General features: G+C 38.7%; 2 protein-coding genes across 2 annotated transcripts; both read left to right on the top strand.

Moving 5' to 3' along the window:
- The first annotated feature begins 3,815 nt into the window (after positions 1-3,815).
- Positions 3,816-14,674, top strand: AADAC (arylacetamide deacetylase). Its single transcript, XM_063306559.1, has 5 exons — positions 3,816-4,089; positions 7,912-8,134; positions 8,706-8,775; positions 9,907-10,078; positions 13,612-14,674. The coding sequence occupies exons 1-5, from the start codon at positions 3,952-3,954 to the stop codon at positions 14,218-14,220; spliced, it is 1,212 nt and encodes a 403-aa protein (XP_063162629.1). The 5' UTR covers positions 3,816-3,951; the 3' UTR covers positions 14,221-14,674.
- Positions 14,675-40,776: 26,102 nt separating this feature from the next.
- On the top strand, positions 40,777-41,840 carry SUCNR1 (succinate receptor 1). The gene has a single exon (XM_063307887.1). The coding sequence runs from the start codon at positions 40,796-40,798 to the stop codon at positions 41,714-41,716; it is 921 nt and encodes a 306-aa protein (XP_063163957.1). The 5' UTR covers positions 40,777-40,795; the 3' UTR covers positions 41,717-41,840.
- Positions 41,841-72,089: the final 30,249 nt, after the last annotated feature.

Genomic DNA, 72,089 nt, shown 5'->3' with positions numbered 1-72,089 from the left:
GTATGAACTTTCTCTTCTTGGCTCCCTAAATATAATTGTCACTCACCACCCAAGTCTCAATCCTGCCTTCTAGTTGTCTCTTTCTAATGAAACCACTGATAACGATTGTTTAACTCACAACCCAGGACATTTAATAGAAACTAGAAAAGCCCAACATTCACCACCATTTGAACATTTTGTACACCTCCAAATAGATTTTGTTCAAATGCCAAAGTGCCAACATTGGGAATACTGCACATACTAGAACAGATAGTCTTCTTTTAGTGACTGCAATTGGGACCAGTAACTCAGTCATTAAGCAAAGTGGTCGCTAAGTGAAAAATCACAGGACGGCAACTCTGCTTACAATTTTACTTCAGCTGACCTCAGTGTCAGAAGAATGCAAAACCCAACCAGCTGGGTGAGCCCAAACAGCTGAGGAGATTTCCAGAACTCAACTCACAAGAAAGCCAGATAAAAGGGCAAATCTTATAGCCCTTCCCCTGCCCTTTGGAAAGCTCACCCTGGCTCTGGGATAATTAGCAAGAAGAGAGTTAATGTTTATATTTGCATTCATTGGAGAGGAAGGGATTACAAGAGAGTAAGCAGGCACACAGTGGATCATGCACATTGAAAGGAATGCACTAGCATTAGCTGTTTGCCTAGCGAGCTCGAGGCTGTGAGCTGAAAGCTAGTTAGGAGGCAAAAGAAAGCTTTTAGTGGGCCTTATCAGTTACAGGCAGCTGGTTCTAATGAATCAACTAATTAAGGTCACAAAGCTGAGCATGTTAACTTGCATTTCCTTTCCTTTAATTGATTTCTATTTCTTCCTGTATTTCTAATGATACATTCTGCATATACCTTAACTAATAAAGTGGCAGTATACAAAACTGGCCTGCTTCTTTCCCAAAGAGTATTTTGAACCATTTACATCTCTGTATTCCATTTTAACTATTGCTTCATAAATGCCTTCACTAGGCAAATGAAGGGACATTCTGCCAAGAAAATCACACAGGCATTCATAAGCAGATCTGGTTAGCAATCTAGTAAGAATAATTGCTGACAATGATCTCATGAGTTGTGGGAGTAGTGGTTGAAGGAGAAGGTGTTTTTAGGGAAGGGCAGGATAATTGGTGAGAAAATGAAGTAACGTTAGCAACTCATTTCTTCTTGGCAATGAATCATAAAAGAAAATATTAAAATTAAAGATGTAGTTTGGTCTTTTCTGAAGATTGAAGATTGTGACTGAGTTGTATCACCTGCTAAACAACAGAGCAGTTGAATATATTGTACCCCAGATGTTGTGCAAATCCAAGCTTAGTGGCTAATTTTTGACATAGTGTTGTGCAAATGCAAAACATTGCATTCACTGCATATATCATGAATCAGTAACTGTAAGAATGCCATGCAACCAGCCTGTTGAAAGAGGGCACTGGGCTGAGCAAACTGTCAAGAATTTTTCTATTTTAATTATCAGTCACAAGCAAACAGCCCTTTCCAACTGACTTTGTCGTTGTATAAATAATACAGTGTGTCTTAGCTAAACAAAAAAAATGGTTCACTGAGTAAACCATAGTTAATTATAGTTACTGTAAATGTTTTGTGCTAACATAGCTGGTATGCAACAGAAAAAACAGGAGTTATCTATGACATACAGTATAGGGACTGTAGCAACCACTATGTAGGACAGACAGGCAGAAGACTAGCAGAGCACATCCACAAACACCAACTAGCAGTCAGAAGTCAAGATGAAAACTCCTTAATCTCACAACACATGGAAAGACGCAACCATACTTTCAAGTGGGAAACTATGAGCATCCTAAACCAAGCCAAATCCCCAAATGCTGGAGAATTCCTGGAAGCTTGGCACTCAGGCAAAGCAGCCATCAACAGACACATAGAGGTAAACAATACTTACGTATCATTCAAAAGAGACAATAGAAAAGCCAAAAGACCAGAACATCTCCTCACCAGCAATCAACACCCAGATATGCAAAGATTAACACTAGGATTAACACCAGATGAACAATCGAACAGTTCATTATACATTAATCAAGGAACTATTAACTCAGTCAATCAACCAAGCAGCAAACAACTGCCCAATCAAGGAACTCCCAAGGAGAGAACAACCCAACACAAGCTGGACAAACCATGGCATATAAACAGAGAGCAAGGCCCACTCCCTCTTTGCACTGAAGATGTTGCCTAGTCTGGCAATGAAACGTCTGCAAGAAAACAACAAGACTCAGAGAGCACCAAGGACTCCACAATATCTTCTTTACTTTGTATTTTATGTTTCCCAATATGCTTTTAATAAAAAGCTTTCTACAAAAGAAGAATAAAACATTTAAGCCTTTGTTTAAACTCTTCCTTAATAAGTTTATTTGAAATACATGAGAAATAAAATACAAAAAATTATTGTGTTCATTTTTTTAAACCAATCCTAATTGTTACATTTTGTGTGTGTGGGTTTGGTGTGTATGTTTTTGTGTGTGTGTTTGGTGGCTGTTGTGTTTTTAACTGGTGAGGGAACAGGGAAATCAGACTACCCATTCAAGGGTGGTGTCCAATTTGGGGGTCTCCTTGGACTCACAGCTTCTGCTTAATGAGCAGGTGGCAACTGTGTCCAGAAAAACCACTGCATACTTCATCTGGTGTGCCAGTTGTACCCTTTCCTAGATAGAGGGGTGCTTCAGTCAGTCACTCATGTCCTGGTCACCTTCTGGTTTGACTACTGTAACGTGCTCTACATGAAACTGCCCTTGAAGACTACTAAGAAGATTCAACTGGTCCAGAATGCAGCAGCAGGGCACTGATGGGCACGTCTTGGTATGCTCATGTAATACCCTTGCTTTGTGGGCTGCACTGATTGCCCATTTGCTTCCCAGTGTGATTCAAGGTGTGGGTTGCCCCCTATAAAGCCCTACATGGCATAGGGCCTGTTTACTTGAGGGACTGCCTACCTCCCATAGTAACTGCCTGGCCCATCCAGTCTAGCAGGTTGGCCAGGCTCCTTCAATAAAACAGTGCCATCTCCAGATCCTGGAAGCTTGCCTTCTCTGTAGCAGAGCTCAGAGCTCAGGTTCACCCTGAGATTTGAACATGTCCCATTCTATTGGTGTTTCAAAGGACCTTGAGGATCTGGCTCTTCACCCAGGCCTTTAGAAAGGGTGACTGAAGCCTCCTTTAGCTTGTGTGCATTGTTTTTCTTTGTTCCCATCTGGTTTTGACATTCTTGCCATCTTTTATCTTCATTTTTGTCTTTTGTTGTTTTCTTGTTTTTAACATTTTAAACAATTTGTAAACCACCCAGAGTCACTGGGATTGGGCAGAAATAATAGCAGCAGCAGCAGCAGCAGCAGAACACATCCATAACATCAACTAGCAGTCAAAAGACATGATGAAAATTCCTTAAACTCAAAACACATGGACAAACTCAACCGCAGTTTCAACTAGAAAACTGTGGGCCTCCTAGACCAAGCTAAATCAAAAAGTGCTTGTTGTTGTGAGATTAAGGAGTTTTAATCTTCCTTGGAACTTTGGCATTCAGACAGATCAGCTATTAATATCCTCTCCAGCAACCAACACCGAGATAAGTAGGGATTAACACCAGACAAACAATCAAGCAGAAAATAATACCCTATCAAGGAACTACCTAGGGGAAAACCACACCCCCACCAACACTGGCAGGGCAAGCCACTGCATATAAACAGCAAACCCTATGCTCACTCCCACTGATGATGTTACCAAGTCAGATAATGAAACAAACTTAAACTCTATGTTTAGATTTCAGATAGCAACAGGAGACTGAATCCCTGCTGAAGATTCAGTGAATATTTAACACAGTGCTCTGGCACCAACTTTTCTATCAAGATCACAGGAAATGCTGTTGTCAGCTGGCTCCTCACTATTGCAATCTTCTTGAGATTAGTCAGTGGGAGCGAAACTTGAATAAGGTAGGCAGAGTAAAAGATGGGAGTCAAATTTTTCTGCCTTCTGGTAGTTTCGGCTTTGATAGCCTACTACATTTACAGCCCTTTACCAGAGAATGTGGAGGAACCCTGGAAGCTGATGCTTTTAAATGCTGTCCTTAGAACCGTAAGACATGTGGTAAGTGAGGCATTTATTTCCTGTGCTTGATGTGAGAATGCTTGAAGGTGAAAGTTGTGCTTTTAGGGAAGTAAATAACACAGAAAACAACTAAGAACGAAGAAAACTATATGTAAAATTAAGACTCATAATACTGGAAGTAGGTACTGAATGAATTATAGGGGGCAGGAAAGGAGATATGGAACAGTATTTATATATTTTTCTACTCCCTTTCTGGACATAATTATCCTATATATTAAAACAAATGTAATAGAAATGAGAGCAACTTCCTTTCTGTCTTTTAGAAATGCATCCTTTTAGAAAACATTCTAACTGAACTTTAGACCCTGAGCAGGATTCCCTTTTGATAGTGGATATGTACCTTATGTATCTGTTTGCTGAACTGAATAAATTCATGTTTTTTTTTCTTACCAACTCATCATTTCCAGATTGTGATGCTTAATTGGCACCACACATAATGTATTCTGTCTGTTTACTTTATCTTGTGACTGCATACAAAAAAGGAAAGCCATACCTGCATTTTATTGGCCTCCACAAGTCATCATAGAGAAATCTTACCTTAAACACTAATTTGCTTAATATACATTGTTTTGCATTTTAGCTGTTCATTTCCAACCAGTGCACTGAAATCAATTAGCCTTTTCTTATGCTGCTACATGCACAGCTTCTGAGTTTCTGTTAAGGTGTGCAAAAATCTTCTCTGGGATTGCGTGTGCAGCATGATATCAATTTTCATCTGCCTGTGGGCGCCTGTGAAAGGGGGAAAAAAAAAAACATGTGCCTTACCCGTTTTAGTGAGTGGAGACCACACTCTCTGGTTTGAGCCGAGTTTATTGTAACTGCTTGGGGTAGAATAAAAGGTTCTGCCTGTTTGGCAAGAGCAATTTATAGAGTAATGCCACAAGCTTGGTCAGATAATGATGTCCCATAGTAATAGCACCCTTCCCTCCAGAGTCTTCTTTGCCTTATCTAATAGTAGCAGATGCAGTCTCGGTAAGTATTAGCACTTTAGGGCTTCTTCCCTGTTTTTGCAACTGTTCCTTGGGGTTTCACTTCTGCTTTATCAAGCTGCAAAAGCTGCTTATTTATTATCTCCTTTGTTTTCTCTCCCTTCCCTGGGTTGCTTGCTTGCTACTTCTACAGTCTATTTTCAAGTTTCTGGGTACCTAAAATGCTGGGGTCCATTACCAAGAAGTCCTTTCAGCTTCTTCTTGGAGTTTCTCATGGTGTTCTTTCCAGGGCAGCTGGTGCTAGTCTTTCTTTAAACTAATAATGTTTCTTTTTTCCCATGACACTTCTCCTCAAAGCCTTTGTGGGGATTTTCCTCCTCCACATCTGGTATCTGGTGCATGTCAGCCTTTTTCAGTGTATTTACTGGGTGAGTGCTAGATTCTCTCACTAACTAGTCTTCTTATCCTGGTCCTTGTGGATTCCAATCAGGTGCTTTTTGGTTCTTTCTTGAGCCCAGCTAGATGGCTCTCTGGCCCCTAGCAATGGTCACCATTCTTGACTCTACATACAAAAGGTGGTGGAAATGAGAAGATTGCTCCTTTTCTTCCTTCAACCTTCTTCTCCTTCCTAGGTTAGTTTGCTTAGGAGTTTTAAACTTGTGGACTTCCAGATAACTTATTACAGCTTCTCTTCACTGGCATTACCTCATAGAGCACACCTTTGTCAGTATTCTTCCTGCCTTGTGTCACTGCTTCATCTGACTTTTCTTCTGGAACCTGACATTAAAGTCCTTAACTTCTTTAAGTTAACTTCCTAAGGCTTTCTATTTTTTGCCCTCTCATTCTTCTCCCATCCTTTCTTCTCTATTTTCTTTTGCACCTCTGCAACCACTACCAGCAAGCCATACTGTAATTGTCTGTGAGAATGGACTTGAGAGAGGAGGAGGAGGAGAAACTGCAGTCTAGGCAATGGTCAGTTAATAGTCAGCTTAGCCTGCAGAAGGATGGGGATTTGGCAAATGTCTCAGAAGTGGACCGTCTTTGATTTCTTGGACTGTGAGGGGGAAGGAGGAGAGATATACTTTCAGACTTGAAAGATTCTGTTGCTGTAACCTTATAATAAAGGTATTGTTAGTACTCGTGATTGGTGCTTCTTGTCTGGACTACCTCAAAGAGCTGTCATCAATGTTGCAAGTCTCAAAAAAGAAAGGAAAGGAAAGACAACTCTTCGACAATAGCCAGAGGCAAATTTTAATTTCTACCAGATCAAGGACATCAGTTTGTAGGAACCTGTCAGGCCCAGCCCAAGAATGTCAAGAAATCAATCCAGCCAAACTTCAGTTCTTTATTTGCTCACACTGTATAGACAGAATCTTGCCAGGCTGAAGCTACTCTAACTAGCATAAAAGAAAATAATCTGGGAGGATCTAGGGCATGGCTATTCTGAACCTCGTAGTCTTCCCACATTCCAGCTCCAGACTGTGTTTTCTCTTATTTTGCTCCCCTCCATGGAATGTGCTCCCTCCTTCCTAAGAACCAGCTGTGTTACTTTAGTCCAACACATCACCCCCCCTTCATAGACACATTCCATCACAGAACCATTTGATTACCTGTGAAATCTCTGTTCACAGCAGTCATAAGAGTCTATGAGAAAATCTTTAGCCAATAGAGATGCCCTCAGTGGTGGAAGGTTATTGGAAGTGTTTTCTGATCTTTTGTAGTTTTGCCTTAGTTAAAGCTCAAGCTCAACCTTTTCGAGATGCAGGGCCGCAACTGGGGGGGAACAAGCGGGGCATGTGCCCCGGGCGCCGCACTGGGGGGCACCAAAATGAGTGCTGGGGGTGCCAAAATGAGCATGGAATCCATGTTTGCCCCGGGTGACACAGATCCTAGTTGCAGGCCTGTTGAGATGTACAGCTGTTTGCTACTAAGATATACTGTGCCTTTCCACTAACATGTAATGAAAGCAACAATGAATAATTTGACATATTTTGGGTTCAGAATTCTTAGCCTTCTGGACATAGCCATCACTGCAGGAAGGGGGAAAGTTTTGCAAAATAATAAAGGCAAAAGATTTATAGGTTCTGAAGAGAAATCAGAAGTTTGACATGAAGAGGCAGTTAAGAGACCTTATTTTAGAACAATTAATAGCCTGTGAGGAAAGGCCTTATTCAGTCCCCAGTATTTCCAGGTAGGCATTAATTGCCTGAATTCCAGACAGCTACTAGTAGTTAATGAGGACAATACTGAACTAGAGGAATAAAGGGCTGGACTTAATCAAAGGCAGCTTCCCCTTTTCCCAGCTTTGCTGCTATAACTTGATTTTGTGAATCTATTGCTGCTTTATAACAGTGGTTTCCCATCAAAAGCTTTGGGTGTGACCCCCAGGGCTTTCCCAAAGTTATTACCAAATTGGAAATCCTAATTGATAGAAGTGAAAATTATTACATACAGTACATGACATACAGTAATTACCCTAGCTATATTTAATTTTAATCACAGTTAAATGGAAATACACTAAAATCAATGTTTCTCCTGCCTCATCCACTATTTGGAGTCTAACTATTAGTATGGTCAGTCCTCAGCCCCCCAAAAAGCATTCTACCTCTGCTTTACAAATTAACACCATCTACATGAATGGCTACTTTCTGTGCAAAACATACATTTTTATAAATATGTGTCACCTCACAATATAATTGTCCTCTTGTGCAAAGGCAGGGGAAAATCCTACACTTCAGTGCTATTACTTATGATGATAGCAGTGTTAATCCTGAACTCTGCAGATCAGTGTTTATGGAGAAAGCAAGGGAGTTTAGATTACTGTGATGCCTTTGCTTAACACAAGGATGTTAACATTCCTTTTGTTTCCCAGGCCACGCTTATGGAGAAGTTGGGTCTTGTACACTATATGGATGTTCTAAAGGCATTCGTAAATATCCAACATACAGCACCTGTATCTGATGAAAAGGTTACTGTAACAGACACCGAATTTAACCATGTTCCAGTACGTCTTTACATCCCTAAAGAGCAGTCAGATGCCTTGAAAAGAGCTGTGATTTATGTTCACGGAGGTGGATGGTGTTTAGGATCAGCAGGTAAGCGTGAGTGTTTTATTTCACTAATGTGGGCCTCAAATGAAATATGTATCTGTTCATTCTGATATCCCAGGGCTTTCACTGAGGCATAACAGAGATATCCAACCTTCTTGGGCCAGTGATCATATTAGAAAATTAGTTTTTAAAACCTGTCCTGGTGATTCTCATAAAATGAACCTGGGAGAAGGTACAACATTTATATTTGTCAAAAGGTAAATTGATGAGGTTGCTGGGAATTGGCATCAACAAATCTTGAAGTTGCCAACATTGGGAAACACTGGATTAGAGATTCATGAAAAGTTTCCAGAAAATCACTCCCAGGAGAAACAGAGAACAGTTCATCAGGGGTGTGGAGCTTAGCCCTTCAGACCTACATGAACATGAGGCAGGCACCTTTCTGCTGTTTAAAAAAGCACCCCATTGTTTTTAAGGTTAATGTGTGGACATGCTAGGCTTACTCTTGTGCACATCCAAAGCACTTTTTCCATATTATTTTTGAAGCATGCACAACCCTACTCTGTATTTGTATTGCAAGATTAATAAAACATACTTTGTCACTTATTTTTCACAGCCGTGAAATCCTATGACCTCATATCAAGATGGACGTCAGAAAGACTAAATGCGGTGGTGGTGTCAGTAGAGTAAGAATGGCACTTGAAATTGACATTTTTATTAATCTTTTCTTTATAATGTGATGTGATTTTTTTACAAACAAAAAACTAATCAATTAATTATTAATAGCACAAGCTGGCACATTAAAGCCCATTGGCTTCAGGGAGTGTTGGTGCCAGTTTAGGCAAAATATATATTTTTAATGTTATTGGTTGCTAAATTATACTTCCTTACATGTGCTGTACTGTAAGTATTATTTCCTGTTTATAATGGATAATTACTTTAGTTATATATTTACTGTCTCTTAGAGTTTAAGGAGAGGGCTTCAGTTATTTGTTTCTTGATGTTTACATTATAACCATTTTATTCTTTTTGCAAAGCATAAACAAACGGAATATGATTGGAGGGTGGTATAATACTACTTAAATACATAAACTGAAATACACATGGAAAATAATTTCAACAGACTAAAAACCTCATTTCACAGTATAAAATTATAATGATCCCTTGTCAGCCCGTTGTGGTAATCCAGACAAGAAACCAATACTGTGAATACTAACACTACCTTTATTGTAAGGTTACAGAATCTTGCAAGTCTGAAAGCACATCTCTCCCCCCTTGCCTTTACTTTCCAGGGAACTAGGGAGGGTCCCTTCTTAGATACTTTCCATGTCCCCATTCCATCTGTGGGCTGAGATGTCTCTTATCTGACCATTGCCCTGGCTGGCCTCTTCTTCTTCCTCCTCCTTCTCTCTCAAGGATATTCCCAAAGACCATTACATCAGTCTCACTTAAAAGCAGTTTTTAAAAAGCTAACAGTATTTTTGAAAATTAAAGATAATCTGTTTCAAATGATTCCATGCTTTATGATCTAGGCCTTAGCCAAAGCCCAACTTCCTATGAGACTTAATTATCCTACTGAAAAAAACAGATCAGATTAGATTTAGTCAGTAAAAGGGAATGAAATGCTATGGATCATTTAGCACACAAATAAGTCTGGAATTCAAAAAAATTAAGGCAAATTCCCAGAGCTTTGTATATGGAAACAAATTGCCTTAATTGATCAGTGGTATAAGTCAAACGATAAATTAATTTTGTTTTACAAAAACAGCAAATTTATATATTTCTGTCATTGTCCTTTTTTTTTTTAATCCAAAAAGTTATAGACTGGCCCCAAAATATTGTTTCCCAGTTCCATTTGAAGATGTGTACTCAGTAGCAAAGTACTTTCTACAAAGCAGCATTCTTGAGAAATACAATGTAGAGCCAAGCCGAATCTGCATTGCCGGAGACAGTGCAGGAGGTAACTTAGCTGCAGCTGTTACCCAGCAGGTGAGTAGTATCCATTTGAAAATAAGTCCAAAATGGAATTATACATGTTAATTGAATTTCTGCTGTCTGAAGTCATCCTGAAACCAGCTACCCTGGATCATAAACAAAAGCTAGCTGTTGGGGTTTTCCACATTGGTTGGCTATGAGTGGGAAGCCACCATTTTAAATTATTCAGAAAGACCCACATTTCTGCTAATAAGCCCAAAATGGAGGACCACTAGAATTATGCATGTTAATTGAACCCCTACTATCTGAAGTCATCCTCAAACCTGTCACCTTGGGTTATAAATAAGCGCTAGCTGCAGCATTTAACAATCACAAGCAGCCACTGGGACTTTTTACATTGGGTGGCTAAGAGTGGGAAGCTACCATTTGAAAGAAAGTCCTAGGTTTCTAGTTTGTCAAATGTCCCAGAGCATTATGGGAAATTTAAGTGGCAGCACGCAGGCCATCTACCATGCCTCTGAGGAAGCCTGAGAAAAGAACTGATTCAGGAGAAAATCAACTAGATAGCACCTTGTCAATGACCGCTTCATTGTGAAGCCAATCCCGACTCTTACATTTTATTTGACTGGTATATTTGCCTTTTACATTTATTTGATGTATTACATTAATTTAAGCATTAAAAAATGAAATTGAAATAAGAACCTAGGATTGGTTTAGTTCTTACAGAGAAGTAGGGTCTGACATATAGTTCATAAATTAATGCTGAGCTGAAATTTTACCTGCATATTTATGAAATTTCTCAGAAGGAAAAAAGGAGAAATTGTCATGTTGCATTGTGTTGTTCTTGGTTGTACCTTAATTATGAGATGACTGAGGGAGGTTCCCAGAAGACAGCAGCCTGGGTTTCCCATCAGTCTTAAATCCCAAGAGAAGCCATACCCATGGGGCATTTTCAGATTAGGAAGCTAGGGACGCTTCAGTATGATGCAAAGATGTAACTTTAGCCCCATAGTTCCCAGACTAAAGCAAGCTCAAAAACACCCTCAAAATTTAATGTTTTCATGTGAGCTGTAAATGACATAAAAAACAGACAAGCAAACAAAACTTTCTCAAGAGGAGAAAATTTTCAGGAAATAAGAGGACACTTTTCGGGATTTAAGGGGTACAGTAAGTGCTACAAGAAGAGTTTTAAATCTTCCCTCGCTCTGGTCGTTTTCCCCTCACCCAGCCTGTTCAGACTGTGGCAGGATTGAAAAAGAGTCAATAACTCCTGAAACATCAGTGCTCTGGACTGCCCAGAGTAGCGATAAACATTAGTTGAGTTATAGCCATTGATGGATAAGATTGGAACACACTGAAGCTCTCAAGACACCTTTGGATAGCAATTGTGAGATATCTTCCAGTATTTTACTTGTAATTTTCCTCACAAATTGTCACTTTTTAGCTACAGAAAATCTGCAGATTATGAATTCTGTGAAAATACATCAGTTAAAGTTTTTCCCCTACAATTTTTAATGGAAAAATTAATTGAAAAACTATAGGGGAAATACAATATTGTAATTTTAAAGGATATTTTATTGTTCTGGTTTGCAAAATGTGATCACAGGAACAAGGGGTTTCCTCTGATGGTTATTGATTTCCCTGCCTCTATTTCCAGTTAGAATGTCAATATTTTTTTTTAAAACAAGTTGGGCAACCATCCAACATGTCCTGTTAGTATTGTAGTTGAAAAGGAGAAGGCAACAGGTGTGTATAAATGCAATTTTCTTACCCTTTGTGGCAATTCATTGTTTTTAGAAGACGATGAAGCACCAAATTCAGGTATTCTGGGTACAGATCACATTTGGCTCCCAATGTTCTTTTTTGTAGTCCCCATAGCAGTCCAGGGGTCCTTAGAAAACCATAAAGGGTCCCTTCTTGGAAACCATAAAGCCAAACTATTTGGCTCTTTCAAATATGCATAGGCATGAGAATTAAGAGTTAAAATAGGCACCTACTGTATTCATTTCTTCAGTTGATTTGTATGGCTGCCCAGCTTGTCACAGTGACTGAGTGGCATATAAAAACATTAAAAAATAAACATATGCAACTGTATGTGCAACCCCAGATCCATAACACATATATCTAAATGTCCGCCAACAGCAACACCCACAACAACAGAATTGACAACATCTGTTGGGCACAAACTAACTTCCCAACCCCCATGCCTGGGAACACAAGCAAGTCTTTGTGGTTTCTGAAAAGCCTCTCCAAGCATAAGGCACATACTCTTCTTCTTAAGCCCATCCTAATATCTTCCAAATCATGCCCAAAGCATTAGCATTGTTTCCTCTGAAATAACATTGCTAGTCATGCCTGCTACAACCATTACTAGACATACCTGGGAGGTCTCTATCTTTATCCTCATCTGGATCTCTCTCTGTGCATCTGCCTGTATATTATTCTGCCAAAAAAAAGGAACTCATTCCTAACTTAACTGGACTAAAATTGGGAAGAATCAAAGGTCTGGGCCTGTTGATATTATTAAAAATTCTTCCTTCACTCTTGTTACGAATCAGAACCTGAGCCATATTCCTTTACTGTATAGATATTGTACATTAGAATCCTCTACAGCAGTGTTTCTCAACCTCAGCATGTTTAAGATGTGTGGATTTCAGCTCCAAGAATTATCCTGGCATGCCGGCTTTGAGAATACATCTTAAACTTGCTGAGGTTGAGAAACACTGCTCTACAGTATGAAAAACTCTCTTGTCTAATGCTTGGGGTGGAGGAGTTGATAAATAATGTAGAAAGGGATTTCTTACAAAAGAAAGTTGGTAAACCATGGCCTTATCCCCAGGCAGAAATTTTGCAGTCCATAGATAATGTTTTGCAACGTCAAATTCTGAAATTTGTTTTAAGTGACTGTTTCAAAGAAACAAATAATTTTGATACTAATCATTTAAATGTCACTATGATAGCCAGTGCTTTTGCTAGTCCTACTGAGTGAATCTTCTGTGTAGCTGTGTGACAGGTAGCTTAGATCTGAAACATCGTACTTCCCATTGACAGCTCCATCAGCTTAGATCACTATTCACTCCTGCTTGGTACTTAAAGATTAAAAAAAGGGAAAAGAAAAGAAGTTGAATGTTCAGAGAGATGACTCTTCAGCATTATTTTAAGGCATTGGGAAAAAATGAGTCCCCATTGATTTCTAGCAGTACAACAAATTTAAACTTGGTCAGTCTAAAAGTAAGGCTCAAAGCTTTAGCATACTTATTGACCTTGAATTATTTTCATTGACCTTGAAAACTTCTGATGTTCAGAATTTGGTGTGAGACTTATTATAGGGAGAACATTAGAGAGCATCATGACCAACCATTGAGAAGTAATCATTCATCCTTGGGAATCCTAATAGATCTGAAAAGATTTTTTTAACTGAGCTCTTGAAGGAGTATCAGCATATGTGGATATGAATAAAAGAGGTAGACAGCGTATAAGATTTGAATTCTTAATATCTATGTTTGCTTACATTATGAAATACTAAACATATTAAATACTCCATCTTTCATGGGAAAAATATTTACAATAAATATTTTGTTTTCTAGCTTCTAGTTGACCCTGATGTTAAAGCTAAATTCAAGATTCAAGCTTTACTCTACCCTGCTCTTCAGACTCTTGATCTGGAATTGCCATCCTATCAGGATAATAAAAACATGCCAGTTCTGCCTAAATCATTAGTGATCAGATTCTACAGTGAATACATCACATCAGATGAGTCTCTTTTCAAAGCTTTGGAGACCAACCAACATGTTTCTGCAGAGTTCAACCATTTATTTAAATTTGTAAACTGGAGTAAGTGGCTACCTGAAAGATTTAAAAAAGGGCATATTTATACTGTTCAGTCACACAGAAATTCCAAAATTGGACAAAAATATGCTGGACTACTGGATCCAAGAACAGCACCACTTTTAGTTGATGACATCAAGCTTCAGGGCTTACCACTCACATATGTCGTCACTTGTCAATATGATATTTTGAGGGATGATGGAATCATTTATGTCTCACGGCTTAGGAAAGCAGGGGTTCCAGTAGTACACGAACATGCTGAGAATGCTGTTCATGGTGGTATAACATTTATTTCAGGTCCTATCAGTCTAAACTTAGGATATAGAATGGCTAATAATTACATTGAGTGGCTAAATAAGAATCTATGAAAACACACATACACCACCAGAAGACATTTGTCTTGGATTCACTTGGCTTCATTCAACTTACATTATTTTTCTTTTTGGTCAATAATTTTGACACTGTAATTCTGCAGTTACTATACTTGATACAGAATCTCTTATTTCCTTCTTTCTGAATAAGTATGAGAAGCTTGGTAGAGTATGTGGGGGGCTTGTATCACCATCAAATTATTAATAATTTAAAATGAAAAAAGTTTTGACTATTTCATGTGTGAAATTACTGCTTTAGGTCTTGATGTTGTTCTGGATTGCTTTGAAACTCATTATTTCTACACTCTTTTTGCATCAGCAAACATGTCCTGGTGGGCCTTTTTAAGGTGACTTGTTCCTTTTGGAGCAACAAGCATGAATATCTGGCTGCAGACCATTGTGAGATCTTGAGCAGCATTTTATGAATAAAATCTCTCATGTTTTCTCTGGACTGGATTTTGCATGGGTGGTGTCAAAGGAGGTGGGTGTGGTACTGCTTTATAGCATTATTTGGGATTCATATTGGCTCGTTGGCTCTCAGGAAGTGGATAAAGTGACCTGTGTATTATGCCACACATGGGCTTGTCCCATGGTAGCTCCTATGGTGAGATGCTGGAGCAGGTAGATGGTTGTGCTCCTGAGGAAACTTCCTTAGATCCAGCATATTTAATCAGTCTCCAATATCCTCTTTTTAGGGAAGGTGATGGAGAGAGTGATGGGACTGCAACTACAGAGCACCATAGAGGAAATGGATTATCTAGATCCATTTCAGCCAGGTTTCAGACCTGGGGAAGTGTCACAGGTTTTTTTTTAACCATCCGCAATTAGATTGTCCCAGGCTCAGGAGAAACACAAACACAATGAATCCTGTACCAGGTAACCACACTGTATACCTCCCTGCAAGGGATGGGGAGACTTTTTATTTTGTAAAACATAGGTGTGAAACTTACAATACACACACATGCACACACACGCTTCCTACTACCTCTATTCTGTATTTTGTTCTATTGCTATTATTTCTATACTATTGTGATGACAATTGCAATTATTTCTATACTATATTCTATTACTATCACCTCTATGCTATTACTATTACAATTGTCTCTACACTTTATTACAATTTTTTAAATCAGTTCAATTGTGTCCAATTCTCAGAGACCGCCTGGACAAGTCCCTGCAGTTTTCTTGGCAAGGTTTTTCAGAAGTGGTTTGCCATTGCCTCCTTCCTAGGGCTGTGAGAGAGTGACTGGCCCAAGGTCACCCAGCTGGCTTTGTGCCTAAGGCAGGACTAGAACTCACAGCCTCCTGGTTTCTAGCCTGGTGCCTTAGCCACTACACAAACCTGGCTCTCTTATTACTATTACTTGTATACTATATTATTTCTATACTATACTCTATACCACTACTATTATATAGCAATATTTTCTTCTTACAGAGCCTGTTCTGTCTTAATTCCTCTGTCTGGGATTTTTTCTACTTTTTTCTTCTCTGTTGTTGCTTGTTAATGGCTAACATGTAGAGCTCTTGCACCTTTCCAAGTTGTGCTTTTCCTTGCTTGGCCTCTGTACTTTTGTTTTCTTTCTACTGTCCACTCCTTCTGAAGGAAAAAGACCTCCTGTCTTTTTGCTGCTGCACTTCTCTGTTCACTGGTGGCTGCAGAGCTCCAAAAACAGGCGCGGCATCTCATGTCTTCTTCTCCCACACCTGTCAAGGTTGCTGCTTGACTGGCAATTCTGCTGTGCTGATGCTGAGGGAAAGAAGGTAGCACAGGTGCCTGCAGTTTTCTTAGGCAGCCTGCTCTTCCACAGCATGGTATGGAGATTGCACTGGTTGCCCTGTCAGATGACCTTTATTGAGGCCTGGATGGCGAAGAGAGCACCTCTCCTAGTCCATTTGGACTTCTTGGCAGCCTTTGATACTATCAAGCATCAGATTCTTCTGAGATGCCAGTGAAGGTTAGGCAGAGGGCACCATGATACAGTAGTTTTGCTTCTTCCTAAGTGAGTGGCGAAAGACAATGATAGTAGGAAAGAAAGCCATCCAGACAGTAACTTACTTGTGTGGTTCTGCAGGGATCATCATTCCCCCACCCCACCCCAGCTTTCAATATCCATCTGACTTTACACCACAGCCAACTGGGTATTAACAAAGCACATTTGAATATTCCAGTCATGAATAAGGGATTTCTAAACAAGATACAGAGTCACTTCTATTGCCCTAACAGGTCTACATCTGTATGATTTTTAGCTAACAATAAAGACTTGGCTGAATAACAGACCAAATGACATTATTGAAGCTATTTGACATTCTATACAAATCTCCATTAAGATGTTTTTTGATATCTCTCTCTAATCTTTTCTTTTTGCAACTGATTCCTAGTATGAAGGTAATAACTTAGGGAATTTGAACCTGCTATAAAACCAACACTGGATGCTATAAAGATATATCTGGCTTCTATACCATTATTAGTTTTTATCAAGGCTTTTCTTTTTTCTTTTTACTCGGGGGACTAGTGAAAGTGCTGCAGTAGAAAACATATTTAAAAAGAAAATATTCAGTCAAATCCTGCTAGCAACATCCCCATAATTTCTGTTCCCATCTCATTGTTCATATCAGCAGTGGTGAATCTGTTGCAGGCTAATGGCCATGTTCCATCAAGACTATGTTCTAGTGGTTACAAAAGGTTCTTGCTTTCCTTTCTCTCTCTGTCTCTCTGTATTTTTCTCTTTACATATATATGTCTTCCTGCCTCTTTTTAAATTAATAATAGGATAACAGTTACATGAGAAAGTAAAGGAGAACAGGACAAGAAAAGTTGTATGGCAGCTTGTAAGCAGAGGTGCTTACTCTCTTGAACTGACTGCAATGCAGATAACTCATAATCAGACATGATTGGAAAGTACAGTGAGAAGGGGAAGCATCGCACTGTATTCATAGACAGATACATTGACCCAACTCTGAGTACAGGTAGCCCTCACTTAGCAACCATTCATTTAGTGTCATTGGATTTACAATGGTATGAAAAAAAAAAGACTTATGGCCAGTCCTCACACTTACAACCGTTGCAGCGTTCCCCCTGGCCATGTGATCACAGATTTCTGGTATGACAACCAGTTTGCATTTATTTATTTGTTTGTTTGTTTGAATTTATATCACTGCCCATCTCCCCCGACAGGGGACTCTGGGCGGTTTACAATAAAAGATAATAAAGTATAAACCTAAAATTACAATCTAGAAATATAAATAAAATAAATAGATATAAAACCCAAGAGGAGATGGAATCCCAATCAATAGGGGGTGCTATGGTGCCAACCATCCCCAGGTGGAGCTGTTTCCTTTCCCATCCCAAGCAAGGCAGCAGAACCAGAATTTATGACCATCGCAGCATCCCATGGCCACATGATCACCCTTTTCGACCTTCCCAGTCAGTTTCTGGCGAGTGAAATCAATGAGGAATCATGTGATTTGCTAAATGACCACATGGTTTGCTTAAGGCCTGTGGCAATTTGCTTAAGGACCACCACAAAAAAGGTCATAAATCAGGTTGAATTCACTTAATGACCACTTTGCTTAGCAACTGAAATTCTGGTCTCAATTGTGGTTGTTAAGTGAGGGCTACCTGTATGTGGCTTTCAAAAAAATAGTGCTTCGTTTCTTCCACTTCAGGCAGTGGTGAGATTCAACACTAGCTCTATTCTATATCCATTCAAAGTGCTGCGGTATCAGGTATCATAGTGAACTAGGTGATATCACTGAGCTACATGGCTAATCATGTCTGGCGATCATTTGACACTAGTGACAGAAATCAAGATAGCAAGTGCAAAATCCATTCATCTGGAAAAGAAGAGAGGACAAGGCAAACAAATAAAAGCCTACTTTCATAACAATTGCCCCCAAATGGCTAAAACATGGAAATGTGTTCTGACACAGATTTTTTTTTCATTCAGTTAAGCAACACTTTTTGCAAGAAATAATTCAATGTGGTGGCGTTCAAAGGATTTCTTTAGAAAACATCTCTCTGAGGATGAATGCTACATTCTGCAGAGGAAAATGCTTGGTTGCTCACAAATATAATTCCTTCTAAAGTCTGAGAAAAGCATCAAGGAAGAGTTAACCACTGCCAGAGATTTGACTTCAGCCACAATGGAGGAATGGATGGTGAAGATGGTGGAACTTGCTGAGATGGCTAAATTGATTTCTTTGAGTAGAGATAAGACATTGTCTAATGCTGATTGAAAACCCCTTATTGACTTTTTGCAGGAAATAGGAAAAAAACGAAATTATGATGTATGGTTTTGATGATTAGAAAAAAATAAATAAATTATAGAAAAAATGTAAGTCATATTGTAACCATAGAGTAAGAGCTTAATTTACACTTATACTTATAACTGTTGCAAAAGAAAATCAGAAGTCATTTCTTTATATTTTTTTCTTTTTTCTTTTCTGCACTTTTAGCTTTGTTCCTTTCTTATTTCCTTCTTTTTTCTTCTCTCTTCATTCTAAATATCAGTTCTTGTTAGTTTTTATCATTCTTTTTGAAATTTTAATAAAGTTATATATATAAAAAAATTAAGTCTGAGAAAAGGATATTATAACATGTGACTTGTAGAGGGATTTTTAAAAATTGGTGTACCCATGGTGCACTATTTCTGCATTTGGTAATATGATTATAATTACAGACAAATAGCGCAGTCGCAGAACTGCCTTGGCCTTGTTCTGATAGTTTTTTCCCCCTAATAATATTCCGTGATATCACATATATTGTATAACAACTTTCTAATTAGGTCAGGACAGCACTGCAACAATACAGTAAGTACTGACTGATCCATAGAGAAGAATAACTGCAAGGTGTATTGCATTAGGAATACTTGAGAAGTAGGCTGTGGAGTATGGTACTGTCAGGTAAGGAATAAAGAGAAAAGCAAATATTGACAGTGAAGTTAAAAATGCCTTCAAGTTAAGCTCAGCTCTTGGTAGTTATATCCATGCAGTTTGCCCAAGAGCATTATAGAAGTACTTCATTGTTGTCTTTTCTGAGATCTTTCAACTTCCCAGTGTAGACAAGAGCCCTTGCAGTTTCCCCAGCCAAGTACTAACCAGAACTGTTCCCACTAATTGGACAGAAATCTTAAAACTTTGTATATTGGTATATTGCCCCAGAGATGGGGGGTGACATGGAGGAAGTGCATATGGTACAAGGAGGGTATACCCATACCAAGAAGGAACAGTAGAAAATTAAGTGTATCTGTAGCATGGCTGGAACCTATAGACAAAAGGCCACAGGATTGACTTGTGCTATTACATCTGGCTGACTGTGCGATCAACAACAACAACAACATACTGCATTAAATGCTGCAAGTTACATTTGGAAGATGCTGGGATGCAAGTATAATTTCTATCATTAATCACAGGAAAAATCTTGTACTCTGTTTAATCCCAGTTTAAGAATTGCAAATAAATTGGGGAGGTAGAAGTCCTGGGCAGATAGATTCAGTTTTTAAACCATCTGAACTCTTGCAAGAGGAATTTGGATTGCCTAAAATTGCAAAACGGCAGTATAGTCAATGACAACATCTCTTGATTTCAAAGTTTGCTCTAGATGCCTTTAGAGCATCTCAAACTCCCAAATTACCATTAGTGTTAGAATATACTTTGAAGGATTCTAAGTCTACAGTATTTTTTTCAATCAATAATTAAACAGAATTACCAAGGTAGATATTATTATTGGCAAGAACTCTGGAATGAAGTGTTAGAATATCCCTTATTAAATTAATGGCTAAGAATCTTAAAGAGTATCAAGCATGTTTCTTATGATCCTAAGATGAGACTTTGTAAGCATATGGATCAGTGTTTCTCAACCTTGACAACTTTAAGATGTCTGGACTTCAACTCCCAGAATTCCCCAGCCAGCATGATATTGATATAAAACAAAAGTAGTTTAACATCTAATAAATAGTGGGACAAGTCTATATCATATGAATAAGTGTCCCCTCACAGAACACTCAACAAAGTAGTCTTTTTCACGTGTACTGAATACTGCAAATTTATTTATTTTATTGATTGATTGATTTTTATGCTGCCTTTATTATTTTTATAAATAACTCAAGATGGTGAGCATACCTAATACTCCTTTCTCCTCCTGTGTTTGAAGAGTTTGCAGTCTATGTCGTTATGCTACAAGAGTAAAATGGGTGAGCAGACATTAATATTATATGGGCTTGTCCCACTATTGCATGATTTTGTTTTAATATCCATAAAGTGTTACAAAGCTCAATACAGCATTTCAAAGATAATATGATTTAAAATTTTGAATTATATACCCAAAACCTGGAACTTACCACTGTATGAAGAATTATGGATTTATTGAGCATGGGGTGCAGTAAAAAAGATTACTGTTCCTTGTTGGAAAGACAGTACAACCCAAGATTGCTACCTTGAATCACAGATATATACAGTATGTGTCAGTTTGTGTTCATGAGCTGGTTCTCTATCAGTGTAATAGAAAAACTAATCAATATTATTCCACGGTCAAGGCTAATGATCTGTCTAAAAATTAGGCCGGATGATTTCCTATATTGTGTAATCTGTTTCTGTTCTTTCCTCTTCTTTCCTTTTTTTCTGTTTTCCCCAAATTTTCACTCTTTCTTCTTCCCCCTCCCCCTCCCCCTTTTGTATATTAAAGCAATAAAATGTTTTTAGAAATAAAGAAGTTTACTTAGTTTTCTTCTCAACCCTAATCTAATAAGGTTCTGGGAAAGCTAACAAGGAAAAAGATTCTAGATGTCAACTATTTATGTCTCTTTAAGCAGGAGACAATTGAGATGTAATCAATAAACTGTGGACTCGCCAATACATGTATACTACCTATATTGGCCCTATTCAGACCGTATACTGATGAGGCATGAATGCTGTACCATTATTACTAGTCCTTTTAGAGGCTGGAGGGCAAGGGTCTCCTTCGTCTGAGTTATGGGAATGTCCATCAGTACTGAATTTAAATTAGCCTGTTGTTCTGTAGAACATGTACATTTTGAATCTGACCACATGGGGGAGCACTGGAGCAAATGTTCAACTGCTAAATAGGTAAAAGTCACCTTGGTTTGATTTCAGCATGTCAATGATTTGCATGAACATCTGTGCTAACTTCGAAAAATAGGTCTTGCTTTATTTTTGTTATTCTGTTGTTTTACTGATATCTCACTATTGTTGAGATAGCAAGTTTGCAATATTAATGTGTGTCTAGTTAATTGCAGATGCAGAACATATGGTCCAGCATTATTATAAATAGCTGATCTGTTTTCAGGACAGACAGAATTTTCTACTAATTTATTTCAATTATATTGCAACCGTCTATGTTGAGATAGGCAACTCAGAAAACAAAAAAATTGGGGAGAAAAAAATCTCAGAAGAAGCCAATGGCAAATCACTTCCATAATAGGGTCTACATGCATGGATGTAGTTACCAAAAATCAGCAAATACCCACCATCAGAAAATTGAATCTTTTCACATGATCAGAAACATAAATAAATCAATAAAACCAGGCAACAGTGCTCTACGATTTGCAACAAGACTGCTTTGGTCAACAGGGACTGAAACTATGTTTTTGTATGCAAACATAATGGCTTTGCTGAAAGTAAAATCTCTAGGGAAACCAGATTGCTCTTTTGTTTCAAAAGAGAGGGGAAAAGGAAATCACATAACTTAATTATTTGATTTTGATCTTTGTCAAGCACAATTTCAGCTTTCTCATAAATTTGATGGGATTCAGCTCACCCATTTCCCATTCTTTTATTAACAGGGTATTAATGGTTTCTCTTAATCATTTGGCCAGTACCACTCTGGCTAATTTAACTGAATAGTGGTTGGTAGGATGATACCCCCATCTTACGAACTATAGATTGAAAAGATTACAAAGAATTGGACAAAACCACATAAATCATGCCTCCCCAAACACTGTATTCAAATTGAGACTGATCTGACCAAATTTATCCTCAAAAGAATGAATCAGATTTTTCACAGTTAGCCCCTGAATATCTTCCTACTTAAGTATAAAGGCAAAATACAGATGCTGCAGAAGGCTAGTCTACTCTCTGCAAATACAGTGGGGGAGAATTACAATAATTAAGCCGCAAGGTGACTAAGACATGAGTGATTATCTGAAAGATCTCCCACTGTAGGAAGGTAAAGGTAAAGGTTTCCCTTGACGTAAAGTCCAGTCGTGTCCGACTCTAGGGGGCGGTGCTCATCTCCGTTTCAAAGCCTTGGAGCCGGCGTTGTCATAGACACTTCCGGGTCATGTGGCCAGTATGACTCACGGAACGCCGTTACCTTCCCGCCGAAGCGGTACCAATTAATCTACTCACATTTGCATGTTTTCGAACTGCTTGGTGTGCAGAAGCTGGGACGAGCAACGGGAGCTCACCCCGCCGCGCGGTTTCGAACCGCCGACCTTCCGATCGACAGCTCAGCGGTTTAACCCGCAGCGCAAAGGGGGTCAAAATATATAATTGGGTACCCTTGGTGTACTGATTATACCAAACCCTGAACTGACAGATGACTTCACCCAGTAGTTTCATGTAGCTGTGGAATAGGAGGGGAGAAAAAGTAGAACTCTGCAGCACACCACAAAGGAGGGGCCTAGGGGGCAATCTATCCCCCCTGACTAACACCAACTGGAACCAGCCCCAGAAAAAGAAAGAGAACCATCATAAAATGGGACCTGTATCTCTAGCCCAAGGAGTGAGCTCAGATCAATACCATGGTTGTGGGTATAGAAAGCTGCCAGAAATTAAAGAAGTACAAGGATGGATGTACTATCTCCACCCAGCTCTGCCACGGATCATCATTAAACATGATCAATGCTTCTCAGTACTAAATCCTGGCCTAAAGCATGACTGAAACAGGTCTAGATAATCTGATTCCTCCAGGGTTCTCATCAGTGGCAGACTGACCACCTTCTCAACAACCTTCCCCACCAAGGGAAGTTTGGAAAGTGTTGGGTCCAAGGACATCCTCCTCAAGGCAGGAGGTACCACCCTCTCTGTCAAGCAGGCCAACAACACAGCACAGACCCAGGAGGTGCCCAGATCCAATGAACAAGTGGCCAAGCACAGAGAATCCTGTCCACTTCCTCAGGAGTCACCAGTTCAAACTCATCCCAGATCACACCCCCAGATGATGATGGTTACTGCTACTATCATTTTAGCTCACTGCAGATGGAGAAAGAGGACTTTACTCTCTCCTATACACACCATCTAAAAGATGGCTTATAATTATGGATAATCATTTCCCTGTGGTTTCAGCTATCACCCTTCCCATAAGCAGGGCTATTTGACTGTTAAAGCCCTTAGGGCCTCTTAACATGGCTACTTCTAGAGTATCTATGATGTGACATCAACATTCTTATTTCTACTCTTAGTCCAGGCCAAATGCAAGGTACTAAGTGTGACTGAATACCAAAGGCCACAAAAGGAGGAAGAAAGGCAGGGGGGAGCCACAGCATGATCAATTGTCATATTTCACCCTGGTCTTAAAATCTGTTGCTGAGTGCTGGAAAGCGTTTGGCCCAAAAGATCAGAAAAAAATACACACCAGGCATTTCTATAAAAATAAGTGTATTTACAGAAAGCATAAAACATAAACAGGTTCCATATCCAGAATCCTGGATAGGCACAAATGCTTTACAAGCTCATAAACGCACACATGCAGAGCTGGACAAGCTGCTGCTGCTGGGCTAAACAGAACCTAAAACCTTCTGGTGGCTAGTCCAGGCAAATTCCTCCAGGCTTTTTCTTATTTGGTCATCCTTTCCACACCCCAACCTGAGGACAATTAAGTTTGACCTTCTGACTCTGCCAAAGTGATTTGTTACCATAGTAACTTAATTCCTCTAGCAGAAAACAATATACCAACATAATCAAATGGCAAATCTTAAGACATTAGCAAAACCAAACTTGATATTGCTGAGTGAGATGAGTGGTGACTAAATTTGAAATATAAATAAATAAATAAAATTATGAAAGGTGGGTGGACATGAAGGATGAAGCCATTTTTTTTTTTACTTTCTCCAGTGTCTTTATAACACCCAGAAATAGACTGAAGAAACTGAAGCTCTCTACCCAGTCTAGGAGCAATTAGGATCTGAGATACTGATCAAAAGATGGGAACCTATGTTCTTCCATTTCATCGTTTTCCTATCCCATGCCAGACACAATAGAGTTGATCTCCCCTAATACTTACATGTAAAAAAAGTTTCAGCTTGAAGGAGGATCTGACCATTCCAAAATCATGGTAAACATGTATAAACATGTACTTGAAGCTACTCTAGCAACAATATTCTGAACAATGAACAAAGAATTTTATCCATACGTAGAATAGTATCTAATTGTCTTTCTTCTTAGGTGTCTTCAAGTCACTTTTTGACTCCTGGAAACTGCCTGGACCAGTCCCTGCAACAGTTTTCTTGTCAAGGTTTCTCAGAAGTGGGTTGCCATTGCCGCTTTCTTAGGGCTGAGAGAGAGTGACTGGCCCAAGGTCACCCAGCTTTGTGCCTAAGGCAGGACTAGAACTTATGGTCTCCTGGTTTCTAGCCTGATGCCTTAACCACTACACCAAACTGACTCTTCTTTCTATCCCTAGACCATCCCAAAGTGTTTCTTTTAAACACTGCTATCTGATGGAGGACAGAACTGTATGGATTATATATAATTTTCATAAATTGGGTTCACTGAAATGACAAGTCTCTCCTAAATATTTCTATGTGAGATTTAGTCCTATTGATTTCTGTTAAATCTTTTCTAATTCTTATCTGGATGGAACTGCTGAAACACATTTGATTAAATATATTTATACATAAATGTATTTTAACAAGTGCTCCCAAACTTGTTTACAAAAGCAAACCCAGCAACTACACATAGGAAACTATGACATTAAAAACAAGGCCACAGAGCATGTTTATTGTATGGTATTTAGAAAATACCTATTCCTCTTTATCAATAATAACAACAATCCCAAAGTGGGGGAACTTAGAATTTGTTGTTTATTCGTTTAGTTGCTTCCGACTCTTCGTGACTTCATGGACCAGCCCACAGCAGAGCTTCCTGTCGGTCGTCAACACCCCCAGCTCCCCCAGGGATGAATCCGTCACCTCTAGAATATCATCCATCCATCTTGCCCTTGGTCGGCCCCTCTTCCTGTTGCCTTCCACTCTCCCTAGCATCAGCATCTTCTCCAGGGTGTCCTGTCTTCTCATTATATGGCCAAAGTATTTCAGATTTGCCTTTAATATCATTCCCTCCAGTGAGCAGTCTGGCTTTATTTCCTGGAGTATGGACTGGTTTGATCTTTTTGCAGTCCGAGGCACTCTCAGAATTTTCCTCCAACACCACAGTTCCAAAGCATCGATCTTCCTTCTCTCAGCCTTCCTTATGGTCCAGCTCTCGCAGCCATATGTTACTATAGGGAACACCATTGCTTTAACTATGCGGACCTTTGTTGTCAGTGTGATGTCTCTGCTCTTAACTATTTTATTGAGATTTGTCATTGCTCTTCTCCCAAGGATTAAGTGTCTTCTGATTTCCTGACTGCAGTCAGCATCTGCAGTAATCTTCGCACCTAGAAATACAAAGTCTTTCACTGCTTCATCACATCTGGGGCTAGTTGAGCTCATCCTCTGTTCCTCCCCAGTAGCATTTTGACCATCTTCCGACCTGGGGGTCTCATCTTCCGATGGTATACCGACATATCTCTGGTTGTACTGATCCATTGAGTTTTCATGGCAAGAATACTGGGGTGGGTTGCCATTACCTTCCCCAGGGATCGCATTTAGTCTGACCTCTCTGTCATGACCTTCCCGTCTTGGGTGGCCCTTCACGGTTTAGCTCATGGCATCATTGAGGTGCTCAAGCTCCAGCACCATGACAAGGTAACGATCCTTTGCTGAAGGGAACTTAGAATAGTTGGTATCAAAAAAAATAAAGATTGTAACATGATAGAATCTAAATCATCTAGCAAACTTCCACATGACTGGTTTAATTTGAATGTAGCTGGAACTATGCTTTGTTTGAATAAGCAAATTTGAAGCAAATTCCTCATGAACCACTCTTATGTATTTTATAACCAAGGCTATTTTACTATGCAAACAAAATGGAAAAAGATGAGGGAAAAAATAACATTTTATAGGAATTCTCACAGCTGCACACAAACAAAGCCAAGCATCTCAGCACCTGAGTATCTTACCTTTGTAAGCAGCATTCAAGGTTTCAAAGGATCGCGTCCATTATTAATGTCCCTGCTACACCATTCTAGTTCAACTTTCTTTGACAAAAGCAATAGTTATTTCAAGGGCTATTAATGCTCTAAAAATAATTTCTATCACAAGATATGTTTTAGCTGCTCTTTGGTGTTCCAGAAGTATTCCTTTATGCTGTGAATTGCTTAGACAACAGTAGCAGTTTTCCAGCACAGTAAATTGTGATATATTGTAAGATTTATTTGAGGTTGGTGTATTTTTTCAAGTATACTTTCTTGTTGGTTAAAATCTGGGCTTGCCTATCTTTACTTAAAAGAAAGTCTATTACTCTAATTTTCTGTATGCTGTATGAAGATAAATATGCACTGAATTATACGGGACATAAAATTACCAGCTGAAATTTTTTTGTAATTATTTTGTCATATTGTTCCAACTGAAACATTTTTTGTGATTATTCCATTTTCTGGGAGACGGGAGCCATTCCAAGTATTGTGAATGCATAAGTATTCACTGTTCAGCCTGAAGAGGCCAAGTGTACATGAGGGCTCCAACTGAAAATATTTGAATTACTTGCAAAGTGCTTATGTCCATTGCCTCAAATAGTCCTTCCCATTTTAAAAAAAAAAAGTTCCTTTAGAGCAGGCAGAGGTGGTGCTGAATTCAATGATTTCCAGGGAAATTTCTTTTCAGGCTAGGAATTGGAAATGGCCTGGTTAAAGTCATGAACCTTTGAGGAATGAATCCAGGCTTCATTCAATTAGGTATATAGGAAAAATGATAGACATTATATAAAAAAAATGGAAAGTTGGAAAGGAAAGTATGAAATGTTGTCTACTGCAGTCATTTTACTCTTTTATTAGTTTTATTCATGTTGTCAGCATGCCACATTATGGAGACTAGATAGGTTCTGCAGGGGCAGAAATGAAGGCAGCCTTCTCCTTAAGCTTTTCACCTATATATTCTTTTCCTGTACTGTATTGGAAAACTCCATTCTTATTCAAAATCTGCTAATACCTCCTTCATTTACCTTTTTCTTACTAGCTTTACATACAGAATGGAAGACTGAAGATAGAGTTTGGTCCTCTCAGAGATTCTCACTAAATACATTTTACTTTTCAAGCATTTCTTCTATCCCTTCTCCTGCCAAAGGCATCTTGAGCTAATAAAAAAAAAAGTCTTTTTGCCAGGTGCATTCATTTTGTTTCCAGAAAGGGAGATCATGGTTACAACTCTTTCCACTTTTTAAAAATGTTAATAAACATTTTTTTTTCTCTAAATGCACTCAGTTGGTTAACAATTTTTATGATATTGTCAAAGTAATTAAAATACATTATTGAGGAACAGGCCAGGTGCTATAATGGATTAGTCCTAAGTGCACCTTTTATATATAGTTTGTCTTCTTTTAACATAAATGGAATGAAAATCCAGATATGAAAAGGAAAATTTATGGCAGACCCAAAGGTTCTTGTGTAAGTAATTGCACACATTATTTTCCTAAATAAGGGTTAATTGAAGTTCAGCTCTCGTGATGTTGCTGAATTGCAGCTTACATTATCCATATCAGGCAGAACCAATAATCAGGGATTATGGGAGTTGTAGTCCAAAACATGTCAAAGTCTATAAATCAGGAATGCATACTATAATGCAGTACTATAATGTCCCAGAAGACATTGCAGCAGACAGGAAGAGGAGGGACAGTGTTTCAAGGTATTATATAATAAAGAGTTTTAATTTGTAACGAATTGTCAAAATAATTACAAATTCTAACCAGTTGGCTAACCCATTTTCTTCCAGTCAAGAATGCTGCCAAATGGATCTGGGTTATAGCTGAAACAACATCCATGATTCCCATCATAGGACTTGTTAAAACCAACCCCAATAATTGCTGTACAGGATTTGGAACGCCCCAGGATGCAAAGCTAAGTCTGATATACAATATACTTCTGATAATTGTGAGGTTAGTTATCCCATTCTGTATCATGTGCTTCTGTTCCCAAAAGATGACTACCTTTCATAAGAATTAGAGTGGACAGCTTCCTACTGCCCTGCATATAAATCTCTCCCCTCAAATTGTGTCAGCCCCACTACGTAAACCAATCCAGAACATCAGTTCCACAGGAAGACTAAAAATACTTTTATTGAGATTGGCTATAATAATGTAAGTTTGGTGTTGTGGTTAAGGCATCAGGCTAGAAACCGGAAGATCAGGAGTTCTCATCCCGTCTTAACCGCAAAGCCAGCTAGGTGCCCTTGGGCCTGTCACTCTCTCCCTTCCCTTGGCAATGGAAAACCACTTCTGAAATCTTGCCAAGAAAACTGCAGGGACTTGTCCAAGCAGTCACCAGGAGTCAAAAACTGACTGGAAGGCACAACAACAACTTTTTTCTTTTTAAGATGGTGCCAAGACCAGGTATGTTACCGAGCAGGTCCCAATGGTAGATGGTAGTTTGTTTTTAATACGTTGCAGCAGGTTGATAGTTTGGAGAGCTGGATGAAGAAGTGGTGGAGTTTCTGTGGATTTGGGCTTTTCCCCCACTGGACCTGGTGGATGCTGCTTTTTATCAAGCCTGTGTTGTTTATTTCTCTCATTAAGCTGGGCTGTGGCTTGGGACAGAATTACATGTGGCGCTGGGGGCTCACCTCCTTGGTTGGGCAGCTGCTGGCTGGACTGTTGGCTGAAGTGCTGCTTCCCCAGGACTGGCAGTTGGAAAACTGGCTGGCTGAGTGTACCAGGTATATGGAGCAGCTGCAGCACATGGATCAACTACGGCACACTGAGCAGCGTTCGACAGCACGGCAATGGAGAAAAGCACACCAGTGATGACAGAGGAGGCTTTTAGCTGGCTGATGCAGAAAGTGTGAGCTCTGGTGTGGTGACAACAGAGGCAACAAAGGCAATTTGGAAATTAAGATCAAGGGATTTGGGGGGGTAGGGAATGGGCTGCAGCAGACACGAGGTCGGGCTGGGATGTCATTTTCAGCTCTATCCGTGCAGCTGTGGCTCCCCTCCCCCTGTCCACCTGTGCAGCCATTTTGCTCTCTCTGCAGGTTGGAGAATTGAGTGGAGGGACTGGCAAATCTGCAGACTCCATGGACAGGTGGACTGGGATTGGTGGTAGGAGAGAGTGTTTCATCCCCTGAATAGGGTCTGTTTCCCTGCCTACGGGTGAGAGCCTGGGGGAGGGGGACTGATTGATCACCCTCAGAGTTATTTGATGTTGTTTGTGTGAGCTCCTACCAATCGAGTAAGAGTGGATTGGTGGGGGGACGATGAGACTATAGGGTGGAGGTGCTGAGTGCTAGAAGAAACAGAAGCACCCTGGGTTGACAGCATGGAAGGAGGCTGTAACTGGAGGTGTACATATGGGCGGGGGGGGGGGCTACAGGCTTGGTCATGGATCAGTTTAGCCAGGGGTAAGGGGGAGGCCTTGGAGGAGTGGGGGCAGGCTGTAACATCCCGGTAGTGACAGGCATGGGAAGATATGGGAGATGAGGAGCGGGCCGCATGTGCGGAAGGGGCCAGAGGTGTACTGTTCCTGTGGCATGTTCCAGCTCCTCGAGCTCACTCCCGGGCCCCAGTTGGCAGACTTTCAAGGCCCTAGGCTGTCAGCTGCTGCTACTGAATGCCAGGTTGGTTTGTAATAAGGCCACCCTCATCCATGATTTGATCATGGATGAGAAAGCTGACCTGGCTTGTATTATAGAGACCTGGCTGGGAGAGGAGGGGGGAGTCCCCCTCTCTGAGATATGCCCAGCTGGTTTCTGGGTGTGGCACCAGCTGAGACCCCAGGGTAGGGGTGGTGGGGTGGCGGTTGTCATCCGAGATACTTGGGAGGCATCCAGTGGCGCTGCTCCTCAGATTGCAGGGTGCAAGACCCTGCTTGTTAAGTTGGGCTCTAAGAGGGATCAGTTGGGACTGTTGCTATTGTACCAGCCTTCCTGCTGCATAGCAATCCCCTGCCTGAGCTCCTTGACTCTGTAGCTGGGTTGGTGGTAGAGTTCCCCAGGCTTATGGTCTTGGGGGAATTTCACGGTTGAGCTGACACCAATGGTTTTTAAGATCTCTTGGCTGTATTTATATTTTAATTTTTGTATTGTTTTAATTGTTGATTGTTTTTATTATTGTTAATTGCCCAGAGTCGCTGGTCTGAGATGGGCAGCTATATAAATTGAATAAATAAATAAATAATCTTGCAAGTCTGATTGTGCTGTGCCTCCTCCCCCTTCTTATATGTCTGCTTGAGCTGCATCCAAATGTTATCTTGTTGTTCTGAACTTAAAGAATGTTTTGGCCCTTTTTGCCTAGGGTTCCTGTATTTTTATGTCAAGGTCATCTTGCTTATTCTGTCCTAGGTTTGGCTATATTTTCACTCCATATCACATTATGTACAATGTCAGGATTGCATCTGAGATAATGATCTGGGAGCTTTCTGATCACAATCACGATCTCATCAAGTCTGCTTTTTGCCTTTTTAAACCATTACCCCAATCTTCTACCTCCTAATGGGTGATCACTTCAGAAAGCTGCTATTGAGTAAAGTAAAATCTCTTTACAAGAACCACACCCTACCATAAGGAAGTGATAATGAATGTGGGGATTGTTTTTCTTTTAAAAAACAAACTACTATGTTATGTTTTACAATGTTTGAGGTCATATTCTGAGCAGGCACCCATGTCAAATCACCTCTACATAGAACATGAAGGATGATGATGCTCTCAAAAATAGACTTGAAGGGCATTTTCAGTGGTCACCTTCATGATTTGAGCTATTTCCATGACAACTTCACAGCTTTGAAAGTAATAGCCAATTCAGACAGAATGAAGATAAAAGCTATACTACCAACTTTATACTAGTAGAGGAAGTATTTCTTCTATGCGCAAAGTTCTGTACAGGTTGAATTAACTGAAACTGTGAACATTGGTAAAAACACAATTTGGAACTAATTACATTTTAAATTGATCCACATGGCTGATTTAAATTCTGTTGCATATTTGTTAGACAACTCATTTCCTATAACTGTGAATCCATCTATCAGGTCAGTTGTAATCAGAATAATAAAGAGGGTGTGTATGGATGCATCCCTAAAAACTACTCGGAAGTTCATTTCCAAGGTCACATATTACTGCCCAACATGGGCTAGCTAACTTATGGGCACAATACTCAAAGTAGCGGATTATTTTCTATAGACTATACAGAAAGCAAGGAACAGGAGTAGAGATTTGTCGTTGACAGATAAAGTACTATAAGGGGTCAAGTGACAAAAACACTATAAATTATGGCTAAAACATCGCCTACCGTATGCTATCAGTCATATCCTAATTTTTATTAACTCTTTGTACCTAGATTCTTCCACTTAGATTCTTCTAAGATTAACATCTAAAATGGATGAGTGTATATCTAATTAAGCTGTAATTAGGTCTATCTTAAGAGTTTCTCTAGTTGTGATATTGGCTTGGAGCTATCACTAAAAATAACCGTCCAGTGCTGATTTTTTTTCTTTTCTTTCTAATGTTTACGCAGATTAATCTATCTGTTTCCTTACAAGAGAATTAGAAAAGCTGTGATCATTTAGATGTTGTCGGACTCCATATGTCATTAGCCCCAGCCAGGATATTCAGTATTCAGGGCTATAAGGACTGTAGTCTAGTAACTGCTAGAAACAGAAATCCATCATATGGTTAGCCATAATCATTCTGAAAGTACTTAATTATTTTAATAGCCTTTTGGCATCGTCATCTGTTTTTCAACTGTGTATTGCATGTTTAAAACATGGTTGCAATGATGCCCATATTAATGAATAGCTCGATTGTTTATAATATATCTTGTTAGGTTAAGCCATATCTATAACAACCAATGTAAAATAAACTGTTGTTGTTTATTCATTTAGTCACTTCCGACTCTTCATGACTTCATGGACCAGCCCACACCAGAGCTTCCTGTCGGTTGTCAACACCCCCAGCTCCCCCAGGGACGGGTCCGTCACCTCTAGAATATCATCCATCCATCTTGCCCTTGGTTGGCCCCTCTTCCATTTGCCTTCCACTCTTGTACGCAGAACACATCATGCGACATGCTGGGCTTGAGGAATCCAAGGCTGGGGTTAAAACTGCTGGAAGAAACATTAACAATCTCAGATATGCAGATGATACCACTTTGATGGCTGAAAGCGAAGAGGAACTGAGGAGCCTTATGATGAAGGTGAAAGAAGAAAGTGCAAAAGCTGGCTTGCAGCTAAACCTCAAAAAAACCAAGATTATGGCAACCAGCTTGATTGATAACTGACAGATAGAGGGAGAAAATGTAGAAGCGGTGAAAGACTTGTATTTCTAGGCGCGAAGATTACTGCAGATGCTGACTGCAGTCAGGAAATCAGAAGATGTTTAATCCTTGGAAGAAGAGCAATGACCAATCTCGATAAAATAGTTAAGAGCAGAGACATCACACTGACAACAAAGGTCCGCATAGTTAAAGCAATGGTATTCCCAGTAGTAACATATGGCTGCGAGAGCTGGACCATAAGGAAGGCTGAGAGAAGGAAGATAGATGCTTTTGAACTGTGATGTTGGAGGAAAATTCTGAGAGTGTCTTGGACTGCAAGAAGATCAAACCCGTCCATCCTCCAGGAAATTAAGCCAGACTGCTCACTTGAGGGAATGATATTAAAGGCAAATCTGAAATACTTTGGCCACATCATGAGAAGACAGGACACCCTGGAGAAGATGCTGATGCTAGGGAGAGTGGAGGGCAAAAGGAAGAGGGGCCGACCAAGGGCAAGGTGGATGGATGATATTCTAGAGGTGACGGACTCATCCCTGGGGGAACTGGGGGTGTTGACGACTGACAGGAAGCTCTGGCGTGGGCTGGTCCATGAAGTCACGAAGAGTTGGAAGCGACTAAATGAATAAACAACAAAAGAGTCAATAGGGACATGGTGGAGCTGTGGGTTAAACCACTGAGCTGCTGAGCTTGCTGATCGGAAGGTCGGCGGTTCGAATCCGCGTGACAGGGTGAGCTCCCATTGCTAGTCCCAGCTCCTGCCAACCTAGCAGTTCGAAAACATGCAAATGTGAGTAGATTAATAGGTACCGCTTCAGCAGGCAGGTAACGGCGTTCCATTTAGTCATGCCGGCCACATGACCACGGAAGTGTCTACGGACAAACGCCGGCTCTTCGGCTTTGAAACGGAGATGAGCACTGCCCCCTAGAGTCGGACACGACTGGACTTAATGTCAAGGGAAACCTTTACCTTTACCCTAAGAGTCAATACCATCTTGCTGGCACATCACCCATCCACCCACCGACCCACCCATCCATATCACATGTATGTATATGTGTTTATGTATTCCTGTGTCAGTTTTCCAACAATAGTATATCTACAGACAATTTCTATTTGTCCATAGATATGCCATTAGCAAACTTGGTATTACCAGAGTAAGGCAACTATATATTGTGCCACTGGGGAAAAAATATTAAGAGGTTCATTAGCAGTACTGTATAATTAAAGCAACCAAGACATGCCATTTTAATGGTTTAAATTATTATATATTGAACTAGAAGTCTCTCTAATGCACTGAGAACATGAACTCTCCTTATTAGGTTACATAATCCAATATCACATAAGTGGCAAATCCAGTTTCTGAGGTGTGTCCTTATATGAGAGAAAAGGTAAAGCATGAGGAATTTTTGAGAGTTGTAAGAGCTGTTTCATTTCCAGTAGGCTTCCTTTGTAAATCTCTGATCCTTTCATCATTAAAAAGAACCTTAAAAATTAAAAGTATGTTCCTGGTCAATTGGATTTTTTTTTCACCCAATTAATGCACTTATATTCTCTTTAATGCTTGACAATCTCATCCACACTTCCTAAAGGAGACTTGTGTTTCAGTCTGTGAGATACTATTTTGAGCTGGATGTACATTAAGGCTACAATCCTCTTGCATTTATGAGGGAGGAAGTAAAGTGGGGTGAGTAGGATTGACCATACAGGTGAGTAGGATTGACCAACCATTCTTGTAAAATGTTCACTCACACATATAGCAAAATTAAGAATAAGTTATTTTCTGTAGAATGGCAAAGTTCTGACAGTACACAAAGGATATGAAGCCAGAAGTAGCCTTACTATTAGGCACAATGAGGAAGCTGCTTCAGATTGGATGAGAGCTCCAGGCAAGTGCTGTAAGCTAAACCCTTGGCAGCCTGAAGATGTGTGGACTTGCTGGCTAGAGAATACTGGGAGTTGAAGTATGCACATCTACAAGTTGCCAAGGTTGAGAAATACTGAGTTAGACTGAGAACTGGGGGAAAAAAAACAAAAATCTGGAATCAAGCAAACAAAAAAACTGGAAGCAGGTACTGGCAAATCATTTTCATATTTTTGTCAAAAATCTCCTAATGAGATAGGTTAATAATAATAAAGGGCTGAATGAATAATAAAGTAATAATAATAATAAACTCTTACAGCCACTACCAGAAAATCTACTTTCTTCAACTCACATATGAAGGTCTCCAAAGAATCTACCCCAGCTATCCCAGTCCTCCCAACCTTGGGTCCCTCCAGATGAGTAGAGCAACACTCAGAATATCCTAGCCAGCATGGGCATTGCTGAGGATTCTAGGAATTGAAGTCTACTTGACTGAAGGGATCCAAATACAGAAAAGTAGAGCTGCCTCTGAGGAAATGCTCAGAATCAAGTATGTTGCCTGCCTTTTTGGGTGCTGCCTGGCCATCTCAGAATGGCTGGAGACTCTAGGACAGTGCTTTTCAAATTTGGGAACTTTAAGATGCATGGACCAACTCCCAGAATTCCCAGCCAGCATAAGTCATCCAATTTCCAATAGCAGGGTCTCTTGTGCCACTCCATAGGGAGCTTTTTCTGGATAAAATGCTAAAGATCATTTGATCTTGATGTGACTTCAAGTGAATCCCTAGGTTGAGGCCATGTAGGATTTTTTCTGGCAACATTATGAAAATAATTTGCCAATACCTGCTTCCAGTTTTTTGTTTAGTTTCCAGTCCAGCTTATAGCTCTGGCAGGTAGCTGTCCTTCACGTATACAGTATATATTCAAGTATCCAGTACTAAGAGGCTTGCACCTCTTCGCTTTTTTTAAGATCAGCCATGGCTGGACTTGCGACATTTTTCTGGATAGCTGCCTTCAATATTATGAACTAACATATTACACCATTTAAAAAGTAACATCCACAAAATAAAAAGTTTTAAAGTTTTGGTTTTTTTAATCAAGGTATCTTCAGTTCCAAAATCAGTTCAGAGCTGTTTGAAATTATTAATTTGATTTTATCCTCTCTGGTACCTCTTGGGATTTCTTGCTTTCCTTGTTACCCAATTAGGATAAAAGTAGGAAAGCTTCCTGTGCTAACTTTGACAGCTTAACCCATTATTCATGTAAGTAGCTTGCCAAGAAGAGAGACACGGTGCGTCTTCAACAGCTGTTTGCCTCATGCATTTTTTTTTTTTTGCTTTTATAACAAAATTTTCCAGAGATTATTTGTTTGCATTTTTCACAAAAGTTTGCCACACTTATAATTTATCATCTTATCATCTCAGCTACTATATGAGCCTCCCTCAAAGTCTCAAGTACATCCATGGAAACCACACTGGTCATTACCAAATAGAGACAGAAAGGTGCAATTATTAAATACATCCCTGGAGGAAAACTTTAATTTGATTTAAATTAATTTAACTATAAATGAGATAGAACCAAATTTAGCTTTTGTCCTTGTATCACCCAATACTTTTCAAAGATTGTCCCCCAACATTCCACTCAAAATCTAGGTGTGGTTTTTGGCAGGGAAAAGATTTTATACCTCTGATCTATATGAATGTATATGGAAAATCATCAGCATCAGCATCATCATCATCATCATCATCATGATCATCATCAGATAGGATGATTAAAACCAGTGTTTCTCAACCTTGGCAACTTTAAGACGGGTGGACTTCCACTCCCAGCATTCCCCAGCCAGCATATCCACCCATCTTAAAGTTGCCAAGGTTGAGAAACACCGGTTAAAACTGAAAGACGAGGAGGAGGATTACAATGTATGGGTGGTGTCTGAGCCATGTCCATATCTAATTACATTGTCTAACATTTCTGAGAGGTAGAGCAGGCTGGTGGCATGGAAACCGGCATAGTTTCCTGATGGAGATCCAGTTATTCCTCTTCTTCTTGCTTTTCAGGAAGATGTTTAAAATGGAACTGTTTCAGAGAGGTTTTAACTGTGTTCATGATCTGTGCAAGAATGCAGATTTATTTATTTTTATTCTCTTTACTTTTATGGTATTTTATTTTTGGTTGTATTACATCTTTTGGTTTAGGTTTTTATGATTATTATTTTATTAATATTTTAATCATGCTTTAATTTTTTCCTGTAATAGATATCATATAAAGGAGTCATTAGACTGTGGCATGGCAGAAATGCTGAAATGAGTCAATGGCATCCATGCAAAGCAGCTCTTCCACTTGCCAGAATTACTCCTAAAAGCAGTCCATGGTTGAGACGTTTTTCTTAAGAAAATAAAATAAGAAGTATGCAGTCCTCCCTGGTTTCAGCTTCTTACCCTGTCTAGAGCTGCAGACAGTAGCCAAATCCAATACTGTAGTACTAATATAAGACAGAGGTCTCTTGAACCATTCTACATTTGGTGAGTGAAGAGGTGGGATTGATGAGGGTGAATGCCATGTTGTATCAGACCAGAAAACATCTGGGGATGTGTTTTGGACGGCACTGGAGCTGTATTGTTATTACATGCTCTTTGCATGTAGGAGCACACCTCCAGGGCAACGGATACGCAAACTAGCTTCTTCATGATATCCTTCAATGTTATCCACAGACTCTCAAAATTATACCAGTAAAAGTACATTGGGTAATTTTTAAAATTTTTAAAAATGCTGAAACTGTACAAATATTGTCAACTTTCAGCACTGTTGCATGAGATTTTCCAAAATTTCAAGCAAGAACACAATAGGGGGACAGCTGTGTTATTCTCTGGTGGTAAAAATCAGAAGGAATCAGGTAGCGGCTAGATTACCAAACTGTATTAAAAGGCATAAGCTATAATGAGCTGCAGCTCGTTTCACCAGATGCATAGGGTGGCTAGACTAATGTAGAAACATCTTGGAGATTTCACAATCTTTCCTGAGAACTCTGGAGTAAGAGTTGCCAAAATGTCACAAGGTTTTATTATTTCCCTTTTTTCTCTTCCATGGAAGGGATAGCCACATGTTTGTGAAAGATCCTGCAAAGACAACCTAGTGACTAATCACTGGGTTGTTGTTCCCTGTCATAGGCTATTCATGCTGGCTAGGGAATTCTGGGAGTTGAAGTCCACACATTTTAAAGTTCCCAAGTTTGAAAAACACTAACCTAGAGATTAACCTAGCCCTCCATAAACCGATGCTTTCTAGGTATGTTGGGACTGCAACTCCCAGAATTCTGAGCAAGCTGGCAGGGAAAGCTGGGAGTTGTAGTCTGGAAGGCACAAGATGAGAGAAAACTGCATTAACTTGTGTAACTATGTGCTAGGATCTAAACCTGAATCTTGTGATAGAATCTGGGTATTCATGAGATTAAAGCATGGGAAAACATACTTTAATTATGAACTGATGGTTGAACAGAAAATATATGCATTCTTGCCAAAAAGACCCACCTTTCAAGCTTGCAGTGTCGGAGGACATTTGCTACTATGAGGCTGAATTAATTAGGACATTGCCAGGGTGAACTGGTAACCACTTTCCATACAAATACTGTAAAAACATCCAATTAAATATTTCATGATGGAGCCTGGACTATAATTCCTGAAAATTAAGTTATTGAGATATCCCGGATTTCATGCTAGCAATCAGTTTAAGTTGGTTAAGTTCAGGTATTTAATAAGGTGTGGTAATTTTTAAAGGTTTGCTAATGTAAATAAGGAAGTGGTGGTGAGCATGAGGTATCATGGCATTTCATTCTATGACTCAATGATAAAAATAATTCTTATTCTAATTACACAGCATGTGCTTGATGAAAACAAGCAGGAGTTTTATAAAGTACCTCATTGTATTCCCTGGTTACTAAAAACTTCTTGTGCAAAATCAGGTCAAGCAGAACTTTATAGATAGATTTGTTCCTTTAACTATGGGACTCTTGGCTAGATTTCAGAGGTTCACTGAAGCAATGTTATTATTTCTGCAGTTTTCAGAATGAATTTTGCAACACTTCTACTGCAGTGGCTCTGCCTACCCAGCTCAGTCAAATAAACTTCCAGTAACTACTGAATCATTAACCACTGTCAATACAGTATGCAAATCAGGCAGAGACTCTTCTTGTGAGCTGTATTCATTATATCCTGGCTGTTCGCTCATATCATGGTCAAGACATACCTTGTAAAAGAAAATATCCATTCTATAGAATGGTAAGTAGTCTCAGAGAAGAAAGAATCAAATTAAATTAAGTTTATTATCTGGCATATTGTGAAAACTTTTCTATGCTTTGTATTTATGACTGTAATTAGATACAAATGCTTAGATGCTTAAATTAACAGTATCAATGATAACAACAATCTTTTATCCTGATTTTAAACAACTGTGTAAGGAATTTTTTTAAATTGTTCTCATTTTAGCATTGATACTAAAGTCTGCTTCCTCAGTCATAATGATTATGCAGTTTGAAATTATTAATAAGGAAATTATTGGATAGTTGTATATTGAAATTTTTATTCCCAAATATCCATAATTTAAACACATACACACACGTTCAATCCATGCCTATTCTGGACTTGTCTTCTTCTTTAAGAAACCTTATGTGTAATTACTTTTCAAAAATGAGGCATCATGTATGGTGTTTTGTTGTTATGCAATCAATACCAACTTTTGTTCTCAGTTATCTGCTATTGATAGTTTGATCCTTCTCCTTGGTCTTGAATTAAATTTAGATTGAATTAGCAACATTAATTCTGACTGAAATCAAATGGTAAACTTGGCTAATTCAAGTCTGATGAAGTTCAATCCATCTCATCTACATTTTACTGGTAGACAAATTATCTTGACACATTTTCAACTGACTTTAGAGCAGACCACAGGGTTAAGAACACCTGATAGATTATCGATGGGAATCACTTGAGGGCACATGATTCTGTTGGTACTTACTTAATTATCTTGGGCTTTCAATACCATCTACCATGGTATTCTTCTGGAATAACTGCAAGATCCAGTGCTTTCTGATATCTTTATGAAACTGGATACTGTCAGTATGATAATGGTACCAAAATCTATTTCTGGATAAACTCCTCAGGTAATGGTATGGCTCCTCTGAATACCTACTGGTGTTGGCAATGAGTTGGATGAAGAATTGAAACTGGATCCATGAAAGATAGATCCATCTAAGATATTACATTGCATCCTTGCTAAAAGCATTGCATTAGCTGCCTTTTTTTTGCAACAGAGGTTCAAGCTGCAAGTTCCTAGTAGCATTTTAAGTCAGCAAAAGGTCAGGTGACAGCAAATCATCATTCTTAGGAAGTATTTGTGAATTCTCAACATATCAGTTCCTACATTTATTGGCTCTGGTCTTAGTCATAAGCAAAGATTTTCTTCCCATAAATTTAATTTAAAAATGACTATATCTGCGTACAAATATGTCATGAGAAATAAAAAAAGATCCTGAAAATTATTTTAGTTCAAGCGACAATATATGGGCTGAAAAGAACTGAATGACCACTAGATGACAACAGAGTTCTATATATCCATGCCATCAAATGGGCATCTGGATTTTTGCAGCCCACATATGGTAGCCTTATTTTAGTCCAGGGTTTCTCAATCAGGGTTCCGTGGAACCCCAGGGTTCTGTGAGAGGTCACAGGGGTTCCCTGGGAGATCATGATTTATTTAAAAAGTTATTTCAAATTCAAGCAACTTCACATTAAAGAGGTAAATTTCATTCTTTATTTTTAGTTTAAGAACACTGTTAATGCATATATACAGACCTACACATGAAACAAATATAATAATTTTGTAACTTGTGGCCTATATTGAGTCTGACTGTGCAGGGGTTCCCCAAGGCCTGAAAAATATTCCAAGGGTTCCTCCAGGGTCAAAAGGTTGAGAGGTTTTAGTCATTTAACCAAGTAATAAGAGAAGCAGAAGAATCTCCTTTCTCTTGAGAACAGTCTTGCGATGAATCTTGCCTTGAACATGAATAAAGACTATCCAAAGATCAACTGTTCATGAGACAAAATACCAAAGTAAGGACCTTTTTTTTGAAGAAATCATTATTATTCACATCAGTTTTATATTTTCAGGACACAAATGGCACCAGAGAATGCATGGAGCTACCTGACCATCTGGAAAAGTATTACCTTTCTATCATGTACGCTCTTGAGTTCATCTTTGGTTTCACTGGAAACATTATTGTTGGTTTTGGTTCACTTTTCTGCCAAAACAACTGGAAAAGTGGCAACATCTACCTGATCAACTTAATCCTGTCAGATTTAGCTTTCCTTTGCACACTCCCATGGCTGGTGTTACGTTATACCAAAGGAACAGATGACCGCAAGTGGTGCCATATTAACAGAATTCTCCTGCATAGTAACTTATATACAAGCATCCTTTTCCTGACCCTTATAAGTGTTGACAGGTATCTGCTCATAAAGTATCCCTTCAGAAACCACTTTCTACAGAAGAAAGGCATGGCCATTGTTTTCTCAGTAGCTGTATGGGTCTGGGTTACATTGGAACTGTCCCCCCTATACCACTTCATCACCTTTCAGAATAACAGCAACAGTAACCTATGTGAGGATTATGCCAGTTCAGGAGAACCATTCCACAGCCTGTTCTACAGCCTGATCTTGACAATCACTGGGTTTATAATACCGTTGTGCATCATGTGGGTTTCTTACATGAAGACTCATGCTCTACTTAAAAGCCACAGTTCACAGCTTAGCACGGCTCTGCCCCTTGAGAAGCCGCTCACAATAATCATCATGGCAGTGGTTATTTTTTCACTTCTCTTTGCTCCCTACCACATCATGCGCAATGTTCGAATTGCCTCTCGGGCATCATTCTGGAAGCTTTCCAAATGCACACAGGACCTGATTAAAGCTGTTTACATAATTACGAGGCCTGTTGCCTTCTTGAACAGTACAATTAATCCCATCTTTTATTTCTTAATGGGAGATCACTTCAGGGAGATCCTCATGATCAAAGTAAGGTATTTCTTAAAAAGAGTTCTACCTTGCTATAAATGAGATTTCAATGAAGCCTTTGGACAGGTATGGAACACATCAAATTGCTAGTTTATGTCATGTTCACTGTTTCAATGTACAGTATACATCGTAACGTTTCACATGCCATGGCGCTGATGCGCATTTCAGTTTGGGAGGGAGCTGCTGTGAGACCTTGTACCAAGCTCTGTATGTGAAATTAGTACAATGGAATGTGTTTGGGTTATGTTCTCTGTTCAAGGACTTTTCCCGCAGACCATCAGAAACCGTTAGGAGCACCTGGGATTCTGAATTTGAGAAGATTCTATGGGGAGAGGGATTTCATTTGCACCGAGGGTTTTTAGTTTGCATTTGGCATGCTTTTATCATTCTCAGCTTTCTCTGTGATCCTGCATACTATTCTTTAATAAATCAGATATCTTTGAATTCCTGCTCATGAGTCTGATAGTGTTGTAGAATAGGCAATCATTACAGTTTATGGGATGCAACATACAATTTTTACTAATAATTTGGCAATTGTCTAGGAACTTGTATTGAAGTGGTTTCTGAATGTGGACACCAAATTTGATGGTCCTCTTCAAGTGTGAAATACTTTGGCATGTGTTTGGATCTTGTGTGGACAGAAGCTCAAATAGCGTCTGAAGCTTAGAGTGACTTTCATCAGTTTTAGGTGGTACATCAGCAACAACCTTTTCCAGAAAGAAATATTCTTGAAATTATGTCCCATACTCTGGGAACACTCAAGCTGGATTACTGTGGTGCATTATATTGCACGTGGGGCTGCGTCTGAAAATAAATTTAAACTTGTGCATAATACAGCTGCCAGATGTAACTAGAGTGGGCACATTTTAAAAAATCTACACCCAAGGAGATTGGGTGGGCAATTTCTCTGAATTTCTACATTGGAAAAAGAACTAATTCGACCATTTTTCAAGGAACAGCAGCCCAGCTACTGAAATATCCCAGCTGGATAAGTTCTCATAAAATGTCTTATGTTGGGATTTAATGGAAGCAAAAGAAATTGGGAGATTGCCAATTACAAAAGAGAGGGTTGTATGGTGCAAAACAAGATACCCATTTCAAGTCTTTTAACTAAATAAATGCAAGAATACTAGACTTAGGGAGAATTTCTTCATTTTTTTTTTTTTGAAAAAAGAAATCTAAGCAAATTTTCTTTCATCCAGTTGAATGAGAATTGGCTGAAAAAATTTCAGGAGGTTGTGTCTACTGTGCACTAATTTAGCCTTTAAAGCTCTAAACAAATTGGGACTTGATATCTAAATATCCACTTTCATCACGTACCTCTCAATCAGCTGACTTCCTGAGTATTTCTTGAGGAATAGACAAGTAATTGCTAAAAAGACTGATTTTTCTGTGATGCCTTCTAATTATGGGAACATCTCTACAGATATGTTCCAAAAGCACCATTACTGTAATTTTTTTATGTTAAGCCAAGCCACTGTTTCATAATTTTAACTGGATTCAGGGTTCTTGCCATCACTTTTCATTCGTACATATTTTTATATGAGCTTGCTTCATACATATCAGATGCCAGCATCTGTCACCTTATCATGAGCCTATGACTTTTCACTGAATGCATAGAAGAGCAATCTAAATAGGATGTTTTAGTTATAACTTTGCATACTTCCTTAAAAAATGTTTGTATTCATACAATTGTTTTATAATTATTTTCCTAAATAAATCTTGTTGAAAACTCGTTTTCTTCAGTTCAATGATACACAATTTCAACAGCTGCTCTTTGCTTTTACTAGAAGTAGCTGAGGATTGAAAATTAAGTATTAATTCTTTGCATCTTTTTATAAATTTTGTCTTCCTCTTACATTTAAATTTAAGAAGCAAGGGTAGATTCCAATGTACTGGTGAATACCACCTTTTCTATCCAACCAAGCTATCTCCTTATAACTAATTTCAATTTTTAAAATTATTTTTTATTTTTTTAAAAAAATAATGGAAAGTGACAGTTAATCACTTTAAAGCACCAACTTTTAAAACCATCTTTGTTTACAAAATGCCTACTGTATCACATTAGAGTGCATAAGCATTCTTAGAAAATGAAAATGGCTGCAAACTATTGCTATGTTGATAAATGTATGTATCTACCTTGAAAAAAGACAATCTAGAGTAGTAATTTTTTTAAGGGGACAGCAAGGAAAAAACTCATTAGTTTGTACTCCCACAATGACAGTCACTCACAATAGGCAAGCCCTACCCTCAATTTGACAAATATTTTGTGAGAGTGCCCACAACCTGCTTTCAAAATGCTAAATGCACCTGTTGTCTTAAACATTTTGTTTAACACCCCCCCCCCCATCTTATAGCATAGATCTGAAGATTCATTCATCTAAAATAAACTTTGTGAGATGTGGCCATAGTACAAAAGTTATCAATCACTATATGGACAGAACAGATTCAGATAAACAAATAGAGGAAATTCTGAAGTCCTCACCAGAGTAAATGAAAATATGATGGTTTAGGGACCCAAACTAGTTTAGGAATATCAAATGCTAATCTATTATTACTTAGAACACAAGCATCTAATGAAATAGAATATGATGCCAGGTCACTGTAACTGGACAGCAGAAGCTGGACCTATATTTTTAACACAACCTTCAAACCTGGAAAGGAGTTCATTTGTACCTGTAGTTTGGCAGAGTGTATATAGAGCATTCCACACCCCTGCTCCTTCATCACACACCCATCCATCCACCCCTTAATCAGATTGACAAATATTTAAATGTAGCCCTACAAATGTTGATTTAATTCCAAGACACTTAGATAAAGCCCCTATGTTAAAAATACAAAATGCACTCAAGATACCTACTGCATTAGCATTAGCTTATCTGTGCCCCTACAATTCAAAGATATGGGAGGATTATTTTTTTTAAAAATGCCAAGGATTTATCTGCTGAAAATGCATTACAGATCCCAGCCACTGAACTCATGTTTGTGCTGCTAACAAATCCATCTACATAAATCTTAAATCATTTTGCTAGCACCATCACATTTGATGTGTCAGTGTTATTTATTTGTGATGCAGATGGAAAACTCAGTTTTTTCTTCCTTGAGGCACTTAAACCAACATTGCCTCTATTTACTTCAGCATGAAAGTTGACACAGTGGACACTATCATAAAATCAGGAAGCCATTTGTCAGCAGTCCACATGGAAGTTTAAAAAATACCTTTCAAAAGTGAATATTCACATATACATTTATAAATAATTATCTTTTATCATTGGATGTCCTAATGTAGTAATTGCTGGTACAAACCTTATAAATAGTAGAAATGGTTCAGGAATATGCTGAAAGAGATAATTGTGGTACTAAGAATGATGAAAGCAGAAGTACCATCTGGGTTATTTATTTTTTCTTCAGAACTTATTAAGTCAACTATCTCTGTATTGTGCAACTTCTTTTCTGTTTTTTTTTTAATTCCTAGAAGAAAGTGCACTATAGCCACTTTTATTTAATTTTTTAAAAATGCAACCACCATCCCATACAGGGGTAACTGTTTTGTTTTTTTTAAAGTGCATCAGTGCTAACCTGTTGTGTCTTTTTTAAAGATCTGCATACTGGCATAAGATAGTAGCAGGATGACGGTGATGGTGATTTCCAGGACAAAAAGGATAAGGATAACCTCTGTCTGCAAACACTGTTCATACTCCAGATCATGCAGTTATACAATTTGGTGGAAAATGGAAGGGGAATGTTTATTTTTATAGAGCCATTGAAACATCAATGTTCCTTTGTTTTCTTGTGAAATTGTTGCCACTGATTTTTGCCACTGATTTTTGATAGGATAACCTTAGAAGGCCCAGGAGACTGCATGTGGTCAATAGTTCTAGAAACTCAAGCTAGTGTAGGTTAGGGCTACCTTATATTGGCTACAAAAAAGTAGATTATTTTAAAGTCAGTATTCCCAAAGCTAGAACTATTATATATGAAAGGGAAGTAAAAACAAATATTCAGTAGCCTTGTTTGTTTGTTTATTTAGTTGTTAAATTTATATAGCTGTTATCACTGTTCAGTTTGTCTCTGGGAAATAATATTTAACTCTGGTGATTCCTTTTCTTATTCATGAGTTTTCTACAAACATATGCTCTATCAGCAATTATAATATGAAAATGTGAAAATCAGGCCCAATTTCACTTTGGGAGTTAAGGAATAAAATTTGCTCCCTCAAAATGGCCAAAACTTTTGATTTTATAAATAAAGAAGTGAAATTTATTGGCATGATAGGAAAGGGTAATGGGAAATAATTTTCAGCCAAAGGAAGTGCATGGATATTATATCTAACAAGTAAAACTAGGAAATTTAACTCTATCAGCTTGAATGAACAGTTACATTTGGCTGCAATCTTATACCCAAAATTCTACTTTCATAGGACTGGCACACTGCATTAAGCCATGGTTTGTTTAACCAAAGTTTACTGAGCAAGCCACAACTGGCTATATTCACATTATGCCAACCTATAAATCGTAGCTCATTAACTATATGTAGTTGCACTTAAGATTCAGATTTATACAACATGCTAACTGAAAACCAAATTCCATCATGGAATCGTGTGCTCCTGCTGGAAACTTTGAATTAATAAGGATAATGATTTTAACCATGTAGAATTAACATTTATTTCACCACTGATTTTCAAAAAATTCTTATAAATTGACATTGAGAAAAAGACTCCCAGGGCAACAGATGCGATTTACAGTTACCTCATTTTAAAAATGTAGTTAGATTTAAAAGCAATCTGTGGTATTAAAAAAGCTAAACAAAAAAACAGAGGTTGCTGGGAAGTTCTAAAGCTCATGGAAAATAGATTAATATGTGCATTGTCCATGACATATGCATATATTATATGGGATTTATAGATAAATAGTTAGATTCTGGAAATCAGCTGCATGTCTTGATTTATGACAAGCCATTCTTTTCTGGCTGGATAATCAGATTGCCAGGGCATCTAAGGACATCTGAAAAATCTAGCTGTCTTTCACCAAAGAGCTCTAAGCAACTCAGATTCAGTGTTTTGCTTCCAACAGAGAAAAGCCAAACAGTTCTGGATATTTTACAACAGGTTGGAAGGGACCTTACAGGTAATGTAGTCCCTTCCCCAGCTCAGTGTAGGATCTGTAACGAAGGTGAAACAATAGTATCCCCTGACATCAATAAGTGAAAAGATTCATGAAAAGTCCTAGTACCAGTGCCTTATTCCCTTGAATTAATCCTGATGCAGTAGGAGGCTCTGCTCTTCATAGGTATCAGTGCTTCGTTAGCAATACACTTAGCCGGTTTCCCAATGGTGTCACCTAAATAAGTGAAATGGGTTATTATTGTTTTCATCAAGAATACCACACTACAAAAAACAAATGAAAGGAAATCACATCCATGATTTGTGTTTTTTTTCGGGGGGGTGGGATTTGAGTTCCAGAGACTTAGGAATTATCTAAGTAAACTAAAGTCTTAATATAGCTGCTGCTGCTGCTGCTTCATCTTCATCTTCATCAGCATCAGCATCATCCCAAATCAATCCATTGTAGGATGAATGCCTCTTCACTGAAGGTTATGGATCATGATCTACCAGGACAGTCCTGTGTCAGGAAGTGTTAGTGTCAGGAAGAAAGGCAGGAAAAGACATCTTGGCTAATTACCCAAGCAGCCCTCTCCCTGTATTGAAAGATTCAGCTTGATAGCCAGGATTAGAGCTGTTGCAGTGACAGGTAAGATCCCTAACCTTTTGGGGCCAGTAGCATGTTGTGAATATTCAAACAAAACAGCTGCCATGCTGGGGGTGGCCAATCGCAAAATACCAAAATGGGAACTGGTGGACTTGCTCCCTGTCAACTCCTTCCTTCCTTCCTTCCTTCCTTCCTTCCTTCCTTCCTTCCTTCCTTCCTTCCTTCCTTCCTTCCTTCCTTCCTTCCTTCCTTCCTTCCTTGGCAGATGAGCATTGTTTCTAACAATGCACTGGATGGCAAATGCCTATCATTTTTATTTTCCAAACATTCTTGTGGGGTTACATGTGCAGCTCAGATTCATTTTGGAAATAAAAATGATGCTGGATGTTTGCATTGTGCTGGCTTAAAATTTTGGAAAGAGCTTGGCAAGCAGCACAGGAGGCACCCCACTAGGGAATCATGTTGGGAAGCCTAGGCTTAAAGATTGAGATATGGGTGGGTCTTTCCGCATCAACCATAAACTTAGTGGGTAGCCTAAAAATGCAGTTCTATACATATTTTTTCATGGTCAAACAACACATTACTTTAAATGAATACTTTTTTTCAGTGATCAATTTTAGGAACGTGAATTGGTAGCAACCTGGTATTTCAGATTTCCAAGATCGTTATGATTTTTGATATTGTCCTCTAAAGATTACACTATCCTTCCCAGTTTCATATCATCATCCAATTAGATAAATTTCATTTATAAAATTTTATTCCTTAGCTATCACAGGCAGTCATAGAACTCTCTCTCTTTCTTCCTTTCTTCCTTTCTTTTCTTTCTGCCACAAATGCTAACAGCAAAATCCAATTAATTTTTCTCCACCATTGGAAGACTTTCAATCAAACAAGGAGCACTGTAGTTTTCAGCAATTCCTTCTTCTCACTTTGTTTCTCTATCAATATCTGTTTCCAGAGAACTGGGGAACTATCCAGAGCATATTCATGAGCTGTTTGGGATGGGAAATTACTGAAAATTGTATCCATTGTTTTTCTACTGAAGGAAACATTTTGTTGACAGAAGGAAAGGATAACTGTGAGATTCTCCAAAGCACTGACTTTTTTTCCCTATCTTCTTTCTGGGTAGCTATATATACTAATTTAGACCTTTTTTTAGTTATTTATTTTTAGTTATTTAACAAAACACTGACTTATATCATTGTCTGGATTTCTTATTATTTGAAGCTCAGAATAAGATATGAGATTCCTGTTCTGAGATGCACTTCAGTAGTTCAGAGAGATTATTAAGATTTAAGGCAAGATTATTTTGAATCTTGTCTCTTCCAAAGCTCAGTTTCTAGGCTAGCACTTAAATAAAGCTGTTCAAAAGTCACATGGAAAAGTATCTCAGTGGAGAAAATCTGATGTCATAATATGCTTGTTTGGCTTCAGTTTTCTTGCTGTGAAGAAAACAAATAAATCCTTCAAGTTTGGTGAAACCAGTCTATACACGACTGAGGTCTTATGCCATGGTGAAAGAAAAATGGGTCACTCTCACTTTGAAAAAGTGCAATAGATTGTTCCTAAAGATGACAACATTCCTGTCTGGATGAGATTAACTCTACTTCAGACCTCTGTGGGCAAACAGATTGATTAGGATGGCCGCTCCTTGACATCTTATGGTTCTGTAGCTTAGTAAGTTAATTACTAGCAACTAGAGGTGACATAAACTCTCAACACAATTGCCCCTGAGTGGCTACTCTCTATGTCTTGATCCTGGTCCTTGGTTTACTGAAGCATTTTAAGAGATGAATTGCAAAAGTGACACCTAAAGAACCAGTGTAGAAAAAGGAAAAGTGAATGTAATCAAACATGGGTATGAGTCCAAGTCTGAGCCTATAGAGTACCAGCATGGTGTACTTCTCTTCTCTTTTTGTGTTGGCAGGCTGTCAACTGGTAGCCTTGTTTGGGGTACTCAATCCCCTATTGGTGAGAAATGAGCAAGAAAATCTGCCTGGCTGCTGTAATTAATTTGTACAGCATTTCACAACAAAGTTGCTCCAATTCACCAAAGTCTTGATTTTTCATGAGTAGAGTCTGATGTTGTGATGGAAGCGAAGTCTTCTCATTCCTTTTAGTCTGTGGATTCTGATGAACTAGATTGGGTATTCTCTAGGACGACATCTATCACTTGTAACTTTGGCTTCTTGAGGACACATGGGGTGGTTCACTAGTGGAAGCTGGGAGATTGTCAAAATCTTCTTGTAGAAGGGGATAACAGCTGTGGCTGTAAAAGATGCCATTGCTAAGTTGCCATCCAGGGTTCCAACTATACTTGACAGCTATTGGCTAGTCTCCAATCTTCCATTTTTGGGGAAAGTTGTTGAAAGAGTGATGGGGAGTTAGTGTGTTCTCAGAGAGATTGTCTGGATTCCTTCCAGTTCAGGTTTCAGACCTGGGCATGAAACTGAAATAGCATTGGTTACATTGGTAGATGACCTTATTTTAGACTCATAGGAGTATTGAACCCTTTCTGGTCCAATTAGACCTTTCAGAGGCCTTTGATACCATCAACACTGTATTCTTTTGGATTGTCTGTGAAGGTTGGGAATTGGAGGCACTATTCTGCAGTGGTTCTGCTCTTAGCAGGTACATCAGGTGTGGCTGGCTTGGTAACTACATGATTCAGTCTGTTTCCTTGAGTGGTTTAACATTTCCATGAAGCCACTGAAAGAGGTCATCCTTGGGTTTGAGTATCGAACCTACCTTGGCACCCTGGACTGTCCAACTTGCTATGGAGGTCCTATCTTAGTGTCTGGAAGCTGTGGGGATCTGGATGAGACAAGACAAGCTGAAGTTGACCTCAAACAAGACAGAGTTGCTTTCATTCACTGATATTCTTGATCTGGTCCAGAGTTGCCTTTTGAGGGAGAAGCTTTTGCCAGCTCTGGAGTTCCCTGGAGGAATCCTATCCAAATACTAATCAGGCCCAGCCAAACTTGCCTAGCTTCCAAGTCCAAACAAAGTAATCCAAGTGCTACTACATTTTGTGAACATTCAATAACTATTTGTAGATCCCTAGTTATCTTTACTTCCAAGGACTGGGTTTATGTTTTTGTCATGAGCCAACTTTATTGTAAGGAGGAGTAACTTCACCAGACCTGACAAAATAGCTTAGAAAAGGGGCAATTATGTGTGGACTAATATTTCTTTTGGCATATTTTGATATATAATAAAATAAAATAAAATAGAAAATAAAATAGAAAACAACAGATTCAACATTTGTCTTAGTAAATGAGTTGTATTTAGAAATACCAAACTGCAAATTCTCTTTCTAGCTGATACACAATATTGTTTGTGGAAGAATGTCTTAAATTACTGGATAAAATAAAGTTTTAGATAATTTATATTGCTTTACTACAGCAATGCAATATGGGTGTGTGTGAGTGTGACTGTGTGTATATGTATACACACACACACTGTCAGGATGTAGAGCAAAGAACCATGCAGAGACAGGAATTAAATTCTAATATTTATTGTTCTACTCTAATAGACAGGATCCTGCTTAACTGAAACAGAACTAGCAAACTCTACTGGAAAAACTCCAGAACACTAAGGCGGTTCCTTTTTGATCTTCTTGGCTGGGAGCCCAAGAGATTCTACACTGCGCTTGCACTGTTCCCCATGGAAAGGGTCCCCACCTTCTTGGCCAGCAATCCCCATAACACACACACACACACACATAGTGGGAAGGAAATCAAGCCCACCCACCATGCAGTCTTCCTCCCACCATACAGTCTTCCTGCCATAACTAAGGCAAAAGATTAGAACTTACAGTTAGGATGAGTTCAACACAAAGATTAAAATGCAGTGAGAAACATCAGTCTAATTGGGTGAACATTACTTCCTGGCTGAGGTGAGCCAGAGTTCACACTGATTGAATAAGAAAAGATCCCTTCCCCAAAGAGATTGACATTTCAATCAGCAATGCTAAAGAAGTGGAAACCACAGAAACGTGACTCAGCAGGGTGCCTGACTGCAGAGCGCTCCCTGTCAGAAAACTGGCTATGTGCACTTTCTCAGAATTCCTAAAGGGCACACTTTTGCGCACTTTCAAGGAACAAAAGGTAAGGTTTCTCTATATAAAGGACTTTTGGGAAAGACTAAGTGCAGCCACCTCCAAGAGCTGACTCTGCACTTTGCGTTCTCGGAAATAAACCTCACTCCTGTTTCAAGCAACTGCCTGTGAATTTTATTCCCAGCCTGGAAACAAACTTGGTAAGATTTTTTTCTAACCATATTAACAACTTAATTATCAAAAAGATAAAGGCTAAGAATGAAGACATTTAGTTAAATTTAGATTTATGTATCTCAGTTCCAGAATTCTCAGATGTGCTGACATTTAAATGTAGATAAACCAGATAAGTAGAAAAGGAGCATGCAAATACTGATTTAAACAAAAATCAAATTACATTTTTCCAGTTATGCTTGTCCATCATATTTTTCAACCACTAATCAAGTTTGTTAACAAAGTATAAATAAAAAGCACATTCATTTTTAATCTACTGAACCTATTATAGACTGGTTTTCTTTTTAATTGTTTGAACCACCCTCAAGAAATGTATCTGCATTACAAGGCAACATATGATTTTCTTAAACTTTTTTTTTAAAATAGTGTGCAGCTATTTTTATCCAGTTGGCTTCCTTTGCTGTGATTAACCAACCATATCAATATTTATCAGGGCCAAAGTGAGACTTCTAATTCGAAGAAAAAACACTTGCATGTCAGTAAGAATTCTTTGTGTAATTTATCACTAGATATGTCTACATTCTGTGCATAGAGACATTTAGTGTGTAATCCCAATGGAAATCATGCCATAAACAAAAAGGATAAGTCAATTTCTCTTCAAAATGCTTCCAGGTTTCACCTGCTAATTTATTGCTTTCTGTACTTTGAGCAATTGAATAGTCATTTCTTGGTTGCATGCTCATTCATCAAAATGTGAGGGAGCTACATTGTATTTAGAAAGAAGTGATTAATAATCTCCCAAATCAGCCTGCATTTCTTTTGGAAACACTCATTTTAGGGAGTGGGAATCAAACTGATTTTTCAGAAGAGGTGAAAGGAATGAGGGGGGACGGGGGGAAAGGCAGCAGAGGTGAACAGCAAAATGAACTAATACTTTAAGGATTGTTGGCTGCTTCCATATGGGCAAGATAATCTAGAAATGCAGAAAAGAAATGCCTCAAATAGAAGCACTGAGGGAGTGTATTTCTTCAGAGCTGAAACAATGGGCAGAATGTCATATACTGTGCCAAAGAAGAGCCCCTTTTGCCCCATCTCAATATATACATCAAACATGGAACACATTTCCCAACAGCTGAAACTATTTGAAACAGTGGAATAGAATAGTGCCTCTGTAGATACACTATAGACTCTCATTCACTTGACTCATTTAAGCTAGCAACAAGGACTGCTAGAGAAGTGCCCTACATGTTAGATCTTGCAATGGGTGGGCTGTGGGACAAGATCAGGGCCAGAGATCTTTTCAGGCTTGGATGCCATCATGCCATCTGAGATGGCAAAGGTGCCCCCTATGTCACAATTAATGAGAAGAAGAATAAAATCTTATACAATCGCAGTAGTCTTATATGTATCCTTGTCAGGGATGCTAATAGCTCATGACATTTATTGAAATTGGCCAGTGCCAACTAGGGATGTTGTGGGAGCAATGGCCACAACACATAGGAGCATGTTATCAGCCCCTAGATTAGACTGCGTAACTTCAAGGACCCCTTTCAGATCTTTGGCACTATAAGCCTGGATGTAACATATGATCAGCCTTACAGCTAGTCCTGAAGAGCTTCATCTATTGGAATGATCTTATACCCTTCCTCTCAGGGGATCTCACACTGCTGTTGCAACATCTCATGCTCATGGAAGGATCAGTACTTTGTAATGCTTTTAGAATAATGGAGGTGGGGGGTTCATTTTTTGCCAAGACTGCTATTCCTTCTGAGGTAGTGTGTTGTTGCATGCCACTGAATGGGTGGGGCTGAAGCAAGTTGTGTAGGTGGCCAGAACCAACTGAGTTTCTGGTATATATAAATTGTTATTGATTTCCTAGACCACAAGGCATAGGAATTGTACTGCTTAAGAATGAATGCCTTTTCCAATAATATGGAGAAACAGAAATGCATTCTTCAGTCTTTGCTTCTTTGAAATCACTGTTTCCAGAGTCTTTAAACTGTGTTTTTGAACAGCTATATAGCAATCATATACTTTCATATACTTTGCTTTAGAGAAGAGTAATAAACAAGTAAAACATTTCCATAATAAGAAAACATAAAACTTCTTTTATCCTTTGATCTTTCTTATGAGATTTTTTTTTTAAATGCATACTGGAAGAAATTGAGACAAAAAGAAATCCCCTTTAGCAGCTTATTACAGCCTGAAGCTGCATCAAGTAGGAAACTGCCTAACTATTTCATAAGAATACAAAGTAATCTTTACACAGAATATTTGCAGCACAGATAACAATGTGGCTTTCAAGTAATGATTAATAATCTTTATATCGCTTTTGGGGTAGGTGATTACAGTTGGAATGTGAGAGTGCTACAGTACATGCAGGATTTGAAGAAGATCCTCCCTCAGCAGGAGGTAGTGTTTTAAAACAGGATTGGGTATCAACAGTAGCTACTGGCTCTTCAAGGTAAGAGAGGCTGAAGCTGTAAAATCCTCTTTCCAGAACTGTGGTCTTTCTGCTCTCATGTGGCTAAAATGTAGCACTGCAACTTGTTTATTTGGGACATGATGAACAGGAGGAATGTGGGCCTGTGTGTTATATTTTTTTTAATGCAGTGTTTTTCTATAGAATGTAGAGTTTACAAGCACAAATGTATGAAATTTTAAATTCATGACGACATTATTAAGAGTATGCTTCTGAAATTAGTCTCTTAATTTTGCTTCAGAACAGCAAGAATCCTCAGACAATAAATTAGGATCAGGGCACTGGTAGAATGGTGGAGGAGAAATTAACTTTTGCCTTACCATGTTTTCTGCTCCAACAACTCACATCTTGGTATTTATCACACACAGGTAAGTAGGTAGCTAGAGAGAAGGAGGGAGGAAGGGAGTGAGAAAGAGAGAATGATAGATTAGATATGTATCCTGCCTTTTGTTCAGGACTTCACAGTGCTTTTTCCTCCCATTTTTCCCCACAACAACTCTGTGAGGTAGGTTAGGCTGAGAAATTGACTGGCCCAAAGTCACAATTAAGCTTCCATGACTGAAGGTAACTTGAATCTGAATCCTCCATTACACCAAACACTCATATGTTTTCACTAATGGGATGGAGATTACTCTGGAAAAAAGTATGGGAAGAAACAGCCTTATGACTCCCAATATCTGAGTTCAATCTCCCCTTAAGGCATACTTTGTTGCTTTTGAAATAAAAGATGAGCTATCCTTCCATGGAATTCAACAGTCTCTTCAAGTTTGTTTCCATATCATGATTTATCATCAAACACTTTCATTCACATATAAACTCTGTTGAGTCCTGTGAACATTCACTAACACTGGTAGAGTAATATTCAATGATTTGCTTGGCCCTGATAAGCAGCCATTGCAGCGGGATTTCTCCCATCTTTCTTCCCAGGCACTCAGGACTCACCATCTCCAGCTGCAGTGGGCTGGGGAAGGTTGAGATGGTGGCATTTGGATATTGCCCCACTTGTGTGGCTTCTTCCTATTTCAGCACAGATTATAGCACAGCGACCGACGGGAAGCTCTGGCGTGGGCTGGTCCATGAAGTCACGAAGAGTTGGAAGCGACTGAACGAATAAACAACAAAATTATAACACAGGCAGAAGTTTACGTTCAAGGATCTTTCTTACAGGATGTGTTAAGCACTGTCAGTGAAATGAGAGGGACTATGTTTAGGATCCAAAGATGCTATTAAAATGGTAGGTTGGCCCAGTCAAAAGGTGCCTAGTCATAAGCCTGATGTAAAACACAGTGGGTTACATCAACCCCATACCAACCACTTCCCCTGCCCACACAGCGGTTGGAAAAAAATATGTGTCCAATCAGAAATAAAACAATTTCCACTTCTTCTTTTTCCCCATACACCCTGTGTCATTCTGACTCTGCAAGGCTCCTAAAGAAACCTTTCAACTTTAAGAATAATATGTTCAGTAATATTGCAGATAATGAAATTCTGTTTATAGACATTTGCTTCCTAAGATTCCCTAAGTGCCCAGACACTTTTGAACACATTTTTACAATGGTCAGGGCTGGAAATATCCTTTGCTTCTGCAGAATAAAATGTTGGATTTGCAGCTAGTAGTACTGCATTTTCTTGTGCTTCACAGCTACTGTATTGCTGTAAAATAGATGATATATTAAAATACATTCCACATTCTGGAAATTATGATATTTTCTGAAGGGGTGGCTTGGAGAGAGATAATAAAATCCCTTTCTATGCACACCTGATTATACCCCCAAACTTGTTCACCTCTGCTCCTCCATATGGTTAACATTCCTATAGGCAGACATGTTAAATGCAATAATTAAAACAGACATTAATTATGTATTTGAAGCTTTACTTTTATATTGCTTGATTAAACCATTAATGGGAGCACCCAGTCTTTGAATCCTCAACTTTCAGTCCCAAAGCCATATCATAACTGTTTGAGGCTGGCTTGGCAACTTGTTTAATATTCTTTCCATAAATGAAAAGTGAGCATGGTCCAAAGCCACAGGATTAGTCCCTCAAGCCCTTTCAAAGGCTGGTGCCAACTTGTAATGTTTCATGGACTGAAAGGAAAAATTATGGATACTTATGAAGTAATCAATATGAAATAGTCACTCATACTAAAATATGTTTAAGTGATATTTAATGTAATCACTGATGCTTTTGAACTTTGGTGCTGGAGAAGACTCCTGAGAATAACTTAGCCAAGAAAACAACAAATGGATCATCAAACAAATCAACTCAGAGTTCTCACTCAAGGCACAAATGACCAGGCTCAAATTATCCTACTTTGGATACATTATGTGAAGACCTAGCTCTCTGGAGAATGCTCTGATGCTGAAAATGGTGGAAGGAAAGAGAAGAAGAGGATGACCAGCAGCAAGATGGATGGACTCAGTTACAGTGGTGATGAGTGCACCTTTGGAAGTGGTCTAAGTGGTCGCTGAGAATCAACAACCAACCTGATGGCACATAATCAATCAATCAAACAAACAAACAATCTTGAATTGTTTTGGAATTAGCCTTTGGCATACTATTGAAAGGGCAAGTACAGCCTTAATGTTTTCCCCATCCCCACCTCCATGTGCATCCCTGCCATATGGTAAAACCTTATTTATTTAGGAAGGTATTTGTTTCACTGGATACCTAAGTTTTAGCTAATGCCCTTACTCTAGCTTTTTTCTCCCCTAAGCCAACCTTAATAGTTTTGTGTGTGTATGTGTGTAGAGTGTCTATGTACAAGATGTAGAACAGATATATCCCATTCTATCATATTTACCTGAAGAATCTTATTAACTCTGAGGAACAAATACATACTATTTCCCATTCTTTCAGTGAACATTTGAGGGGAAACTTAAATGTTTGATTTAAATCCTTTTACTTCTAGTACCTTAAGTTCACCCTAAAAACCTCTTTTCAGGTTTGGCATATGTGCATTTTTATATATTTTATGCTTCCTTGATTTATGATTGTTCCTAATTTTGTTACTAACCTTCTCGAGTTTGTCCTTCCCTTTCTCCCTTCCCAGTAAAAATGTATGAATAACTACTTTAATCAGTTCAGAAGACCTTGAAATCTGGATAAATCTGTCAACTTTTCAGCTATTTTATAAGATGGAGAGGACTTGCTGCTCTGTTTTGCAACATCTTAGTAGTAGTAGTTTCTTCCAAGAATTGAAACTTTCAGAAAAGTTATTTGAGCTGTGTGTCCAATTCTTCTATTCAAATCTAAGATTTATATTGTGGTATATTGGAAATACATAAAGATGCCTTGTTTTTGAACAGTGTATTACTATATAACGCATTGCAGGCCAGCCTAATTTTATTCTAAAAGTTTCTGCCATGGTTCTAAAACTAAGAACAGTGTATGAGTTTTTGAAAGGACCTGATCCTTTCAACAGGAAGAACATATTCACTAACCAGGTATCACTTCTTGCATTTTGCTGCTACATGTCCTCTTACTTTCAATATTGACATTTGGGGTCTAGCAATAACATGTGCATGTCAAATATCTCAAAATTAATCTCAGCTGACTAGCTGTAGTAGCCTGGTAATCAAGGCCTAGAACTGACTATATTCCAGAACTTGATACCCTTCTCTAATCAGGTTAGAGAAGGCACTTAGCACAGGGACATTTTGTGAATGTTTCAAATCTGTATGCTGCTTAACATCTGTTTTGGGCCATATGATGTTGAGTTTTGTCAACCTTTATGGTTTTTGAGAGCCAGAAACCATGAAACCCTCAGGCTAGAAAACATGAATTCTAGTCCCATCTTAGGCACAAAGCCAGCTGGGTGACTTTGGACAAGTCACTCACTCTCAGCCCTAGGAAGTAGGCAGTGGGAAACCACTTCTGAAATCTTGCCAAGAAAACTGCAGTCTCCAGGAGTCAATACTGAGTCAAAGGCAGAAAAAAATGGATTTTGAAGACTTAAAACCAAATATCTCAAAAAATACCTTTCTTAGATGATGTTTCTATCTCCTTAAAATGTCTCCAGGGCTCTGAATGCTGCAGGCAATAAAGGAATAAGTGAGGGAGAAGAAACAGGCTGGACTTCAGGATTCAGGGGAACTGCCTGCCCTACATGAAGTTGCATTCCCCCTTAAGGATCAGATTTTCAGTCTGGAAGTTCTTTGGATCCAGCATTGATCCAGCACTGGATAGCTATATAACATCAGTAACAAAAAGACCTTTTTACAGATTTGGCTAATAAACCAACATTTTATTTATTTATTTATTTATTTATTTATTTATTTATTTATTTATTTCATTCATTCATTCAGTTTAAATAGCTGCCCATCACACTTGCCTCTGACTCTGGTGGTGTACACAAATAAAACAAAAACTAAACAATCAGCATAATTTATCCATTAAAAACAATTTAAAACAATTTAAAAACTATAATAACAAAAAAAAAGGGAAGAATGCAATCCAAACTTATACCAGACATTTAATGGGCTCCACACTTCCATGGAATCCTCAGGTCCAATGGCAAAACCAAGTTTTGAGGGCCTTCCGGAAGGCCAACAGGATTGGGGCCAACCTCAGGGCGAATGATGTTCCAGAAGGTGGGTGCCACGGCAGGAAAGGCTCTCCTCCTTGGTCCCATCAAACAAAGCTCCTTAGCTGACGGGACCCACAACATGCCTCTCCTGCTAGACCTGATGGGACAGGTGGATATAATTGGAGAAAGGTTGTCCTTTCATCCTTAACTGAAAGACAGACCTCAGTTTGATGACTCATGCAGTGGTAATCTGATTTATGGATTATTGTAATCGTGGAGCAGTCTGACACAGCATCTGCATGGTGTGTGTTTCAAAATCTGCAAGATGGCATGATCTAAGCTCTATCCCTTTTGTATGTGAATCAACTTTGCACATACATACCAAAGAAGTGGGACTTGGATTGCAATACTGTATAAGAGGGCATTTTACAGACCCTGACTATAAGAGAATTTCATCTGGCGGGGTCCAGGAAGCGGGCCTTCTCTGCAGTGGCTCCTGCCTTTGGAATATTCTGCCCCTGGAGGTGAAGCAGGCCCCTTCAATCCTGGCCTTCCGGAAGGCCCTGAAGACTTGGTTCTGCCATCTCACTTGGGGCAGGAAGAAGGGTAGTCATTCTTGGGGGTGGCTCATGCCTTAGTGCCCCTCCCATCGGATTGGAATTTTTATAGCCACTTGGATTCTATATTTATTTATATTGTATTTTTTTATATTTGTAACTTGCTTTTACTTTTTAGGGGATTTTAATGTTTATTGATATAGTATTAATTTTATTGCAACCCACCCAGAGTCCCTCTTTTGGGGGAGATGTGCGGCAACAAAATTTGAATAATAAATAAATAAATAAATAACCCACCCATATGGCAGGTTTTGACACACACACCCCCCACCAATATACAGATGCCCTGTATAAACTGCCACTGGCACAGAATATGGTAGCATGAGTGGTCAGTGGTACTTCCTGAAGGACCTACCTAACTGCAACATCGAAACCATTGGTTGACAGTTGCCTTCTGAGCCCTGTTCAATATGCTCACAATGGTGTATATAGCCTTACGTGGCTTAGGACAAGCTACTTATAAGGCCATCTACTCTCATATTGCCTGCTGCACTTTGAGATCATCAGAGGAACAATTCCTGTGGGTCAGGCCACTGATACATTCAACATCTACAGTTAATTTTGCTTTTTTCCATAGTAGAGCACATATTGCAGAACTGGAGTTGGAGAAGCTTTTTCCTTATTACAGTCCGGGGGGAGATTTTAATTGTTCTACTATTTAACTTGTTTTAAAAGGTATTGTTTTATCATTTTCATAAAATGTTATGGACTGTTTCGGTTGTATTTCTGTTAGCCATCCTGAATAGTTAAGGGAATGGGTGGAATAAATAGTTAAATAAAGTTAAAATAAAATAAAATAATAAAATAAAGGTTACTTTGAAGAACATTACCTGGATATTCTCCAGTGTTGTGTCCGTGTGTAATTAAGTGTGAGGAAAAAATACTGTTCGCTCATGTACATGTACTCCCTGATATACTGCACCATGCTGTAGGATGGGGTGAGCAACTGATGGCCCATAGACTGCAAGCAGCTTTCTTGGAATTGTGCTGCCAAAATTCATCAGCAAAAAAGGCCACCTTTCAATGCTGTGATTTCAGACTTTGGAAGGAGTGTTGAAGAGTGGCAATTTTGCTTCTAAGAGGCCTTCCATTCTTATCCCCATGGTTAAAGTACCCAAGCTCCAAGAGGTTACCAGCAAAATCCCTCCTGGTGATGTCACAATTGGACGGCGTTCTTCTACACTTTCAGAGGTTGAGTTACAAACGGTAGGTTGGCTGCCAACACAGCTGTTGTTAGTTCAGGGAAGGAAAATCAAGTTAGGAAAAAGAAAGCCTTGTGCTAATAATTTCCCAGTGTCCACAGTAATTGATGGATAACCTGTTCTTCCACTGAAGAAATTTGGAGAAAATCCACCCCATTTTTGCTCCTAAAGTTTGAGGAGCTATTTGCATTCTGTCTGATTCAGTGCTGAGACTATAAGCAACTTTGGGTATCATTGTCCCTAAGGGTAAATCTGCTTCATACTCTGCACCTGATCATGCAGAAAGATATTTTGACTTAGCTCTACTTCTAAAATCTTGCCAACATATGTATCTTAAAACTCCTCTGTCTGCTCTAAACATAGAACAGATACAGCATTAGTCACTCCAGTGGGTTACCATTGTCAGGACACTTCTGTGAGTATGCATTTTTGGGTTCAGTTAGACTACTATCCTTCTGAAGTGCCCATTGGAGGTACTGTTTTACTGTGGTTCCACTCCTATTTTAGTGGACAGTCACTAGTTATGGGGAAGAACAGTAGAGCCCATAGTTGCTCCAATGTGGGAGACCACAGGGCTTGGTGCGCTCCCCACACATATTTAATATCTATATAAAATTTCTGGGAGAGATCATCCTGTGGTTGGGGGTGAAACGTGATCAGTAATCCAATGTTACTTAGCTGTACATTGTCACTCTGGGCCAGGCTGGAGATGCTATGGAGCTTTTTTGCTGGTGTCTAGGGCTATCAAGGAGTGAGTGGGGATAAACAAGCTTAGACTGAAACATATGTTAGGCTTTCCCCACAGGCAAGAATGAACTACACAGACAAACTCACAAGAATCCCAAGAACTACAGAGAGGTAATATTTATTAACAAAATAGGAACTCATAATGAAAGCCACCTACCCGGGATTCCTCTTGGCCTTTTGTAAGTCTCTGAAGACCTCGCTGTTTCTCCAGGTGTTTGAGCCAATAAGTTAGGCTAACCCTGTTGCTGATGATGTTGATGTGATTTTATGATTGGAAGGTGTAATTTACCTGGGATGCCATGGGCTATTGTTTTAATTGTTGGATTTTAACCTTTATACACCACCCAGACTCATTGTGGTGAGATGTATGACCATATACATTATTTAAATAAATAAATAAATAAATTTCAGCAACTGCTAGGATTCAAGAGCAAGTCCTATATAGAGAAACCATGTTCGAACTCTTTTGGTTCAAGCCCTTATTACCATCACTTGGATTACTATATGCGGTGCTGCCTTTAAAGATGACTTGGAAGCTACAAGTGATAGAGAATGCAGCAGCCAAGCCACTAGTGGCTAGATCTTTTTTAGTCACTGTACTTATTGCTATAGGGTTCTGGAACCAATTCAAACTGATTGTTATCACCTATAAAGCCCTACACAAAGTGGTTCTGAGTTTCCTTAGGGAAAACCTTGTCCAAAATTATTCTGCCAATCCTTTCAAATCACCTAGAAAGGACCTGATTAATTCTGCCCCCATGGGAAATAAATGGCTGTGTCCAGAAAGTAGTTATCTTCATAGTAGCCCCAACTCTGTGGAATATGCTTCTCCTGGTGACTGCCTCTCTTGCTTCTAGTTTTTAGAAACTACTCAAAACCTTCCTTTCCAAATGTCCCTCTGATGATTTTGACCTCTAATTGAGGGATGAGACTATCTTCTTTCTTTATTGTTTAATGACTTTTCTTGCAGTTTTGGAAATTGCTTTTATGTTGATACTCTTCTGTATGCTGCTTAGTCATTAAACTGGGGCAGTAGACAAATTTTGTTAATAAGTAAACAAATAATAAATATCAGCAGCCAGCACTCAGCAGAATAGCTTGTAAATCTTCATTTGAAAATGTTTGTTTAGCAGACTGCTTTCTTGTTAATAATTATTCTGCTGACAGCCTCCTGTGACTTCTTTATCAGATAGTTATTTAAACAGTGCAACTGACTTATATTAACTGCACTTGCCTCAATAATTGATACAGTACAATTCAATAAGTGACCAGGTATGGTAGATTTAATTGACAAATGCTTACTCTTAAACATAGACATGTATATTATCACTAAATAAAGGTATTTGGTATACATTCTCAAGATCTGAATTTTGGCTGCTATATCAGTCTTATTTGACACTGATTTTTCCCAGTACATTTGTATTACAACCCCAAGAATACTTTGAAATATGAATGGTAGATATTGTAATCCAATCTGAGACCTGGTTCAGGAGAGCCATCTTATTATGGATAATAAGAGATTAAGGCACTGTTAATAGGCTATATTTTCCTTATATTCTTAGCAGTAATTCTTACAAAAACAGATTTTTCTTCTGAAAATATTCCAAGAACTAAAACTGATTCTCATCATGCATTCCTCATTAAAAAAAACATGTTCTTGCTTACAAAAATGTGGATGGGGGACTTCTGGTGAGGACATGACGAACTATACAGTATGTCCCTGAAGCAGAAGGGACAGCATTACAGCTTAGATCAGCAGCCAGAGGATGGATCCTGGCTGGCAAAATCTCTCTGGAGAAAAGAGATTGTGGGATTGCCCTCATATACCCCACACAGCTGGTCCTCATGAGTAGACCACAGGAACTTGGTTTTTGCAGTTGGCTGGTGAGTGGAGCGGCTGGGAGTTGAAAGATTCCATCTACATCCGCAACCGTAATGTAGCCTATAAACTTGACCAAGCCTCATTTCTTAATCACCTTTGGAAATACTTTTTTATTGCTTTTCAAATATTAAGAACCTTCAGAATGGCAAGTTTGACGGCATTCACTGGGTGAGTTTCCTTCAATCCTTAACAAAATAAATTTTAAATGTGACTTTAAGGACTTGGCAATTTTGGGAATAAATGGTGAAAGGGTGATTCAAGTGCTGTTTTTGGAAAGTTATAAATGGACTAAGGTTCTAGATTGACTTGAAATAAGATTTTGAAATTAATTGAATAAATCCTTCCTGAGGGAAAATGGCTTGTGTTTTGAACTCTGGGGGAAAAAGTGATAGGATGGGACCTTCAAGGTTGGACATTAGAGGGAGCTAAAGGGAAGTAAAGATCACAGTTAGAGGAGAACACTTGTTTGACTAGTTAACACAGAATGGAGCAAAATACCTTAACACTGAATGTACTGGAGTATATATGTGAACAATGGACTCAGAAGTTAATTTTAAGAATGTCTACCATCATGGATAGACTCTGTGTGAATGATGTTATGGAAGAGGAACACGTTCTACCAGATAAAACTGAAATAGATTTGAATGTGGATTTTAAAATGACAAGAATAATCTGGAAAAAGATGAAATACTGGATATTCAAAATGAAACCAGCTGACATACAACCAACCAACTAGAAGAATGACTTGGACAATTTTCCTATATTGGATTTATAAAGGAGACCTGTTAAAGTTTTGAAAGACTTGGTGAGAAAGGACAAAGAAAACAAAGAAAACAAATCTAGTTCTAGGACATTATTTGAAGATCAAGTTTGTTTAAAGTAAACTTTAAATATAAAGTTGGTTTATTTGATCAAGGTTAAAATAGATGATGTTATTTCTGATAACGTTTAATAGACCTTTTCTGACCAGGACTGAATGATGTGATTTTAAGGATTTGTCTATAAATAAGAGATGTGATATGGGATGAAGAGATTTTTTTATTGTATTTTAACACAAAGGGGTAAGTTGTTAAAAATGTTTATACTAGTAGAGACAAAGGAGAAAGCTACTTCATTATATTTTATTTTTTGCTATATTCTTTTTTTTTCTTTCTTCTCTATTTGTTCTTTTATATTCTTCTTTTTTCTTTGTTCTTTCTATTCCTTTATTTTTTATAGTTTGCATTAGTTTTTATCTGTACAATTGTAATACTTAATAAAATTATTTGAAAAAAAAAGTGGATGGCATTACATTTCTATATCCCTGTTTGGTGAGTATTGGCTGCCTTTGGCTCATGTAGGAAAATGCATAATTTGATAACAGAGTATGTCTTTTCATGTCTAAGGTCAATGCTGGCAATGATAAATATACTATACCTGCTGAGTCCACTCCATTCACCACCCATGAGCATCTGCTGGGAGGACAAGGAGGGCCACATGATATGACATGCATTGTGATGTCATCACCCAAATACTAATTATACACTTTAGATCCTTTGCATCATGACATCATTTGCATCATTTGGTGATTGTGTGATGATGCACATAAGATTATCACGGTTTTTACTGTACATACTGTATATGTTTCCAATTTTCTGTAGTGTTATGGCAGCATGAACTCTCATTGTGGAAGATTTCTGCTGATATCAAAAGATTATGCAAATGTAATTGTATGAATGTAAGTCCCTTTGCTGAAATATCTGCTCATCTCCTAGCCAGCAGAAAACCAAACACAAGTGGGAATGAAAGACATCATGTGCAATCCTACTGCTTCATCATGCATTGGTTCTATACATGGGGCAAGCTATTATGAGGCCTCCCTGAGTTATGTAATTAATGAACTGAAATGTGATGGAGGAACAGGAATTTGGCCACAGTAGAGATAGATTTCTGAATGGCACTTCTGTGACTGCTACGTCTGCTTCCATTCTCAAAGATGATTCACTCCAGTCATTCTGTTTGGGACATTCCTACCTGTAAAGATATGGGACAAGTCTTAATTGCAAAAGCAGCAAGGACCTTTTGATAGATTCTCCCACCTACCTACTCCATTACCACCCACAGGTATTAGCTGTGTAAGTCATAACAAGGGGCTTTAAAATGAACAGCAGACAGAAAAGATTTCTGGTGCATTGTGATCGAGTTGTCAAGAACCTGGGTGGCTTTAGAGATGTGAATTATAAATAAATGCATTGTTATACAAAACCCTGCAATAACTTTTTATATTCTACCTACCCCCTTTCCTGGGCATCATTTCTATACTAAAGATTTAGGGCTAAACTGTAATCTATGGGACAAAGATACATCCAATCCTAGATGCAGACATGGGACTGGATATAAGAGTCATGGGGTTAAAATTATATCCAGCTTTGGCTAACAATACAAATGGAAGATAAAATTAAAGTACTGCAGAGAATGAAGCTAGAGAGTCCCAGTAGCTGACTAATAAGTGACAGGATGGCATCAGCATCATCTAAATCACTTTTATGTATTATGGTATGCAGCTGTTGAACCTATTCTATTAATCAAAAACTCTCCTTTTTGTTGCCCTGGTGGCAGAGTCTCAGTCTGATCATTACCATTAAAACAAAACTTCTGATTTGTAACAATAGCAACCAAAATGGCTTTTTAAAGGCTGTGTCACTGAACTGAGAATATAATTCTTGGAAACTCTGACAGGTATATAAATGAAAATGACTATACAGAGCTTACAATATATTTTTTCAAGGGACTTATTATATTTGGTTGAAGCGCTTTTCTTTGGTCATATTTATGAATATGAAAACATTTGAATAGCATTGTATATTAGGTATGGGAGGTACCAACCCAGAGACATTTTTTCTGAAAAAAGAGAAGGAAATTGCAGACTGAAAAATTCTAGTTATCATTGTTTGCATTACTTTAGTGTTTTTCAAAAACACTGTGGGCCAAGCTAAATATTACTTTAAATGCACAATCTTATTTAACGTACAAGTAAGTACTTTGTATTCCTAACTCTTGCCCATGATTGTTTCTTATATCATACCAAAAGAAAATGAAGAAGCGGATCCAGGAAGTTACTTATATATCCTTGAGAATGGAATGAGGGATTCTCAACAAAGCAAAATTAGAATTAGAAGATGATCATCATCATTGCAGATTTCTGATGTGAGGCAAGATGCAGAAGAGAATGATTATGGGCCAGACACACGATGTCTGATTTAAATTAGATTTGGGCTGGATTTTGTTATGCCACCTTAATGAATGGGTCTGTGTCAGAAAAGAGAGAGGATAACTATGAAGCTTTTGATTCCCTTTAATTCTTCACAGCTTTTGAGACCATCCATGATGGTAGCCTTATCTAACCTGAACAGATATGTTGGTTTCAGTGTCTAGAATTTGAGCAGTTCTCATTCTGATTGCACAATTCTGGGAGCTGAAATTAATACAACTGGAGAGTTATTCAGCTAGCTTTTTCATCTATTTAAACAAGTTAAAGTTGGCTCATTTCTCTTTGTAAATTACCCAGCTAATTTAATAACTGGGTGTACATTTATTTATTAAAATACATGGATTTCAGAAATAAAACTGAATAGCAAGGTTAAAAAGGGCCAATCACAATTACATTCTTCCATGGAAATCATTTAGATGTTTGTATGGAGAACCTGGTGTGAAATAGAGGGTGTGTATGCCATATTTGTAATTGTTGGGAAAAGTATCATTAAAATAAGGGGACACTAAATGGAATGATATGTATTCCATCAATCACTAGCACTTCTCCATATATGTAAATTAGCCTAAAGTTTGTTTCTTTTACATATATCTTTAAAATATATTGCTTGTAATTTTTATTTCTATATTAAAACTACTGTATTTATATGTCCTTCAGCAAAGGATCGTTACCTTGTCGTGGTGCTGGAGTTTGAGCACCTCAATGATGCCATGAGCTAAACCATGAAGGGCCACCCAAGACGGGAAGGTCATGACAGAGAGGTCAGACTAAATGCGATCCCTGGGGAAGGTAATGGCAACCCACCCCAGTATTCTTGCCGTGAAAACTAAATGCATCAGTACAACCAGAGATATGTCGGTATACCATCGGAAGATGAGACCCCCAGGTCAGAAGATGGTCAAAATGCTACTGGGGAGGAACAGAGGATGAGATCAACTAGCCCCAGACGTGATGACGCAGCTAGCTCAAAGCCGAAAGGATGGCTAGCGGCTGACGGTGCTGGTGGTGAACGGCGAATCTGATGTTCTAAGGATCAACACACCATTGGAACCTGGAATGTAAGATCTATGAGCCAGGGCAAATTGGATGTGGTTATTGGTGAGATGTCAAGATTAAAGATAGACATTTTGGGCGTCAGTGAACTGAAATGGACTGGAATGGGCCACTTCACATCAAATGACCACCAGATCTACTACTGTGGACAAGAGGACCACAGAAGAAATGGAGTAGCCTTCATAATTAATAGTAAAGTGGCTAAAGCAGTGCTTGGATACAATCCAAAAAACGATAGAATGATCTCAATTCGAATTCAGGGCAAGCCATCTAACATCACAGTGATCCAAAGATACGCCCCAACCACAGATGCTGAAGAAGCTGAAGTAGAGCAGTTCTATGAGGATCTGCAGCACCTACTGGACAACACGCCTAAAAGAGATGTTATTTTCATCATGGGAGACTGGAATGCTAAGGTGGGCAGTCAAATGACACCTGGTATTACAGGTAAGCATGGCCTGGACATAGGCTGATAGAATTTTGCCAAGACAACTCACTCTGCATAACGAACACTCTCTTCCAACAACCTAAGAGACAGCTTTATACATGGACTTCACCAGATGGACAACACCGAAATCAGATTGACTACATCCTTTGCAGCCAAAGGTGGTGGACATCTATACAGTCGGTAAAAACAAGACCTGGAGCTGACTGTAGTTCAGTTTACGAACTTCTTCTTGCACAATTTAGGATCAGACTAAAGAGATTAGGGAAGACCCACAGAAGAAGAAGAGAACAAGAAAAGGTGGCAAGAATATACGGAAGACCTGTATAGGAAGGATAACAATATCGGGGATAGCTTTGACGGTGTGGTCAGCGAGCTAGAGCCAGACATCCTGAAGAGTGAGGTTGAATGGGCCTTAAGAAGCATTGCTAATAACAAGGCAGCAGGAGATGACGGCATCCCAGCTGAACTGTTCAAAATCTTGCGAGATGATGCTGTCAAGGTAATGCATGCTATATGCCAGCAAATTTTGGAAAACACAAGAATGGCCATCAGACTGGAAAAAATCAACTTATATCCCCATACCAAAAAAGGGAAACACTAAAGAATGTTCAAACTATTGAACAGTGGCACTCATCTCACATACCAGTAAGGTAATGCTCAAGATCCTGCAAGGTAGACTTCAGCAATTCATGGGGCGAGAATCGCCAGATGCACAAGCTGGGTTTAGAAAAGGCAGAGGAACTAGGGACCAAATTGCCAATATCCGCTGGATAATGGAAAAAGCCAGGGAGTTTCAGAAAAACATTTATTTCTGTTTTATTGACTATTCTAAAGCCTTTGACTATGTGGACCATAACAAATTGTGGCAAGTTCTTAGCTGTATGGGGATACCAAGTCACCTTGTATGCCTCCTGAAGAATCTATATAATGACCAAGTAGCAACAGTAAGAACAGACCATGGAACAATGGACTGGTTTAAGACTGGGAAAGGAGTACGGCAGGGGTCTATACTCTCACCCTATCTATTCAAATTGTATGCAGAACACATCATGTGACATGCTGGGCTTGAGGAATCCAAGGCTGCAGTTAAAATCGCTGGAAGAAACATTAACAATCTCAGATATGCAGATGATACCACTTTGATGGCTGAAAGTGAAGAGGAACTGAGGAGCCTTATGATGAAGGTGAAAGAAGAAAGTGCAAAAGCTGGCTTGCAGCTAAACCTCAAAAAAACCAAGATTATGGCAACCAGCTTGCTTGATAACTGGCAAATAGAGGGAGAAAATGTAGAAGCAGTGAAAGACTTTGTATTTCCAGGTGCAAAGATTACTGCAGATGCTGACTGCAGTCAGGAAATCAGAAGACGCTTAATCCTTGGAAGAAGAGCAATGACAAATCTCGATAAAATAGTTAAGAGCAGAGACATCACACTGACAACAAAGGTCCGCATAGTTAAAGCAATGGTGTTCCCCGTAGTAACATATGGCTGCGAGAGCTGGACCATAAGGAAGGCTGAGAGAAGGAAGATCGATGCTTTTGAACTGCGGTGTTGGAGGAAAATTCTGAGAATGCCTTGGACTGCAAGAAGATCAAACCAGTCCATCCTCCAGGAAATAAAGCCAGACTGCTCACTTGAGGGAATGATATTAAAGGCAAAACTGAAATACTTTGACCACACAATGAGAAGACAGGACACCCTGGAGAAGATGCTGTTGCTAGGGAGAGTGGAAGGCAAAAGGAAGAGGGGCCGACCAAGGGCAAGGTGGATGGATGATATTCTGGAGGTGACGGACTCGTCCCTGGGGGAACTGAGGGTGTCGACGACCGACAGGAAGCTCTGGCATGGGCTGGTCCATGAGGTCACAAAGAGTCGGAAGTGACTAAACAAATAAACAACAACAAATTTATATGTCACTATATATCTTAAAGTAATTTGCTATAATTCTAAACAAGAAAGATGAATGGCTTTACAATTACGTCGCTCAAAAGGCAAAAGGAATTGCATTAAGCATGGCGTGTAATCCCACAAATTGTACTGTAATGTGTGGTATATGGAAGTTATTTATTATTGGTATTTTTTACTCTTTTATTATCTTTAATCCTCAGAATGCTGTCCAGAAATGTAAATGCTAGTGAAAAGTTCCAAAATTAGACAAGGAGAAGGAGGCAGAGGAGGAAGGGGAAGGGGAGGAGGAGGAAATCAGTCAATTAATGAATGAGGGAGGAGAGAAAAACCATTATTGTTGACACATTATTATATTTGAACACAATAACAGATTCAAATATAATGTACACACTGTGAAAAGAAAGAAAGGGATGGAGGGAGGGAGGGGAGAGTGGTGAGTGGTGAGTGGTGAGTGAATGGCAAGTTGGAAAAATTAACTTAACAGGAAAGGTCATGAGATAATGAGTCAAATGAGAATTAGAATGATGAATTTTAAAAAATAAATTAGTCATTTGTAAAACAGACACTATGTGTCACCAGACATTCAAACAGTGCAAATGCTGAAACTGCTGAAGCATGGTGGCCATTTCAGCCCAAGAAGAAGAGATCTCACCAATCTACACATTAAAAAAAGAGGTTAATCAGACTACCTTTCATATAATTTTTATAACTAGAATTTGAACTCTTACAAAGGGAAGTATTAGAATACTGTAGATAGAATTTCAAAATACCGGGACAGCACGTGTGCTTGAATAATATATAATATATCTTGTCTTCAGTATCATTTCACTTTTCACCATAGAAGCTCTGTAGGTTCAACCTCATTACGTAGTCTTGGGGAAGAATTGTTCACATTGTTTTCATCTGCCCCCCCCCCTCTTTTAAAATAGCTGTTTGCTTCCCTCATTATCTTATTCTTTGGGATATTTTTCTCTAAGATTAATATTCAGAGAACTAAAAAGGTCATGTGGACTGGAAGTCTTGTTGACCTGCTGTAATTTGAGCAGACATATATTTCTGTAGCTCTGACTTTTCTTCTAATAGTTAGCTCTGTTGGGTAGAAATATACTGCACCCTGCTCCCAATTTAAATACATTGCTTTTTTATAGATAAGAGCTAATTATGGGAAGAATCTGAATTCTCCATACTGTAGATCCAGAGATGGAACAAACTATACTCTTCTTCAAAGTCTACACTCTGTAGCTATTCAAAAATGGTAGTTCAAAAATAAAGATGCGTACTTTGTAGAGGTCAAAAAATAGAAAGGATGGATCCAGGCTAAGTTGCAGATTCATCATTATCATCATCATCAAATACATCATCACTGAATAATACAGTACAAAGAACAAATGAAATAATCATATTTTTGACTGATGTTCTTTGGAAATCTGAGTTCCAGCCAGGAACCTAGGAATTATCCAAGTAATGTCTTAAGATACTACTTTTGGCCACAACTGATACAGCCAAAATGTTTCGTAATTTATTAAAATTCTATTTATTCTGTTATTATACCTAATGTGCCAATGTATAGGGATAACTTTGCAATTCTTTTCCATCATCTATTCATTTTGATTTTTAAATATTTTGTAATTTTTTTTCTAATTCTTTTTCCTTTTTCCTGCTGTCCCCTTTTCCCCACAATAATGCTGTAGAATAAATTAGCCTAAAATATAGAGACTGGCTCAATGTCTTCTGGATGTTTGTCCAACAATATAATTATTACAACACCTTGGCTAGATATCAGGTTATTACGCACACATTTGTTTGAAAGTTTCATTTCAAAGTAAATAACCATTTTGGGAAGGGGACAGAGTGTATATTTTACTGTGCCCTACATCTGATATTTGCAAAACAACGAACATTTACAGTTGCTTACCTTATTTTACAGGATTGTTATGTGATACAATGTATGGCATACTTATATTCCTGGAGGAAATATAGGAGGGGAAAATAAAAAAAAAAACATAAAACAAGCAACAGATTATTTAAGAAGTTACATATTGGAACCTATGTAGATTTTAGAATTGTAGCTTTCAGTACCTTAATTGATTACAGAGTGTTTGCTGGTGTACTTTTTGTTTTAAGCAAGTTGATATAGTTTGCTCTTCCTAGATAGATATGCTAAAAGTAATCATAGCATTGTTGGGCTCTCTTAATCCATAATTGCCTGGCAAGATGTCTGCTAGGAGGCAACCTGGCTCTGCAACATGGATGGAGAACCTGAATTCTGTGTCCATGGAAGATGTGATATTTACCACATCTGTATGGCTGAAAAGGCACATCCCATCATTTTTCCTTTGTAATCATTTTCAACTTCTACTT

This window comes from Candoia aspera, chromosome 6 (genome assembly GCF_035149785.1).
Source record: "Candoia aspera isolate rCanAsp1 chromosome 6, rCanAsp1.hap2, whole genome shotgun sequence".
Classification (NCBI taxonomy): Eukaryota; Metazoa; Chordata; class Lepidosauria; order Squamata; family Boidae; genus Candoia; species Candoia aspera.
The sequence above is the reverse complement of the archived record's forward strand: the minus strand, read 5'-3'. Positions and strand labels throughout refer to the sequence as shown.

Coding starts and splice junctions, on each gene's coding strand:
- SUCNR1 (XM_063307887.1), top strand. CDS start 40,796: ATGGAGCTACCTGACCATCTGGAAAAGTATTACCTTTCTATCATGTAC.
- AADAC (XM_063306559.1), top strand. CDS start 3,952: ATGGGAGTCAAATTTTTCTGCCTTCTGGTAGTTTCGGCTTTGATAGCC. Junction 8,135..8,705: donor ATGGTGTTTAGGATCAGCAG/GTAAGCGTGAGT, acceptor TATTTTTCACAG/CCGTGAAATCCTATGACCTC. Junction 10,079..13,611: donor CTGCAGCTGTTACCCAGCAG/GTGAGTAGTATC, acceptor TTTGTTTTCTAG/CTTCTAGTTGACCCTGATGT.